General features: G+C 64.0%; 5 protein-coding genes across 6 annotated transcripts in view; 4 read left to right on the plus strand and 1 right to left on the minus strand.

Annotated features, from left to right (window-relative positions):
* SYT8 (synaptotagmin 8) overlaps positions 1 to 2436 on the plus strand; it is a gene marked incomplete at both ends in the record, with an annotated part of 3083 nt that extends 647 nt beyond the window's left edge. The window contains 9 exon segments of the mRNA XM_079709456.1: positions 238 to 419; positions 535 to 701; positions 799 to 1176; positions 1301 to 1468; positions 1537 to 1683; positions 1768 to 1803; positions 1807 to 1873; positions 1968 to 2101; positions 2203 to 2436. Of these exon segments, the coding sequence (XP_079565582.1) occupies positions 238 to 419; positions 535 to 701; positions 799 to 1176; positions 1301 to 1468; positions 1537 to 1683; positions 1768 to 1803; positions 1807 to 1873; positions 1968 to 2101; positions 2203 to 2436 (1513 nt within the window).
* A 2280-nt stretch (positions 2437 to 4716) lies between these two features.
* TNNI2 (troponin I2, fast skeletal type) lies at positions 4717 to 6313 on the plus strand (the record flags this gene model as incomplete). Its single annotated transcript, XM_079708568.1, has 6 exons — positions 4717 to 4796; positions 5307 to 5348; positions 5447 to 5575; positions 5718 to 5807; positions 5910 to 6086; positions 6218 to 6313. Exons 3-6 carry the CDS (start codon positions 5453 to 5455, stop codon positions 6311 to 6313), a joined length of 486 nt encoding a protein of 161 aa, XP_079564694.1. The 5' UTR covers positions 4717 to 4796; positions 5307 to 5348; positions 5447 to 5452.
* An 8340-nt stretch (positions 6314 to 14653) lies between these two features.
* On the plus strand, positions 14654 to 50197 carry LSP1 (lymphocyte specific protein 1). The gene is made up of 11 exons (XM_079709288.1): positions 14654 to 14730; positions 40098 to 40235; positions 41235 to 41402; positions 43132 to 43327; positions 43673 to 43762; positions 44011 to 44054; positions 44224 to 44305; positions 44902 to 45036; positions 45375 to 45452; positions 45603 to 45702; positions 49779 to 50197. Exons 1-10 carry the CDS (start codon positions 14666 to 14668, stop codon positions 45690 to 45692), a joined length of 1086 nt encoding a protein of 361 aa, XP_079565414.1. The 5' UTR covers positions 14654 to 14665; the 3' UTR covers positions 45693 to 45702; positions 49779 to 50197.
* PRR33 (proline rich 33) lies at positions 47287 to 48645 on the minus strand (the record flags this gene model as incomplete). The annotated part of the gene is made up of 1 exon (XM_079709238.1): positions 47287 to 48645. One exon carries the CDS (start codon positions 48643 to 48645, stop codon positions 47287 to 47289), a length of 1359 nt encoding a protein of 452 aa, XP_079565364.1.
* Positions 50198 to 66639: 16442 nt separating the features above from the next.
* TNNT3 (troponin T3, fast skeletal type) overlaps positions 66640 to 67148 on the plus strand; it is a gene marked incomplete at its 3' end in the record, with an annotated part of 5107 nt that continues 4598 nt past the window's right edge. Inside the window, exon 1 of one of the 2 annotated variants that reach the window (XM_079708485.1) lies at positions 66640 to 66681. The remainder of the gene's footprint in view (positions 66682 to 67148) is intronic. The other variant, XM_079708486.1, reaches the window with a different exon arrangement.

A 67148-nucleotide genomic window follows, 5' to 3' on the forward strand; every position in this document is an offset into this window, starting at 1 on the left:
GAGGGAGGGTTCCTCGGCGAGGACCAGTGAGGCCAGGGCCCGGGCTGCCCAGGCCTGGCCCGCTTGGCTGGGCTGGGGGCTAGTGGAGGTGGTAGGAGGCCAGGCCTGCGACAGCTCAGTCCGCACCTTGGCCAAGGCCCAGCACCCCCCTACCGTCGGTGCCATTCAGAACCCTCGCCCTGGCCTCCCCGGGCTGCCTCCTTGCCCAGGCAGACTGAGCTGGCTGCTGCTGGGCAGATGGGGCGGTAGGCAGGGGCCCAAGGGGCCACCCTCACAAGTGACCTGGCTGCCCCGGCCGTTTGCTCCAGGCCAGCAGGGTGAGGAGATGAGTTGCCCCCCAGGCCCCCACAGCTCCCGGGCCCCGGCGGGCTCCACGGCTGTACCCGGGCTCATTCCGGACCTGGTTGCCCGGATCCCCTGTGAGTTTCGGGACCTCTGGAAGGGGAGTGGGGATGGCCCGGCTGGGCGGGTGGCAGCCGCTGTCCATGGATGCCTCTCAGGCCCATCTCTGTGCTCCCCCCTCCCCGCCCCCAGGGCTCCGCTGGGCGCTCATAGCCACTGCGGTCGTGGCTGGCGTCTTCGTTGTTTCCTGCCTGCTCTGTGCCATCTGCTGCTGCTGCCGAGGCCGCCACAGGAAAGAGCCCAGAGACAAGGAGGCCGTGGGCCTGGGCAGTGCCTGCAGCACCATCAACACCCACCTGGTGAGAAGCGGGCACCCAGCTGGGTCAGTGCCGGGAGGCAGCTCAAGGTCCAGGCTCGGGGACGAGCTCAGCCCCCAGCATGGCCCGGTCTGCCCAGAGCAGAGGCAGGGGGGGCCGCCTGGCTGGCGAGGCGGTGAACAAGGTGAGGGAGGGCGTGGGCTGCAGGAGCCACAGCAGTTCTGGAGGAGGGCAGTGGCAGAGAGGTGGACTTGGGGCAGTTCCGGCCGGTCCTGCGGAGCTGAGCTGGGATGTGAGCCCTTCTGGTGGCCTGGCCTGGAGGTTTGACCCATCATGGACCCGCTGCCTGGGACGCCAGGGCTCTTATGGGGGCACGGTCCCAGCAGCACCTGTCGCCAGCCCCTGTGATACCACCCGGGTGCAGCCAGGTGTGGATAACATGGAGCGTGGCCCTGGGGGGCCCCAGCAGTGGGAGGACCTGCAGCTGTCCGTGGAGTACGACTTTGGAAGCCAAGAGGTGAGGGGCCCCGAGGACGTGCGGGATTTTGGAGGGGCGACGGGGGAAGGGTGGGCACTGGGTGCTGGGGGGTGTGGGGCTGACCAGGAAGGGGGCCTTGGCTGAAACACCCTCTGTTTCCTAGATCAAGGTGGGCCTCAAGCAGGCAGCGGACCTGAGGCCCCGGGGCCCAGGCGGTACGGCGGACCCCTACGCCCGCGTCAGCCTCTCCCCTGAGGCCGGGTGCAGGCACGAGACGAAGGTGCACCGTGGTACCCTCTGCCCCACGTTCAAAGAGACCTGCTCCTTCCACGTGAGTCGGGGCTGGGTGTCCAGGGGCCTGGGCCGGGCAGCGGGGGCCGCTCACACCCCTCCCCGCAGGTCCCCCACGTGGAGCTGCCCCGGACCACCCTGCGGGTGCAGGTGCTGGACTACAAGCACTTCTCCCAGCACGAGCCACTGGGAACCGTGGATCCACAGCCCGTCCTGGAGCTCTGGCACCCTCTGGGCCCGCCCAGCGCTGCCGAGGTGAGCCTGCTGACCCCCGGGCTCCAGTCCTGCCCTGTCCGGTGTGCCTGGCGGGAAAGCTGAGGCCCTTCTTGCTGCTTGCAGCCAGAGCAGTTGGGGGAGGTGTGCTTCTCGCTCCAGTAAGTGCCCGGCTCGGGCCGGCTGACCGAGGTCGTGCTGGAGGCCCGAGGCCTGAGCCCGGTTCTGGCAGGTGAGAGCCGGTCCTGCCCCTCCACATGGATGGAGGGAACCCTGTGCTCAGCTCTCAGACCTGGGACGCCCTATGACCCCTTGCCCTTGCCCAGAGCCCTACGTGAAGGTCCAGCTTGTGCTGCACCAGAGAAAGTGGAAAAAGAGAAAGACAACTGCCAGGAAGGGCACAGCCACCCCTTACTTCAACGAGACCTTCACCTTCCTTGTGCCTTTCAGCCAGATCCAGGTAGGCTGCCTGGAGGAGGGGGCGGGTGGAACCTCACTCAGGGCCAAACTGACGGCTGCCTTTCTCCCCCTCCCACCGCACCTCTGCCTGCCTCTACCCAGAGTGTGGTTCCGGTGCTGGCTATCTGGGCCCGGAGCCCTCAGTTCCGGGCAGAGTCCGTGAGCAAGTTTCTGCTGGGCACCCGGGCCTCTGGTCAACCCCTACAGCACTGGGCAGACATGCTGGCCCATGCCCGGCAGCCCATCGCCCAGTGGCACCACCTGCAGCCGGCCAGGGAGGTGGACTGGGCCCTGGCCTTGCAGCCCCACCTGCGCCTGCCCTTGCCTGGCTCCTGAAAGCAGCCCCGGACCCTCGGTCTCCCTGGGCTGGGCCACGGGCCCCGTGCAGGCTGCCCACCATAATAAACGCCTTCTCCCCCATGGCTGTGAGTCCTTCCTGAGCCCCGTGGACATAGCAAGGCCAGGGGCTCCACCGACATCGCCATGGCCCCCTGCCAAGGACAAGGAGAGGGTCTCCTCTCCAGGCTCAGCCAGGCCCTGAGGGCTCTGACCCATGCCTGACCCCTGAGTGAGGGTGAAGGGGCCCTTCCTGGCCCAAGGGGGACGATACTGGGAAATGGGAAGCCCTTCCCGTCGGTAGCAGCTGAAGAGTGAGGGATGAGCCCCTGGGACCACAGTGGGCAAGTGGGAGATATTTGGGGGATGCTGACAGTGGACAGAGGGGAACCCAATCCCAGGGACCGCCCCAGCCCCCGAGGGGCCCCCAAACCCTCTGGATGGTGACTGCAGGGCGTCCCCTTCACGAGCAGCAGGGGGCAGTAGATGCCTTCGGAAGCCGCCCCGGGCCTTTGGGGGCTCAGCCTGGCCCGGAAAGCAGCTCTAATCCCCGCACATCTGGACGGCTTTAGCTCTCCCTGACCCTCCCCATGGCCCGAGAAGCCGGCAGGGCTGGGGCCATGCACCCCCAGCTCAGAGGGTGCCAAGTCATGGTTATCCGGATGCCTCTGCTGGGTGGGGGCCCGGGCGGGGGGCGCAGGCCTGGACCGGGGTGAGAAGGGCAGTGCCGGGCCTGCCTGGGGCAGCCAGGCGGGCCCCAGGCCCCCTCGGGTCAGGGAGAGGTTCCCAGGTGGGTGGCGCCGAAATCCTGAGTTTGAAGGATGTGTTCCGAGCTGTGCAGGGAGCTGGCCCGCGGGCAGGGCGGTCCAGGCAAGGCTGCACGTCCGTCCAGGCGACCCCCATCCTGCTCTCGGGTGGGAAGCTGGGATCACGCCCGTGGAGGGCAGCCCTGCCCCAGAGACCCTGGCCACTGCCACAGGCCCCAGAGGCCGTGTTTGGGGGTCTGGCCTTGCCCCAGGCCAGCTTGGGGACGGGAAGACATGGCCAGCTCATGCCTGAGACGCCTGTTGGGTTGGAGGGGACAATAAGAAGCAGAGTGTGAGGCAGCTGCTGTTCCCCGGGGGGCCCGGAGCCCTGGGGAAGCCGAGGAAAGCAGTGTGGACCCTGACTCAGAACAGGTGGGGCCGGGCTGGAGTGACCCCTTGGCTGACCCCTGAGCTGTGCGCCACGGCTGGCGAGGCTGTCGTCCTGTCCTCAGGCTCCTTGTAAGATACAAGGGAGGCATCTCGAAGTCGTCACTGAGCCCTAAATAGACCAACCCAACCTCAGCACCCCCCACCCCCAACAACCAAGACTTCTTGGCCTGGATGGCAGCACGAGGCTGGGCCGGGCCAGGCAGCCTGGGCAGGTGGGGAGGTCCCTGTGCCCCCATTGGTCTGAGGAGGGCTCCATGCCCTTTCTGAGCAGGGGCCCAGCCTGGGGGAGGCCATTTATACCCCTCCCCCTGGGCCCACCAGCCCAACTCGCCGCTGCCGGCCTGACCCCGCTCCCAGCGCTGCTGCCCAGACGCGAGGTGAGGCTGGCCCGGAGGCCGGGACAAGCACTGCTCGAGCTCGCTTGCAGGAAGACTTCCCGGGGCGGGGGCCTGGGGGCCAGGGCCGCCGCCAGCAGCCTCTCTGGGGGTCTTCCACGGAGCAGGGGGCGAGAGGGAGATGCATCCGGAGGCAGGCTGGGGTGGCGAAGGGGCCCCGGGCAGCACCCCGACGGCCGGGCCTCACCTCTGGGTCACGGGAAGGGGGTTTTACGGATTGAGGGACCCCAGGCCCAACTGGCGGGTCGTTTCTTCTATGCGCTTGGGACCGAAGCTGAAACAGCAGAGCTAAAAATAACTGGTCGCTCCGGTGGCACCTGCGATGGCCTGAGCGCCCCTCCCTCGGGGACAGCTGCAGCGGCTCCAGGCCCGCCTGGGACGTTTTGGGAACACTTTCCTCCTACTCCTCCCCTCCCCCGGGGAATTCCAAGAAGTGTCCCCCAAGGAGGTGGGGGTTGGGCGGGGCTGCGGGGGGTTAGTGTGTGAGGTGAGGCCCTGCATCCCCAGAGCTGGGGTCCTGGGCCACGGCCCTAACACCCCTCCCCTTTCCCTCCCGCAGGCTCTAAGCCCAGGACCTCAAGATGGGCGAGTAAGTGTAGCCCCCCAAGCCCGCTGCCCCTGCTGCCCACCCCACTCCCCACCGGGCGAGGGTCTCCACATCACCCCGCCAGGCCACCTCCCACCCGCCCCATCACACAGCCCCGTGGCAGGGCCCTAACATCTCTTCTCTCCCCCGCCGCCCCACCTGCCACCCTGGGACAGTGAAGAGGTGAGTACCTGCTTGGGGGTGACACACGGAAGGGGTGGGACCCCCAACTCAGGAGAGGGCAGAGGTCGGAGCTCCAAGGCCCAGGGAGGCCGCCCAGCCCCCCCCCTTCTGTGAAAGTGCTTCACCCGCCCCCCCACACCCCCACCCACGGAGACACTGACAAACAGAGGAAGTGGCTGCCTGGTGCCCCAGTGCTCCCGGAGCAGGGGAGGTGCGGCTGTGGTCTGCTCACCGGGGACTCGCTTCTTCTTTCTGATGGCTGCATCTCCTCCCCCACCTCCTGGGCCCCGCCAGCATCCCCTGCCTCAGCAGCACAGCCCCTTCTCCCGACCCCAGTCCTCCCAACCTGAAGGGCCACCGGGGCAAAGGGTCGCCGTGCAGCACTGTGTCCTGGGCCCAACCTCCCCACCAGGCCCAGGCCCAGCCGCCCCTCGGGCAGGATCCCCTGGCTGGGCAGGCGAGCCCCGCCGACCCTGACTCTCCCTCCCGCATCCTCTCCCTGCCCTGCAGAAGCACCACAGGGCCGTCACGGCCCGCAGACAGCACCTGAAGGTAGGTGCGGGCCTGGGGAGGGCTGCCCGGGCGTCTGCAGGCTGGCGTGCTGCAGCCCCTCACCACTGCCTACCCCCCGCCCCCCTAAACCCTCCCAGAGCGTCATGCTCCAGATCGCAGCCACAGAGCTGGAGAAGGAGGAGAAACGCCGGGAGACGGAGAAGGAGAACTACCTGTCTGAGCACTGCCCGCCGCTGCACATTCCCGGCTCCATGGCCGAGGTGCAGGTACCCAGGCCCCCACCCCGCCCGCCCAGCGGCCCCTGCCCACCGCCCCGTCTCCCCCTCGGTCCAGAGGGCAAGCAGGGTGGTCAGGGCGGGTGGAGGCCGGGTGTGGGGATGGCCACCCACCCACTGCCCCCGCCCCCAGGAGCTCTGCCAACAGCTGCACGCCAAGATCAACGTGGCCGAGGAGGAGAAGTACGACATGGAGGTGAAGGTCCAGAAGAGCACCAAGGAGGTGAGAGGTTGGGGAGGGGACACGGTGGGGGGGGGGGGGTGCCCCGACCGTGAGGTCCTGGCCTCCGCCACCTCCTGCCCAGCCTTGCTGCCCACCCCACAGCTGGAGGACATGAACCAGAAGCTGGTTGACCTGAGAGGCAAGTTCAAGAGGCCCCCGCTGAAGAGGGTGCGCATGTCGGCCGACGCCATGCTCAAGGCGCTGCTGGGCTCCAAGCACAAGGTGTGCATGGACCTGAGGGCCAACCTCAAGCAGGTCAAGAAGGAGGAGACCGAGAAGGTAGGGTCCCCACCTCATGCACCCCGCCTGCCGGGCCAGCTCAGACCCCGGACGGGTCTGCCGGGATGGGATTTGGAGGGGCAGCGAGGCTGCAGGTGGTGGGCCTGAGCCCTCTGCCGGCGCCCCCGCAGGAGCGGGACCTGCGTGACGTGGGAGACTGGAGGAAGAACATCGAAGAGAAGTCGGGCATGGAGGGCCGCAAGAAGATGTTCGAGTCCGAGTCCTAGGCCGCCCGCCGCCCGCGCCCGCCCGAGGCCCTCCGGGTCGGCCTCGGCTCCTGTCAATAAAGGATTCCAATCCCCACAACTGCTCTGCTCGGGTCCGGCCCTGCCCCAGCCTCTCTGCCCCCAGGCCGCCGTGCGAAGGCCTCTGAGACCGGGGGGGGGGGGGCCCCGGGCTGTGGTTGGAGGAGCCACACACGGGCTTCGGGGGACTTCGGCTCGGCTGGGAGGGCCACTGCCGGGGCGGGGACCCCACTCACCCGCCTGCCGCCCGGGGCTGCTTGGGGATGTTGGTGTCAGACCCTGTAAGCTTGGACACAGGTGCCCAGGCCACGTCAGAGCCACTTCCCTAGATGACCATTGGTCCATTGTCACTGTCACCATGAAGGTCCCCACAGGGCCCAGAGACCCTGTCCCTGTGGCACAAGTCCAGGCAGGGGCCTCGTGGGCCTGTGTCCCATGCCCTGTGGGCAGCCCCTTCCTCCCAGGCCGCCCCTTCCCAGACCCCACCCACCCACCCACCGCCACCAGTGGGCACGCGGGGCGGTCCTGGATCAGCTGGCCCTCCGGGGAGTCTTGAGCGCATGGGGCAGGGGCACGCCGGGCTGGGGCCCGCGCTCCCCCTGGAGACTGATGACAGGCCCAGCTGGCCTGACCCCGGGCCCAGTGAGAGGGCTAGCTTCTCCCTGCTGCACAGCCCCCGGCCCTGGCTCACGCCACACATCAAGGGACGATGTCCCTGACAGGCCCAGACACAAATGTCACAGCAAGGTCGCCGTCAGCCTCCTGTGTGAGGGATGATGCCGTGGCCCGCCAAGGTCCTGCACTCAGATCTTTGGTGGGCAGCCGGGGGAGGCCAGGCTGCCGCCCCTGATGGAGCGGCTGTCCACCCTGCCCTTGCCCTCCGGAGGCCCCAGCGATTGATGTGCCGGGGCCGGAGCCTTGAGCCTCAAGGGACAGACGTCAGCCTCTGCCCTGCCGGCCTTGGCCAGTACTGCTCCCCGCCCCCGCGGCAGCCCAGGGATCAGCTCCATCCTGCGAGCAGCTCCCTCACAGGCCCTGGCTGGTCTCATCAGGCCCTCGGGCCCAGGCCTGGTGCCTTGGCTGCCTTTCTTGCTCACGGATGCGGGGTAGAGGGGACCCCTCGACGTTCCTGGCTGAGGCCCAGCCCGCGTGGAGTCCAGAGCAGGCAGGGCAGGCAGTGAATTCAAGGAGTGAGTGGGTTTGGGCAGTGAGAGCTGCCAGCGATAGAGGCGGTACCTGACTCTGACCCGGCAACGTGAACCGGGCAGCTGCACGGGGGCCGTGCCCGCCGGGAAAGGGAGTGCGAATCTATGCCCAGGGCCACGGGGGGTTCAGGGACCCCAGGGATGCGGTTCCCATAGGCAGGACCCAACTCCGTCAGATGTGGAAAATGGTCTTCTTTTCAAAAGGCAAGGAAATGGCAAACACAGAATTCCAGTGATTCCCCGGGGTGGGGGCCAAGCCGGGGACAGGTCGGGTGGAAACACGGAAGCAGAAGTAGGTTTGGGGGATGATGTAATTCTTGGGCAGAACAGTGGATTTCTGGGTGCTTGTTACATTTTCCAATGAATGAGTGAAGTGAAAGAGGACCATGCAAACCAAACCAAGCCAGCAAACATCTGGCCAGCGCCACTCGGCCTGGCTCCACGCCCCTCTGCGACCCTCTGCCACTGCCCTTGCTGGGTGACCTCAGTGTCCCTGCAGCCGTGTGGACGTGGGGCTGAATGGGGCAATTCTGGGGAAGTGCATAGTCCAGCACCTTCTAGGGTGCAGGGTGGAGAGCGGTGGGGGCTGGAGGTGGGAGAGGGGAGAGGGGCCACTGTCACCTGCTGGGGTGGGTGGAGGGCGGCGGTGGGTGGGGAGGGATTCAAGAGGCGGAGCCCCCAGGGCTCGGACGAGGGAGAAGGGGCACCCAGGCCTGTGCTGAAGGGGAGAGGGCGGAGGGCTGTTCTCCAGGGCAGGAGCCTGGGGCAGGTGAGGGGCTGGCTTTGGGCTGAGATTCTGGGGCGCTGGGGAACGTGGCAGTTCCCAGGCACAGACAGCTGTGTGCAGGGGTCCGGGCTGGAGATGGGGTCTGGGCGTCCTGAGACGTGAGTACTGGGCGATGTCCCTGACAATGGATGGAGCGAGACGGCAACCCCTGGAGGGCCCGAGCTGGACGCAGGGCAGCAGGAGGAGGGCAGCAAAGGTGCAGGGGACATGCTGGAGGTCAGGGAGGGAACGCAGCCACAGGGAGCCCCGGGGGACGTGGCTCGGCTGGACTGCGGCGGCAGGCGAGGCTGGCGGGCATGCTCCTGCGTGGTGCGGGGTGTACGCGGGACTGTGCCCGCAGCTCTCTCCCCGGCCTGCCCCTGCGAGTGCACCCGGGCCCCCGGGCCTTGGTGCCTACACTGTCCTCCAGGAAGGGACCAGGGCTCCGGGAGGAATGGCTGACCACAGGGACAGCCGGTGCACAGAGAACCTGGACCCTCTCGGTGAGCCAGAAGGGAAGTAGGCAGAACAAACAAAAAAACAAAGTCACCGAGGGGAGCCGGTCACAAGGACACAGACTGGCCGGGGAGAAGACCGTGGTGTTTCACGTCGCTAGACTGAGGTTGGTGTCTGCACTGTGGTCAGAGGAGAGGGCGGCTCCGGTTTCAGGAGACAGGCCACGAGGGCCTTAGGAGTAGAGGCGGGGAGAGACAGAGAGGCAGCGACAGCAGGTGGCGGAGTTAAAGATGCTCTTTGTGTTCATCTTGAAACTTTTCTGTCAGTTTGAAATCATTTCCCCCGATTAAACTTTTCTTTAAATGTCAAAACAAGAACACTCTTCTTTTTTTTTTTAATTAATTAATTAATTAATTAATTAATTTTTGGTTGCGTTGGGTCTTCGTTGCGGTGCGCGGTGGCTTCTCTTGTTGCGGAGCACAGGCTCTAGGCGCACGGGCTTCAGTAGTTGTGGCACGCAGGCTCAGTAGTTGTGGCTCGTGGGCTCTAGAGCGCAGGCTCAGTAGTTGTGGCACACAGGCTTAGCTGCTTCGCGGCATGTGGGATCTTCCCGGACCAGGGCTCGAAACCCATGTCCCCTGCATTGGCAGGCGGATTCTTAACCACTGCACCACCAGGGAAGCCCCTAAACGAGAACACTCTTAAGCAACCACAAAACAGATGAAGCAAAATCAACAAAGATGAATCGCCCAGACTTCTGAAGATGGAGATGTGGGCAGACGAGCCCAGAGAGCTCGGGAGACAGGGCGGGGCCAGTGGGCTGATGACAGGGCAGCGGGCTTGATGGAGGTGGGAGACCCAGACAGGGGTCTCAGGAGGGCTCCAGACACGCCCTTCTTCAGAGGGTTGGGTGAGTGCAGTGGGCCAGAGAGACGGGGCAGGGTGGGCGGTGCCAGCCTCAGGGGATGGGGCGGAGCCCTGAGGACTAGTATGGGTTGCAGTCACCCTGGGTTCCCTGCACCTGTGGGACAGGCTTCCCCTCCCCCTTCACCTGTACCCCCACCTGGCCAGGGCGAAGCCAGCGTGGCCTGGCGGACACAGAGTTTCTCCGTGAGCATCCACCTGCAGGGCTTCACGGTGCCTCACCCTCTCTCCAGCTTCGCCCGTGACCACCTGTCCACACCTGTGCCCTTTGGTCCCCAAGCACCAGCTCCATCTAGGCCCAGACCTGCTCCCCCTGCCCCTTAACCAACAAGCCACAGGTTTCCCTGTCACCCTCCTCCTCACAGCCGCTGGACCTCGGTTTACCTGACAACAAAATGGGTGTGCAGGTGAGTATACCCGGCTCACAGGATGGACAGGTGAGGAGGGAGCTCTGGCCCCTTCTGGGAGTCCTCCAGCTCCCCCCAACCTCTCTGCCATGCCACACCCACCCCAGCGCCAGTTCTGGAAGCGTCTCCTGGGCTCTCCCTTGGCTGCCCCCTCCCCACCTCCTCAAAGAAGCCTTCTGTGAGCCCTCAGCCCCGAGAGCCTGGCACATGGTCCAGGCCATGGTAACCCTGTGCAGAAGGCAGATAGCCCTCAGGCGGGGCAGGCGTTTGCGTGCTCACTGTCCACATTGGGCCCCCAGGGCTCCTCTCACATCTGGCCCTACCTACTGACCACCCCCATCACCAAAGTCCTTGCTGGACTCCCAGCTTTCATCCTCTGTCGTCCCTGGTGGGGGGTGCCCGTAAGAAGACCCTCTGGACAGCTTCTCCCTGCTGTGCCCACGGAGGTCATCATGGACCCTCCACCTGGGCCCCCTCCTCATGGTTTCTCCTGCTTCCGGAGCCCACTCCCTGACTCCCTGGGGAATTTCTGGCAATTCCAGGCTTACTGCAGCTGCCCCCTTCCAGGGAGGCCTGGCCCGTGGGGAGGGTCTCAGCCGCACCCCTCTGCCTGACCCCCAGACCCCATCAGGGGACACGTGTGTGCACAGACAACCTTATCTGATCCCCTGGCTCTTCCGCTGTCCCCTGTCCCCTGGTGGCTCCTGTAACCCACCTGCTGCCCCGGACTCTCACCTTACCTTGTCTCTCAGTGAATCTGCTCAGCATGGCCACTCCCTGTCTGCCTGTCATTGTCCTCCCTGGCCTCCCTCCGACCTGTCTGCCCCATGCCCACCCCGCAGACTCCCTGCCCTGTCCCTGTCTGTCCCCAGGCACCTCGGGCTCCAGGACCCAGCTTGCCTGATGGGGAGCGTGGAGAGAGCTACACCAGCAAACCCTGCAGTTCCTCCCCAGGGCAAAGCTGGACAGCATGTGTGCACACCCGCACCAGCGGAGTGATGGGCCTGGGGAGCCTGAGCGCAGGAATGAGGGTCAAGCCCCAGCGGGAGACCCTGGGCATCCCTCCGGCCTGCTGACCCGCTGACCACCTCCCTCCCCACGTCTCTGCTCTCTGCCCACATCCACACAAACAGCCCTGGCCGCCTCTGCTTGGGTTTCCACAGCACCTCAGCCCTGGGCGTCCACGTCCAGATCCTCTTGTGGCCCTGAACTTCTTCTGCTTCGTACCTGTGCTTGCTGATGGCACCCCTGGACCCCTAGCACATCTGGGCACCCCATCTTCTCGCTCCCTGGCCTCTGTACCTCGTGGTGGCAGGAGCTGGCTGCCCGCCCACCGCACTGCTCACCTTTTCCTACTGGGCACACACCTTGAGGACAGGTGAGGCCATAGACCCACCCCCCCAGCCTCCCCCATGGTCTCCCCACCCCTCCCCTGCCAGCTGGGACTCTGAGGTCCTCGGAGCGGGGAGCCTGGGGTCGCAGAACGAATATGGACCCCCTTCCTGCCCACCTTGGCCTGGACTGGGCTGAGAATGAAGCTTTCTTGGTGCTAAGCCCCCAAGGTGTAGGGTTGTTTGTTATAGCAGCTTCTTCCTTCCCAGACTAGCACATCCCTGTATCAGTGTCCGGGGCACCCATTAAAAAGCACCACAGCCGGGGCGGCTCAAACAGCAGCATTTACTGTCCCCAGTCCTGGAGGCTGGAATCCCAGATCCAGGTGTGGGCAGGGCTGTTTCCTCCTGAGGCCTCTCTCCTCGGCGTGTAGACGGCCGTCTTCTCCCTGTGTCTTCACAGGGTCGTCCCTCTGTGTGTGTCTGTGTCCTGACCTCCTCTTCTTATAAGGACCCCAGTCCTACGGGATTAGGGCCCCACCCTGGTGACCTCATGTAACCTGATCATCTGCAAAGACCTTATTTTGTAATAAGCTCACAGGTCCTGGGGGTCAGGACCAGAACATGTGAAATTTTAGGGGCCACAATTCAGCTCATAGACCTCCCAGGCCCCCTCTCTCTCCAGCCGCACCCCCCCATCCCGTTGTCTTCAGAGCCTCAACATTTCTCTCCTGGATCAAGACGCCCTTCTCCTCATCCATCCTGCTTCTCCCACTGTCCCCCCCTCCAACCCACAGAGCCCCCAGTGGGCTCCTAAATTGCGCTCCTGTGGCCTCTGCCAACCCTCGGCCCTGGAAGGCCGCTTTCGGAACCTTGGCGACCCTCCGAGTGCCCTCCGAGTGCCCTCCTCCCACTGGCAGCCGGCCTCAGACCCGTGCTGGCCGACTTGTGCCCTCAGCGCTCCAGATAGACCAGACAGGCGTCCCTCTCTTCTGCCTTGACCCGCCGCGTGTTGACCACGTCTCCGTTCTTGACCCCTCCTCCATGCTCACTCCGTCCACTCTCTCCCATCCCCTCCCCAGCATCTAGTCACCCGGTGTCACTTTGTCACTTGAGCGTGTGGTCCTGACACTGGTCTCCCTGGGGACCCGTCCCACCTGGGCCTTGGAGGCCACCTGGTCCATGGGTCCAGCCGCCCCTGGACGTTCCTCCTTGATGTCCCACAGGCAGGGCAGAGTCAGTGCGTCCCGTGTCTCCCTGCCCCCGTCTGCCTCGCCCAGACCTCCTCGGGGCCTGCACCCCTTGGCTCAGCATCTCTGGGGCCAGAAGCCTGCCTGGCGCCCACCCCACCCTCCTGCACAGCCTGTTGCGTCCGGGCTTCGGACTAGCTCGTTGTTTACCTCGGTCATTCACTGTGTCGCTGGACACTGCACCAGGTTTGGGAGTGAGGGGGGGACGAGAAGTGGTCTCTGCCCTCCCAACAGCCCCTCTAGTTTGAGTGAACGATGCCAATGGAACAGATGATGGCGCGTCTGCTTCTTGGGTGGACTCTTGGTCCTTCCGAGGAAGTCCGGCTCTGCTTAACCTGCCAGCAGGGCACAAAGGCCCTCAAACCTGGACACTGGGTCCCCAGGGATGCCTCTCGCTGGCCTTGGAGGGAGGTGTGAGAAGGGCGGGTCCAGGGCGCTTTTGTCTGAGGGTGTGAGAGCTTCTAGATACACACACAAAAATGGGATCAGTGGGGGAACAGAGGCTGGAGGGATGGGAAGAGGCCCCGGGATCTGGGGAGGAGCTGAGTGCTGGGGGGGGAGCAGAGTCTCAGAGCAGGAGTTGGGGCTTGAGAGGGGAGGGGGACGGGGGCCAGATGACAAGATGGGAGACGAGGGCCAGGAGGGGAGGCCTGGGATGACCATGGAGGGCGCTGCATCTGGGCCCACAGCACCCTCTGGGCCCCCAGATCCCCGGAGCATCCTCGGGCATGGCCACCATGCGCTCCCACCTCCCACGCGTGGAGAACGGGATGTCTCCCACTCTTCGGCCCCAGGAAGTGTCAGATGGGGCGGTTCCAACGTCTCCCAGTCTTGGAGGCCAGAAGTCCGAAGCCCAGGTGTCACGGGAGCTCCTCCTGGGCTCTGAGGGAGAACCTGCTCTGGGCCCCTCCCCCAGCCTCTGGTGGTTTCCTGGGGACCTTTGGTTTGTAGACGCACCACCCCCATCTCGCTTTCGTCTTCACATGGCGTCTCCTGGCGGGCGAGTCTGCCTCCAAAGTTCCCCTTTTTATAAGGACGTCAGTCATGTTGGATGAGGACCCACCCTAATGACCTCATCTTAACTGATTATATCTGCAATGACCCTATTTCCAAATAAAGTCCCATTCTGAGGTGCTGGCCATTAGGACTCCAACCTATGAATTTGGGGGACACAGTTCAGGTCTTAACATGAGGGGTCAGTCTTTTCTGGGCCTTTGAGGGTGGGGATGGGCCGAGGCGAGAGAGGGCCTGCTCTGGAGGGCCCCGGGGTCTGGTGAATGCTTGGCGGGTGAGGGCCAGTTCCAAACCCCCTGAGCACAGGAGGTGGCAGAGTCCAGGGGCAGCAGAGAGACTGGGGACCCCCCAATACTTCAGGAAAGTAAAGAAAACTGTAAGAGAAGACTTGGGGCCTGCAGACAGGGCAGCTCGTGCTGGGCCTCAGAAATCCCCTGGAGAGCACAGACCAGTGAGGGGTGAGCCAGGCGATGGCCCGAGGCTCGGGGATGAGAGTGTCCGAGCTCTGGGCACGCATCCGGAACATCTCCCTCCAGAGAGGTCACCATGCTTAACGTGGAGGCTCAGGGACCAGGACGGCGCCCTGTACTTGGGGACACCAACCACGCACAGGTGGGCTTCGGGGCCAGGGCTGCAGGGGGCCCAGAGGGAGCATGGGGGGCTCATGGGTGTCCCAGACCCTGCACCCACCTCTCCCTCCACCCGGTCCCTCTCTGCCCTCCAGGCCCCTGCCACTTGCTTAACGTTTCCTGATGCCTGTTTTTTTTTTTTTTTTTTCTCTCTCTCCTCTTGCAGCAACAGATTAAAAAACAACACCCCAACCCAAGCCCCGATATGCTCCAAACCTCAACCTGCGGCCAGAAGGGGGAAGTGAAACCCGGCGGGGGGTGAGGGGAGGCTCAGGGGCAGCTGCCCCAGGAAGCGCTGAGAGCTGCAGCACACACGCACAGCAGGGACCAGCCGGACGCCTGCCCCAGCCCGATGGCGATGGCGGAAGCTCCCAGCCACCCTGGCTCCGAGGAGCTGCTGGTGGAAGAAGGCACAGGGTAAGGCCCGGGGCCGGGCCGCGTGAGCGCTGTGATCTGAAGAAACCTTTGCATTTACATGTTGTCGGTGGGGTGGACGCTTAACTCGGAGGTCGATGGCACCCTCGGGGCTCAGGGGAGGCACACAGGCTGCAGGGCAGCTTCCTGGGACCCCGTCTCACCCAGGGCGGGTAGACGCCTCTTCTGTCTGCCTCTGCAGCTGGGCCTCACTGGGAGAGTCCGGGTTCCCCACCAGCTAATGGGATGCTGACCCAGGACCAGGAATCCTGGACGCCTGGTACAGGCCCAGGATGCAGCCTGGACACCTGGGGAAGAAACCAGGCCGTGGGCAGGCAGTGCCGAAGCCGTGAGGGCAGGAGGTGGGGAGGGCCCCGGGCCGGGAAGCCTGGCCAAGAGGGGATGCTCGGCCCCGGGATCCTCAAAGCCTGTGCTTGAGGCCTGGCTGGGCCCCCTCCCCCAGGCTTCCCCCTCCCGGTGGTGATGGAGGCTGAGGTTGCCGCAGGTTCTGAGTGCCAGGCGGGCGCTGTTGGTTGGCGGTGGGATGTGAGGGGACACAAGCCGAGGCTGTGCGGCTTGCCAGCGAGAAGGCCCAGCCGTGTGGCCACAGCCAGAGCTGGGCAGAGAAACTGTGTGACCCAGGCTTCCTCAGGAGGCAGCTGTGCTCCATGGAGCACTCCCCGCGCCCCACCCCCCACCCCACCCTGGGCCTGTGCAGGGGCAGAGGAGGAGGGTCCCTGGCTGGGTGAGGGGCTGCCGAGGGCAGGCATCCAAGCTGAGCCACACCGTGGGGGTCCGACTGCCCCAGGCTGCAGGTGCCAGAGACATGGGAGTGGTCAGGGCTTGGGGAGGGACACGAGTTCTGAGAGTCAGGGGTGGGGGGTGTGTGGAGAGAGACCACCAGCCCAGGAGGAAGGCGGCAGGGGCTCCAGACCTGGGGGACGTGAGATGCTTGCAGCCACAGCACGGGGCTGGAGCCGCCCAGGGCCGACCCCTACTTGCCCCCGAGCTGCTGCTGGCGGAGGGGGTGAAGGGAGCGGAGGGGAGGGGAAGGGGGCCCACTAGGACCCCCGCTGAGCCCCCGAAGGCAGGGCTCCCCACAGCCTCAGGGTTGACTTGCAAAGTGGATTCCAACCCCAGCTCTTCTGCTGGAGGCTGGTGGCAGCGGTAGTCTTCTGCATGCTGAATCCCAGGGGGACCTGGTGCAGGGGCTTCGGGGGGGCCGAGCCCTGGGGGAGTGGAGAGGCTGAGCAGCGGCTGGGCAGCTGGGATCCGGCTGGGGGCTGTTGTTGTGGGGGAAGGGCGTGCTAGATGGGACCCGTTGCTCGCTTGCCGCCAAGGAGGGGAGGGGGGCACGGCCCAGGCTCTGTGCCCTGAAGAGACAGCCCCGTCCTTCCAGGGAGGCAGGTCGCTCCACACACAGCAGGTGACTGGGGAACAGCTGTGTCCCCGCTCAGAAACGGCTCCGCACGTCAACTCTGTCCGGCCCTGGGCGCCTCCAGCCGCCTCATGCCCATAGAAGGGCACGGCTTGAGCGGCCTGGCAGGGCTTGCCCCTCCTTGGCTCCCTCCTTGACCCCCTTCTCAGCTGTCGTGCCTGCCGAGGAGAGGGAGGCGGCGGTGGAGGGCACGGCCACCAGCCCAGGTCCCGGCGGCTCGCTGGTGCCGGTCCCTGGGCCTCGGGCTGCACCTGTGCAGGGTCCGTCGGGGGCTCGGTTGGAGAACCGGCTGGATGCACCCCCGGCCCCTGGAGCCTGGGTGCCCCGGGGACATCACCCCCACGGGGGGGATGTGACGCTGACATTTCAGAGTGAAACTGAGACCCAGGGTGGGTGAGGTTCTCGTTTCACAAGGTGACTAAGGGAAGCGGGGATTTTCCTGTCCAGGGTGAGGGAGAAAGTCCCCGACGCCTAGGCAGGGGACTGAGGCTGGGAAGCCCCGCCAGGGGCCACCAGGATGGCCAGGGTCTGCTGAGGTTGGAGCCGAGCAGGTGAGACCTGCCCCCCTGCCCCCCTGCCCCCCATGTGCTGCCCATGGGGGCTTTCAGGTCTGTGGATCCAGGGCAGGCCATGCCCCTCCAACTGGCCAAGTTGGGCCATCCCCTCGGACTGCCCCAGACCCCTCGGAGGCCCCACGTGCACCCCAACCCTCCCCAAGGCCGGACGGAACCACGCTGGTCCCTTCCCCTGTCTGCACCCATGCAGGACTCCTGCTGCCATCTGGAGATAGGCTTGCTGGCCCCCTGGGCCTCCCCCTGCTGCAGCCCAGCCCCTCCCTGGTTGGCCCGGATGACAGGGTGGTCTCCAGGCCCCTGCCCCTGCCATGTGCTCTTTCTCTGAAAAGCCATCAGGCCACGTCTTCCCATGCATGGAACCACTCACCATGGAGCGGTGAAAATCCATGCCCCAGGGTGGCCGCTGCAGCCTGCCCTGGCCACCCTGACCTCACCTCCCTCGCCACCTGGCCTTCCCAGCTCGTCCCAGCTCTGGAAGGTGCCGGAATCATCGCAGACTTTGCATAGGCCCTTCCTCAACCTACCTGGCCGCCCCACCCCCTCTGCAGGCTTCCCTCTCCTGCCCTGGGGTGGTCGCTACCCCAGGCTCCCTTCGCATCTGCCACTGCCCGTGGTGGAGGCCGGCATGGAGCATGGTCTGTCCTCTACAGCACCCGCCCCAGGTGGGCTGGGCTGCTCTGGCCCTGGATGACCCTGACTGGGGTGGGATGGGGGAAGCAGGTGTCTCCCTGCCCCCCCAGGCCTCTGATCGCCGCCTCCCGCCAGGCAGGGCGTGGCCTCCGTGAGCAGGTGACACTGCCTCAATCACTCCTCTGTGTGCTGAGCTAAGGGGACAGGCAGGGCGGGGACAACTTGCAGGGCCACCCTGGGCAGGGTCCCTTTCCCGGCCAACTGTCCCTGCAGACCCTCTCGGCCTTGCCCTCTGGGCTGCAGGGTCTTCAGGAGAGAGGCCACAGGTCCCCACGGGGCTGCGGGCAGCTGGCAGCTGGAGGGAGGGGTTGAGCCAGCCGGGAGGCCTTGCAAGCCTCGGTCCCCCTGAGGGAGCTGGGGGTGGGAGGAGCCTGTGGCATGTGAGGGGCAGAAACCCACGGGTGGGAACCCCCCACTCAGCCAGGTACCTGGTGGCCCTCCCGCAGGACCGGCACCACCTGGTACTGCCGGGCACACGGCCCTGGAGCAGCGGGCAGTGCCAAAGGCCACTCAGGAGGACGGGTGGAGCCGGATGGCATGAGGCCCCGGCCCCGGCAGCAGGCTGATGGGGTGGAGGGAGTGGGGGTCACACGCTGGGGCTCCTTCCCCAGACCTGCCTGGGGTCCAGACCCAGAGGCAGCAGTCAGAGCTGGGTCAGGCCTTGGGACCGCCAGGTGGACCTGGTCTCCTCCTCCCCACGCCAGGGGTCTCGGGCGCCTGGGAATTTCCCAGGGGACGGGGGAGGCCTAGCTCAGCCCAGATGATGGATGCCTTCCTCCTGCGCCTCCTCCTGCCTCCATCTGGACACTTCCCATTGCCTCCTCGGGTGGGGAAGAGGGAGAGGACCTTGACACACACTTGGGGAAGTCGCTGCACGGCCCATCCTGCTGATTTGGGAAGCCGGAAACCCTTCCCTGCACGCCCGCCCCCTTCCTGGTCCCCAGTTCTCTCCTCATAAACAACCCTGGAGCCACCGGGGCAGAGCCAGGAGGGTCTCCGGGCCAGAACGGGCGGGGCCCCCAGGGTGGCACTGTGGGTTTGCGCAGTGCCGCCCTCCCTCCGCGACCCCCCCCCGTCTGCCTCTGCCGCAGCATCCCTCAGAGGGTGCCAGAGCAATGGGCCAGCCCTCAGTGGGGAAGATGAGGGTCCTGGCAGCAGCAAGAGGCCCTGGAGGTGGCAGGGGTGGGGCCGTGAGTGTTGCCTTTGCTCTCCTGGGCTCTGAGTTCAATGGGCAGGGGGGAGGAGGCGGGTGGGCACAGAGCCCCAGGGCACACGGCACCGGCTGCTGCACCTGGCCTAGTACTTTCTGGGGCGACTGCGCCTTGCCCCTGAGGCCTCAGTTTCCCCATGTACACAGTCAGAGTCGTAGGTACTCAGCGCTCACTCAGCCACACCAGCCTCGCCAAGCTCTGCAAGCCAAGGTTCTCACTGTACAGCCAGTGGGGCAGGTGCTAGGGCCTCCCTATCCAGGGGCAGAAGCTGAGGCTTAAGGGCTGAACCTGCTGCTAGAATGTGTTTCCTAACGCTGCTTCCCTGCTGGCGCTCTTTGGGGAGCCCAGGCCCCCTGCGACCCGGCTAGGACTCAGGGTGACCCAGGGGTGTCTGGGCTGCCCCTCGCAGGTGCTCAATAACTCCACCACTGCTGGTCCCTGAGGCTCCCATGAAGACGAGGGCCACCCCGAATAGGGCACAGCTCAGAAGACACCCCTAGGGACCTCCTCCAAAGCAGAAAGGAGACTTGGCATGGCCATAATGAGCTGGTCCTCTCCAGAGCCACCTGGAAAGGAGCCCTCAGCTTCTCTCTCAGCCCCCAGCCCCCAGCCCTTTGCATCCGGGGAACTCTTTCTAGGGGGGCCCTGGGCCATAAGAAAACCAGTGAGGGGAGTTCCCCAAACTCCCCAAACCCTGAGTGCAACCAAGGCAGACAGAGTCAGACCCTGTCTGCCGATGATGAATTGAGACTTAGAGGGGAAAGCACAGGCTGGGGGGTGCAGGGCCAGGGGATGCTCGGCCAAACGGGAATCCAGGCCCGTGGTTGGGAAGCCAGCCCAGCCCCTGCCCCTTCCCCCATACCCATGAGCCTGAAGGGAGGGGGCTGGGGTCTGTGCGGGTGTGGAGTTTATAGGAGATAAGAGGATTGAGAAAATCAGACCTCCTAACACTGCCCAGCCAGCACAGCCCTGCAGTGCCAGACACAGGCAGATAAGAGGTGGGGGGGGCGGGGGGCGGTGGCGGTGGCGGGAGAGGAAAGCCCCGGCCCTTTCCTGGGGTCAGGCCAGTCTGTCCAAACTCCATCAGCTAACTGCCTCCAAGCCGGGAAGGTGGGAGTTGGTGGGTTAGCGGGGGGAGCACTGTCTGGTCTCACTGGCTGGCAGGGAGGGGCTGTCTGGGAACCTAGGAACTGAGTCCACCTCACCCTGTAGGAGTGGGAGGGCCTCGGGGCTCTGGCCTCAGAGCCTGGAGCAGGGCCAGCTCTGGGGGTGGGCATTTGCAGAGGTCAGCAGGGGCAGCCGGCAGAGGGTGGGGGTGACAGTAACTGGGGGGTAGTAGTGGTGGATACAGCCTCGGCTTCCCCACTATCCCATGAGCTGTTGGTGAGGACCAGGAGTGGGTCACTGCCCTGCTCTATGCCTGGCAGGTGGGATCTCAGATGCTGCTCCTTCCTGCTCCCAGGGAAAAGCACAAGTCCCTCACTCTGAAGGTGTCTGTACCCCCTCCTTCCTAGGGAGAGGAAACTGCTTTGTTGATGGTTTCCCTTCTGAGGTCCCAAGGCTGCCAGCTCACCCTCTCCTCCTCTCTCAGTTGCCTCCCGTCAAAAACTAAATGGGACATGGGATAGATGCACCTAGCTAGTTGATTCTAGAGGAATCTGGAAAGAAGCCTTCAGCCTTTCTCCTCATCCCAGCCCTTCCCCAAATCCCAGCTTCATCTCTATACCCACCACTACACCACCCTGGCTCCTCTCCCTTTGCTGGACCTAGGCACATATAAGACAGATGAGTACTCAGAAACACTGCTCTACTTGGAGTCACCCAGGAGCCACTGAAACCACCAGCCTGGACCCCTCTTCTGCACCCCACCCCCCACAGGCTCTCACTGCTTAATGCACCTTTCATTGGGATACAGCTCTATAAGCGTGGACTCGTGTGTGTGTGTGTATGTGTGTGTGTGTGTGTGTGTGTGTGTGTGTTGAGAACATCTGAACAAGAGGACAGATCCCTCCCTCTCCAGCCCCTATTTAAGTTCTATTGTGGTACTCAGCCTACTGGGGTGAGGGTATGCTCTCTTATGTTCTTCAGCCACAAGCTTATGAGCCATGTCTTAGTCACAGAAGAAAGAGAAAAGGAAAACAAAAGGCTCAACAAGAGAGAAAAGTGTGAATGAAAGGAAAGGTAGATGAAGAAAGGTAGGAAGCAGGAACAACTGGATGATGGATGGATGAATGGATGGATAATAGGTGGATGGAGGGATGGAGGGATGGGTGGATGGATGAGTGAGTAGATGGATGGATGATGGGTAGAGGGACAGATGGGTGGATGAATGGGTGGACGGATGGATGGATGGATAGATGGGTGAATGGATGGGTGGATGGATGAATGGATGGTTGGATAGACTAATAATGGCTGAATTGATAAGTGATTGGATAGATAAATTGTTAGTAGATGGATGGGTGGATGGATGAGTGGGTGGATGGATGAGTGAATGGATGGATAGATGGAAGAGTGAATAGATGCATGGAAGGATGAAGGGTAGAGGGATAGGTGGATGGATGGAGAGGTGAATGGGTGGATGAATGGATGAGTGGATGGATGGAAGGATGAAGGGTAGATGAATGGGTGGATGGATAGGTAGATGGATGGATGGAAGGATTGATGGATGAGTAAATGGATGAATGAGTGAATGGATGGAGGGATGGATGGGTGAGTGAATGGGTGAGTGAGTGGATGGGTAGATGGATAGATGAATGAATGGTGGGAAGATGGATGCATGAGTGGGTGGGTGGATGTGTGAATGGATGGGTGGATGGATGGACAGGTGGATGGATGAGTAGATGGATGGATGGAGGGATGGATGGATGAGTGAATGGATGGGTGGATAGAGGGATGGATGGATGGATGTATGGTGGGCAAATGGATGAATAGACGGGTGGATAGGTGAGTGGATGGATGGACAGAGGGATGAATGAATGGATGGATGGATGGGTGGATGAGTGATTGGACAGATGAGTGGTGGGCAGATGGATGGGTGGATGAATGGATATAGGTTGGTGGAGGGATGGATGGATAGGTAGATGATGGATGGATGAGTGAATTAATGGATGGAAGGATGAAGGGTGGATGAATAGATGGATGATGGGTAGATGGTTGGATGAATGGATGGATGGATGGACGGATGGACAGATGGATGGATGGATGGATGGATGGATGGATGGATGAGTGAATGAATGGGTGAATGGATTGGTGGGTGGATGAGTGGATAGATGAATGTTGGGTAGAATAATGGGTACAGAATGAAGGGACGGTTGGATGGATAGATGATGGGTGGATGGATGGGTAGATAGGTGAATGGATGGATGAATGGATGAGTGGATGAATGGATGAATCGTGGGTAGATGAATGGGTACAGGATGGTGGGATGGTTGGATGGATGGGTGGATGAATGGATAGATGGAGGGATGAGTGAATAGATGGATTGACGAATGATGGGTGGATGAATGGGTAAATGGATGAGTGGATGGATGATTGTATGGGTGGGTGGATGGATGAATGAGTGAATAAAGGAATGAATGGATGGATGGATGGATTATGGATGAATGAATGTGTGGATGGATGGGTGAATATATGGATGATGGATGGATGGATGGATGAGTGAATGGTTGGATGGATGGATGCGTGGATGGATGGATGGATGGATGGATGGATGGACGGGTGATTGGATAGATGAATTTTGGGTAAATGGATGGGTGGATGGATAGGTGAATGGATGGATGGATGGATAATGGGCAGATGGGTGGGTGATGTATGTGTGTATGTATGGATGGATGAGTGAATGAATGGATTGATAAATGTATGAACGGAGAGATGTTTGGATGGATAATGTGTGAATTGATTGGTGGATGGGTGGATGGATGGATGAATGAATAGTTGGATAGATGGAGGTTGAGTGAACAGCTGGATGATGGGTGGATATATGGGTAGATGAGTGAATGGATGGATAGATGGATCGATAGATGAATGATGGGTGGATGAATGGGTGGATGGGTGCTTGAATGAATGAACGGGTAGATGGATAGATGGATGGATGAATTGGTGTATGGACACACAGAGTGGAATTATGAATTGGTGGATGGGTAGATAAATGGAATGTTACGGATAAACGACTGGACAGATGAATATAGATGTAATTGGTTAATGGGCAGAGTGTTAGATGAACAGATGGGCAAATATAGAAAGAGACAGAAGAATAGGAAGACAGATACTGAGTAAATAGATGTATGGCTTGGTGCTGGATGAACTATTGAAGAGATAAATTGGTGAAGAGTCAGATCTAAATCAGGGATTTTTCACTCACTGTTCTCTTTTCCTAGAACACTTTCTTCCATTGATGTATGGAGCTACTCTACTCAAGTCTCTTTACAAGTAAGGAAAGGCTTATTCCTCCCCATGAGGCTTTCTTTGACTCTCATATATAAAATATCACCCCCCTCCATAACTCCATATCCTCTTACCCTGAATTCCATCTTCTATAGCATTTACCATCATCTGATACATTGCAAAATATATTTCCTTTTTTTTTTTTTATTCCCACTAAATGTCATTTTGTGAGAACAGGAACTTTGCTAATTCTAAACAACTCCAGCACCTAAAAAGTGAATACAGTCAGCATTCAATAAGTTTGTTGAAAAATACATGGATAAGTGGAAAAATATATAAAGATAAATTTAGAGATGAACGACTAGGTGGTTGTTTGGATGAGATATGGATGAATGAATAGACGAATGAAAGTAACAGTAACTAACATTTATTGGCAATTTACTATGTTCCAACAACTCTTTTAAGTATTAACTCATTTGGATGGCCTTATGGGCAAGATAATAGACAACTATGTATATGGCAGGACAAACATATACGTATTCATGCACAATTGGATGTCTGACTTGCTAGGTGGCAAGATGGTTAGACATATGGCTGGATGAATAGGCAGATATACGAATGGATCTATGAATGGGAAGGATAAATAGTAACATATTTAGATAAATGTGAGGACAGCAGAATATTTGGAGACATAGAAGAATGTATTAAAGAATGAACAACTAGTTCATCAGTTGCATATATGGGCAGATAGATACACAATTGATGAATACATAGGTAATAGTAATTAACCTATTGAGTAGATATTATGTTCAGGATAGGTGGATGACTAGCTAAATGCTTCTTTTAAGTGTTTTACATGTTTTACATGTATTAAGGCATTTAAATAAATGGATGGGTACGTACATGGATGGATGAATGGAGGGACAGATGAGTGGGTGGGTGGGTGGACACTTGTTCAGTGAAGAAATGTAAAGAGATAGGGATGGACGTGGGTACATACGTATTGAATGGATTGAATGAATTGATGGAAGAATACATTGCTTACATGGACAATTGAATGGATAGATATATTGAGAAATTGATGGATTCGTAAACGAGACAAGGAAAAACAGATAGCTGTATAGAGAGGACAGATGGAGTGCATGGATGGATGGATGGATGGAGGATGGATGGAGAGATGGAGGATGGACTGATGATGGATGGAGGATGGATGGATGGACGATGGATGGACGGATGGACTTACGGAGTATGGATGGATGGATGATAGATGGATGGATAGAGGATGGATCAATAGATGATGGGTAGAGGATGGATGGATGGACTTACGGAGTATGGACGGATGGATGGATGGACTTACGGAGTATGGATGGATGGATGGATAGAGGATGGATCAATAGATGATGGGTGGAGGATGGATGGATGGAGGATGGATGGAGGATGGGTGGATGGTGGATAAATGGATGGATGGATGGACAAATAATGGTACAGTTGACATCAAGTACTCTGCCCTATTGTTCCCGTTGGGACATGCCCTAATTGGGAAACTGAATCCTGACCACTGCATTTAAAGATCTATTCTTGCTACCTCCGACCCATCAGTCTGATAAACAATCGTGCAACACTATTTAAGTTCTAGTGACAGGAAACTCCTGCCACCCCAAGGCAGCCCTCTACCCTGTGGAAATATTTTTCCTTCTTTTGAACCAAAATATACCTTGGCACATCTCATGCCTGGCTGCCTGTGACTGCCAGATTCCAGAACTCAGAGCAGGAGGCAAGGAGGAGAGGGGCAGGTTGAGATGGAAGTGAAACACAAGCTTACTTTCCCTGGGTGACCTGGCTCAGCTCGAGGCCTGGCCCCGTCGCCCTCCCTCCTCCCTCCTCCTCCTCCCACCAGAATCCTGAGGTCTCCGCAGCTCTGGCTGGAGGCTGGGGATGGGCGGTGGGCACAGCTGTTCTCTGCGGCACACCCCACATTCTCTGGCTCCTCTGGGTTGTGCGGGGGGAGGGGCAGGCTGTGGGCCACGGGCCACGGCCTGTTACGTGGGGGGGCGTCTGAGCCGGACGTCCTGACCCCCACAAAGTCTTCACCAGCCAGCCACCACCTGAGTCACGGGGACCTATGGGCCACGTGGAATTCTTCTGACGCCGCTGCCCCCTCCAACACCCAGGGGTTCACCCACGTGTCCACCTGCTTGCTGGTCTGAGCCTAACCTGACCCTTTGTCCACTCACACATCTGCAGGTGCTCACTGGCCCTGACCGCCTGGCACAGCCAAAGGTCAGACTAGCTGGGGAAGCAAGAAGGGCCATTCCTCTGTGTGCGGCCGTGGGACGGAGGGAGGTGGCCGGGCCAGCGCTGTGGTGGCCGGCTGTCGGCAGATGGGCTTGGTCCGGCTATGCCAGGCCCCTGCTCTCCGACCTCGGTACTAGGCTGAGCCTCGGTTTCCCCATCTGCGACACAGGTATGGCGGTGTCTGCCTCTCAGGGTGGTCGCGGGCATTGGCGAGCCCGGTGAGCTCCTGGATGTGAGACGGCTCGGCGCTGAGCTGGCCCTCGGCGAGTCCCAGCGAGCGAGCCCGAGTCTGGTCCCTCCCTGGTCCGGCCACTCGCCTCGCGTGTGCTCCAGTGAGTCACGGCGACTCAGCCCAACCGGAGAAACAGTGGGCTGGGCTGCTCCTCCTGGGGCCTTGGCCAGAGCCCGGGGGCAAGGGGGGGCGCTGGCCCGGCCACCGCACCGACCTCGTGCCACTGGCCACTTCTGGGGAGCATGGTTCTCCCATCCCGACGGGAGAGGCTGTGTTGGCCTCTGCCTTGCGGGGCGTCGCTGCTCCGACCTTCCAGTGCCGTCTGGCAGGGGACCGGGGAGGGCAGCAGCCTCCCCACTGGGGAGCAGACAGGATTCCTGGGGTGCCCCGGCCTCCCCCGTGAGGTGATAACAAGAGCAGAGGGCTGGAAAGAAACAAAGGGAAAATGGAGAACGGGAGGGAGGGGAGAGGAGGGAGGGGGAGGAGGGAGAAGAGGAAGGGAGGGGAGAGGAAGGGAGGGGGAGGGAAGGAGGGAGACAGAGATAGAGACACAGAGACACCAGAGGGAAAAGAGAGAGAGAGGGGCCGAGTGTGGGACCAGGGAGGCCGGGGGGCAACGGAGGAAGGGGCACGGGCCCCGGGCCGGGCTGGGCAGGGCAGGGGAGAGGGCCAGAGGGCAGCTAGGCCAGGGCTGGGCAAGGGGAGAGGCGGGCAGGGATGGGGACGCAGATGTGGGGGACCAGGCACCAGTGAGCGATGGAGATGGGATGCAGGAGGGAGGAGCGTGCAAGGCAGGGAGCGGCCGCCAAGGTGGCCAGGGCAGGGGAGGGGGGAGGCGGGAGAGGAGGAGGGAGGGAGGCTGCCGCCTGCCCATCACAGGCCTCTGAGGTCCTGCTAAGCCCCCAGGCTGCTGGGCTGCGAGGGTTTTCTCTCTGACATTTTTACTAGTCTCAGAAGGAGGGGGAGGTGGAGGTGGAGAAGACCGAGGGGGGCGGGGGAGGGGGCTGGGGGGAACCAACGGGAAGCAGCTGCTAGGCGTCCTGGAGCGGGAGAGGGGCCGCGAGACCCAGAGTCCGCGAGGCCGCAGAGGCAGGGACGGAGGGGCACTCCGACAGCCCGGGGGCAGCCAGTGGGGAGCTGGCCCAGGAGACCCCCAGGGGCCAGAGGGGCCAGGACAGACAGGCGGAGGGTCACAGACCAGCAGACAGAGAGAGGAGGCAGGGGAGGGGGTGTCAGATCCAGAGACCAGCCAGCCAGCCAGAGGGAGAGACTGAGCAAGAAGGAGGGACAGGGGGAAGGAGAGGGTCCCAGTGGCAGGGGGAGTGGAGGGGGCAGGGCAGCCGCAGAGGGCCGCAGGCAGGAGCCTTTGAAGAAGCAGCCGCAGCGTCCCGTCCCCAGGGCTGGGGTCAGGCCAGGTCGCCGGCCAGGCGGGCGGCCGCCAGCATCATGAGCAGCTCTGCGCTCCTGAGAAGGAATTCTAGCAAACAGGGCCTGGAGAGCCTCCTGAGGTAGGTCCCTCCGCCCAGGCTGGGGCGCGGAGGGCAGGGCAGGGTGCCCGCGCTGGTGCCACCCACGGAGGACTGGCACCGCGGAGCCTGGGCCGCCTGGGCGTGGGGCTCCCCAGCCTCCCCCAGGAGCCTGGCCCCAGCCCGGCAGCTCTGCGGCCCCTGTGCCGCGGGCAGGGTGTGGGGTGCACCAGGCTGTGGGCCTGGCGTGCGCACACGCGTGTGGGTGCGTGCACGCGGGCCCGTCCCTTCCTCTGCGCCCCCAACATCGCGTCCTCTTCTCCCACCTGCACCGCCGGGCCTCAGGCAGTGGCCACTCTCTGCTCGAAGACCCTTCCCCGGGCCCTGGGTCTCTGCCCAGGCTCCGCACTCCCCAGGTGAAGAGCATGGCACCAGCACGGCTTCCGAGGCCTCCTCTGGTCCTGCAGGCCCTCGGGGACTGTCCAGTCACGCCTTACTTTACAGATGATGAAACTGGACTTAGTACCACATTCACCACCCCGGCCCTTAGGGCACCAGCCCAGCGTGGAAGGGGCCGCGGGCCACGTGAGTGCTTGGGCCTCAGAGCCGGATCTTCCCAAGCTGGAATCCTGGCTCCTGCATCCTTGGGCCATGGGCCAGTGCCCGGTCCTCTCTGGGCCTCAGTTTCCTCCTCTGTAAGGTCGGGGTGTGGTGGCACCTGCCTCACAGAGTCCTGGAAAAAGAGCCGAAGCAAAGTGCCACAGGTGGGCTCAGAGCCACTGCGCACTGTGGGCGTCTCCCCACCTCCCTCTGAGCCACCTGCAATGCCCTTCCTCCTCCTCCACCCTTCCAGGCATCTAAGGCCCAGCGGAAACGCTGCCTCCTGCACGCAGCCCGCCTCGGCTTCTCCTGAGCTTGGAGGACTGCCCTCTTCCGCCACGCCTGCGGGCCTGCTCCCTGCCCCCTTGGATGGCATGGCACAGCCTGGGCAGACTGCCAGCTCCTGGAGGGGACTGGCATCCCTCAGCATCCCCAGTCCGCCCCAGCTCTGACTCTGGGAGGATGTGGGGCAAGGTGTGCAGGTGGGCTTAGCAGCCTCTGAGGGGAGCTGAGAGCAGCCCCGGGCCCCTTCAGCAGGGTCTCTGCAGTCACGGAGGGACGGCTCTCTCCCTGCCCCACCCTGGCCTGGCCTTAGGGCTGCGACCCCAGGGTGGGGACCAGAGAGAGGGTTGGAGGGGGCCCTGCTGGGCGTGCTCCCTTGGGGCCCTGCTCTGCCCGTGGAGCAGGCAGACCCCCCTGGGTCTCCTGGGCTTCACACCTGCCCAATCCACGTGTCTCAGGCGGGACCTCCCGTTCCTGTCAGTTGGGATGTGTCCTCCCAGGAGTCACTGCTGTCCCCCTGTCCCCAGCCTGTGGTCCAGGAACAGAGGAGTGCCTGCTGGGTCAGTCCCCGGGGCTCCCCAGCACCACATAACAAATGGGGAAACTGACGCTATGGGGGCACGTTGCCCAGCCCACTGTGGGGGGTGGTGGTGCAGGGAGAGCCCCAGGGCCTGGCTGTGTGCACAAGCATCCGTTGTCACAAGCATCCGTCCAGTTATGGCTTTGGCTCAGTTCCCAGACCTGGTGCCAGGTTGCTGACTTGGGTGAGCCGGGGGCGAGCTGGAGGCGCCAGCGGGGCTCAGAGGTTGCAGCTGGACTGAGGGTGGGGGCAGGCTCGGGCATGAGCCCCGAGGACCCGGACAGGGGCAGGTGGGCCTGCAGGTGGCCGGCCAGGGCAGGGACAGGAGGAAAACTCCCTCTGAGCTCCCTGGGAACTCTCGCTGTGGAGCGCATCTGTCCGTCCGGCCACACTGAGCAAGCCCCCTGCACGTGGTGATGCTCCGGACGACGTGCACAGACCCACACACGCTCCAGGCCCCTGACCCAGCGGCCGGCAGGGCTACACACTCACATACCACACACAGGTGTGACTTCCCGCCACCCTCTCTCCCGAATCTAATGGATCTGCCGGCCGACAGGCCCCTTGTCCCCGGTTGGCAACAGAAAACAAGACTCAGAGAGGCTATGAGTCGCCCCAGGTCCCCTGCCTCACCCCAGTCCCTCACCTCGGACGCCTGGGTGCAGGGGAAGGGGGACAGCAGAGGGGGCGCCGTCCCCTCCGTGACAAGCGCCGCAAGGGTTTGCTGGCACCAGCAGCGGCTGGGGTGTAGACTGAATCCAGTTTAAGTGGATTAAAAGCGACCCTGTGGGCCAGTAGGGAACTCATCCTCCCGCCCCGCCCGTACCCCTCATCTAAGTCTAGCTCACTCTGGGCTGCGGCCGTGCGGCCACCTGGGTGCTGAGCAGGAGGCTGTAGGCGGGCAGGGCCGGAGCCCAGGGCTGCCCCCTCGCCAGCCACTGTGCCCCATGCCAAGCTCTGACCCGAGTTACTCCCGGACCCCTCCAGCCACCCTGGGGGATTCAAGCCTCTCCCCAGGCCCCCGCCTTGGGCCCGGCCAGAGTTAGGGGCCGTCGGAGGGCAGCGAGGGGACCCTGGGTCCATTCCCTTCCAGAGGGCGCTGGACTCGGGGCCACCTGCCGGGTCACACAGTCCTCAAGGGCCTGGCTTTGTAAGGTAAGGGGCTGAGCTGGCACAGTGCAAGGGGCTCCTAGTCTCCCAGGGGAAGCTCTAGGGGCCAGAGGAGCCCCCCGCCCCCGGCTCCCAGCACACGTCCACCTCGGACACGTTGGTGATCTCCATGTCTGGCTCTCCCACCCTGGCCAACCTGTCCCAGGAGGCGTCTAGGGAGCCCGCAGTGGCAAGAGGGCAAGGGATGGGGCCGGCTGTGTTCTGGGCTGGCCCAAGGGGACTGGGGGAGGCCAGGCCTGAAACTACAGTGTCAGAGGGGCGTGGCTGCTTTGGGCCCACCCAAGGGCCCGCATCCGTGGGTGGGGTGGCCCCTGCCCTGGCAAGGCTGGGCGCCTGGTGGGCGGTGCTGTCACGGGTCCGGGTGGTCTGTCGTTCAGAGCGGGTACTGCCCTGGGAGCCCGGGTGAGCCAGCAGCAGGGGGTACAGGGACCAAGTGGCCCAGCCCCTGGGCAGGGTGTCAGGGCCGGAGCCCAGAGCGCTGAGGTTCAGGCCAGGCTCCAGCCCCGACCCGCAAACCAGAGTGGGACAGAGCAGCAGGCGAGTGGCGGCCAGCGTGCACCGGGCACCTGGGGGTGGGCACCCCTGTCCCTGCCCGAGCCTCGAGAGGGTGCCCCATGGCTCCTGGGCCCTGAGGGATGGCTGGACAGGGTGTGGGCCCCAGGAACACCTCATTGGGCTCAGAGCGGCTCAGCACAGGTTGGTGGCCAGGAGCTGACCCACTGCAGGTGGGCGCTGGGTGGCACCAGACCCCGGCCCACCCCGGAAGGCGAGGGTGCCGGGGACGTGAGGGACGGCTGCTGCCCCTGACGGGCAGGGAGGTCCTAAGGCTTGTGGAGGTGAGACTGCGGCTGGGGTGTGCCCTGTGGACCCTGAGGCTCTCCCACTGGGATGTGTCCTTCCCGGTGGTGGGTGGGGGAAGTGGGGGGAAGACATAGTGGAGAGGGCAAGGGGCAGCGGGGCCCCTGTGAAGACAGAAAGGGGATGCGTGGGGACAGGACGGGATGAGGGCAGGGGACAGGACAGGGGTCAAAAGGAGGGAGAGGCAGCAAAGGAGGGGCTGGACCAGGCAGGAGATGGGGATGCTCCAGGGGTCCTGGGAACCCCAGGCTGAGGATGAAGGAAGGGGCCCCCGGGGGCTGGGTGGAGTGGGCACCGAGTACGTACGGGTGGGGTGGGCTGAGGGCAGCACTGGCTACCACCTGCGGCGATTCTCCCGGGAAGGTGGGGGAGGGCAGGCAGGTAAGAGAAGGGAGGAAGGGGAGAAAAGGGAAGAGAAGGAGAGGAGAACCCAGTGAGGAGAGGGAAGGAGGCAGGGGGGCCCCGAGGAGGCATCCCATTCCTGGGCTGGGCCCTCCTGGATGGTGACCCAGGGGCTGCGGGGTTGGGACCCTGGCTGTGCCTCCTTGGGGTGGGGGGCCCCCAATGAGATGCTGCATCTCTGAGCCTCAGTTTCCTTGCCTGTGGAGGGGTCACTTTGTCCCTTTAATGGGGTCGTTCCAGCCGAGCCCCTAGCTCTTGGCCAAGACTTTGGGGACAGAGGACCAGGGTCTGGTGGGACATCCAGAAGCATAGCGCCCCACAGGACCGCTGAGGCTGGCTCCACGCTCCCCCCTGTGTGGACAGGGAGGCTGAGCTTCGGGGAGGGCGGGAGTTGCCCCCGCCCTGGGGGACAGGCAACAGGGTCTGCAGAACCAGAAGACACACAGCCAGGGGTGGCATGACAAAGAGTGAATTAGGGCCGGTCCAATGGCAAAGCCCCTGCACCCCCAGAACACTCAATCCCAAGGGGTCAGGGATGAAGGAGCACCTCGAAGGAGGGGCTGGGGCTGGGTGTTGGGGGCTCCGGTGGCACAAATGGTGTGGAGGCATCAGGGAGAGGGTCCTGCTGCTCCGTGCACGTGGGGGCCCAGGGATCTCTGGGAGGGCGGAGCCAGGAGCAGACGGACAGGTGGTCAGATGTCGGGCTGCACCTCCTGCCCAGGTGGGCAGACAGGTTTGGATGATGTGCAGACCCCGGGACTTGGCTGAGGCAGAGAACCCCTTTGGCACCGACCGCGGGGAGAGCCATGTGTGGGGCCTTGGGGAGTGGGAGGTGGACCTGGGGCTCCGCACAGGAGGAGGGGGAGGGGGTGGCAGAGGCTCCAGCCGGTGCCAGCCACTGGTCGCGTGTCCTGGAGCGTGCCAGGGCCTGGCCTCGTGAGCACTCCGAGGGCTGTGCCAGGCAGTCCCAGCTGGGCTCAGCAGCGTCCGGCTCTCCTGGAGGGCCGTCCGGTGCCAGGAGGAGACTGGGCCGGGCCCGGGGATGCGGCTGGAGCTGGTGCTGTGCGGTCAGCCCCCGGGTCCCGTCCCCCGGAGGTCGGCCCGGGTGATGCAGTGTGTAGGCGTAGGGGTGGGCAGGGCGACTCACTGATGTGAAGGATGGGGCGGGGGTGCCTAGGGAGGTCTCCTGGGCTGCCGCGGCATTTGGCCCAGGCCCCCGCGGCGCTGTGGTCAGTGACTCGGAGGGGAAAGGAAAGACCCGTGTGCGCGGGGCACAGGGCAGAGGGGGGAGCGGCGAGCGCAGGGCCAGCGCCGGCCACAGGCACGCTGGCCAGCCCCAGCCCAGATGGGCAGGCTGGTCTGAGCAAATGGGGGCAGAGCTGTAGAAGAGCCAAGGCAAGGAGGCCGACCATGGAGCCCATCACAAGAGGTAGGCCATCCAGCCAGAGGGAGGTGACAGGCTGGGCAGCGGGACATTCAGCTCTGCTCTGGACCCCACTCTGGGGACCCAGCCTTGAGGACCCAGGGGAAGCCTGAGGTAGAGGGGCTCAGGGGCCACGTGCCCACTTTCCCGGCTCGGCGGGGTCTTCGGGGCCCAAAGCGTGGGGCTCTGTAGGGCCGAGCTGTGAAAGGGGGTAAAGCCCCACGAGGAGGGTCACAGACTCCTTAGGCAGGGCCGTTTGCCAGTGCGTGGGCGCCTGGGTGCAATGAACTCCAGCTGGGCACCTTTCCCATCTGGCTGTTTGGGGGGGGGGGTGCGGGGGGGTCCACCCGACCAGCCTGGACGGCTTTGGGGCCAGTGGTGTGACGGGCAGGCCTGCCCTGCTGTCGCCCCCACCAGCATCAATCAGAGCCTGGTCCCCCGGGGGCTGCGTGGGTCCCGAGGCGGCCGCTGCGTCCCAGGTCTGGGGAGAAGGAGGCAGCAAGAACCCAAGGGTCAGGCACTGCACAGTGAGCAGCAGCGACTGAAGCTGGGATGGGGTCCCATCCAGAGGGCAGGGTGGGGTCTTGCACAGGGTGTGCAGCGAGCAGGCAGCACCGGGGAATGGGGAAGCCGCTCCAGATGAGGGGGCTGGAACAGGCCTGGGACTGGGCAGGTCTGGAGCAGTAATCCATGGGAACAGAGGCCCCTCCCACACCACCCTCTCCTGCAGGTGGGGAGGCAGGAGACGGGTGCACCTGTCTGGGAGGTACCGGGACTGTGGGTCACACAGTAGAGGGTGGGCTTCACCTCTGGACCCCGGGGGAGGATGGGAAGAGAGAGGCGGGGCTGTGGTGGGGGTCCCGGCTCTGTCTGCTGTGCCCCGTCCATCTCCGCCTCCCTTGGCCACGATGCCCGTCATCGTGTCTTCTAGTGGCCACCTTCCTGTCTCCGAGGGCCTCCTCCCACCGTGGCCCTTTGTTCTTCCAGGCTGGGTGCAGACACAGGGGCCCCCTCACCTGAGAGGACCTCTTGCCAGTGACTGCCCCCCAAATAAAGCTTGGAATAGGGGTCCCCTTCTGGGGCCCTCGAGCCACACTGTGGGGTCAGCACTGGTTTTCCTGGCAGCCTCTAAGATCTGTAAGCGCAGAGGGAATGTCACCCATCTCTAGGTCCCTAGCACCTGGCAAAACAAAGTGCTGGCAAAGAAAGGGAGGGGGAGGGAAGGGGGGCAGAGGGAAGGGCATGAGGAGACAGAGGCCCTGGGGACGGAGGAGCGAGAACACAGGTCGTCCCAGGCAGGCTGAGGGGCGCTGTCTGGGCTGGCTGGGAGGCTGTGGAGCAGGTGGCAGACGTCGGGGTGTCGTCCGGGGTAGCCCGGCCCAGGGAGGGAGGCTGGGGCGGTGACGGGGGTGCTGTGGTCCCCCGTCTCCCCTTCCCAGGAGAGACCTCAGGCCCTGCAGCATCACCTCCCGCCTTCTCGTCAGCTCTAAAGTGGGGTGCTGAGCCGGCTGAGAACCGGGCGGTGGAACCGCCCCAGCTGAGTGGGATCTGGAGCCGGCAGACGTGGCCCCCAGGGACCAGTGGGGTGAAGGCCCAGAGGAGACGGGGACGGGGACTTAGCCCGAGGGTCCGTGGTGGCTGGAGGGCTGAGACAGAGGCAGCCTCCCCAGTTTGCCCCGGGGCTGGCTGGAAAGTCGTGCAGAAGGGGGTCGTTGCCTTTGGGGGCTCTGGGCAGGGCAGCTAGGGGTTCCCCTGAACGAGAGGCCCCCAAGAACTGTCCCACTGGGAGAAGATGAAGGGGTGTTGGGCACGGAGGCCACACTGTGATGCGGAGATTCGGCCTTGTCCGCTGTGAGGAGGGGGCGGTGCCCCCTAGGGGCAGGAGGCAGTGCTGGCGGCGGGGTGGGGTCTGGGCTGACGCACTGTTGATGAACAGGCCCCACCCACAGGCTGCTCTGGCCTCTGCCCTGGGGCCGCCGGCCCAGGTCCCAGAGCCCTCCCCTCCCTTGGGGCTGGGGAGCAGCTGCAGTCCTGGGGCGGGCAGGACGCTCTGCTCTTCATCTCTGGGCCGCCCTAGGGTGCTGTAGCCTCGGGGTGCATGAACCCCTGCAGGGCTGGCCTCTCTGCTGCTAGCTTCGGGCTCCCAGAGGCTGTGGCTCTGCCCCCTCCCCCGAGCTCCGGGCCCCGGTGCCCTGGAGACACAGCCGCCCTGGCCCACGCCCTTTGGGGTGCCGTCCTCTCTGCGGTTGTGGGGAAAGCCAGCTTTGCAGGTAGATGTCCCCTCATCCAGGGAGGCTTCCCGCACGTGACCTGCTCACGGGGCCAAGAGGGACATGGGGCAGGGTGCGGGCCGGGCCTACCCCTGCTAGGACTGCAGCCTCCTTCTTGGGGACACAGGTCTGCCGGCAGTGCCAGCCGTGGGGAAGCGGGAGCTGGGCCCGCCTCGGGGGGTGGTCTCTGTTCTCTCCCTGCCCAGTGGGTCAGCACCCCTTTTAACGGCTGGGGAGCTTGAGGCTGGGCCTGAGGTCTCACTCTGGGGAGGGGGGTCAGGGGGACAGAGCAGAGCCACAGCCTGGCCCGCCTGGCCTCTCCTCCCTGGAGCACCTGGACTGCTTCCCAGGCCCGGCAGCTGCCCCTCCCCAGGCAGCCTGGGCCCTCCCTCCTGCCGGGGTGACTGACAGCCATCCCGCCCGCCCCCGTCCCTGCGGGCCTCATCGGGTCACCCCGAGGATGGCAACGGGCTCCCCACCTCAGGTCCCCTCCAATCACCCTCCTCCTCCCTGCTCGGAACCTTCGGTCTCCCCCAGACCCACAGTTTAGCCTCTGCACCCCATCTTCCCGGGTCCCCCTGAGCCCTGCCCCACAGTGCTGGGGTGACAGCTGCGGGAAGCCTTGGGAAGAGCTGGCACTCCCGCACCCCCAGCAGAGGGGGAACCTGAGGCCCCCAGTGGAGGCTGACCTTGCAGGCTGGGCCTCAGCCATAAACCCTGTGACCGCCCCCCTGGACAGCAGGTCCTGGAGGTGCCCTGCAGGGCGGGGAGGGGCTGGAGGGAGGGAAACCGGAGGGAACCTCTGGCCTAGAGCCCCTAGGGGCTTGGTGCCCCCGAGCCTTTCCCTCTCGGGGTCCCCATGGCTCCCTTAGAGGTTATTCATCCCCAGGTGAGCCGGGGCCCCTCCCCACCTGCCATTCCTTCCTACTGACTCTCTCTCCGAGGTCCCCACGCACCCCGCACGTCCAAGCTCAACTCAGTGACCATCCCCCCCAGGCTGACCCCTGCCAGGTTCCCACCTCTCCCCTCCTGGGGAGCTCTGGAGGCCTGTCCCTTTGCCCCTGCAGCACCCAGGCTGCAGCTTCCCCCTCCTAACTGTCCGCCTCCCCCCCGCCCACAGCTGGCATCTCCCTCTTCTCCATGTCCCAGCTGGGCCTCCTTCCCAAATGCTGATCTGACAGCACCTGTGCTGGCATGGGCTCGCCCGGGGACACCCCACAGTGGAGGCGGGGCGCCACTCAGAGCTCTCCCGCCCGCTGGCCCTGCCTCTGCTCTTGCCCTCAGCCTCTGGGGTCTGACCCACAGACCCCTGCTCATCTTTCAGACTCAAGTTCAAGTTCGATTCCTGAGTTTCCCTGGACAGTGGGGTGGGGCTTGCCCTGTGGGGTGTCTCCCTGGCATAAGACACCCAGTGGGGTACAGACACGCCCAGGAAGGCACTGCTGAAGGGGGGTGGGCCGGGAGGGGGGCTGGACCAGTGCCAGGGCAGTCGGGAGGGCAGGGGGGCGGTGGCCAGGTTCCCAGCAGCCGCGGCTCCCGCGCCCACACCCTCTGCCACCCCACCCACTGCCCACCTGCTTGCTCGGGGCCATCTCTGTGCCTGGCTCACCCCTCACAGCTGCCTCACTGTATGGATGAGTGACAGCCAGCATCCCGGTGCCCACCGTGGACCCTCCCCCGGGCTGCCTGGGCGGGACCCACGCTGCCCACCAGTGAGGGGCACCCCTTGAGTTGTGGGGTGCGGGTGCCGCCCAGGCACCACTGCCCTCTCCTGAGCTGCCGGCGGGGCCCAGTCTCTGCGCTCGGGGGCTGCTCTAAGCCGAGGTGGTGGGGGGTGCGTGCTGTCCCCCAGCCCCGGAAGCCAGGCCGAGTGGCCTCTCTGGGGCTCGGGTCCCCCCATACCCTGTCCCTTCACGCGTGGGCTCTGTGGTCACGTGACGCGCCGGTTGCTCTGCAGATGTCCACCCTGGCGTACAAGACCCCAGGGCGGGGGGCTCAGGAGGGGACTGGGCACCTTGACGGTCACAGGGAGACAGGGGCCCCCTGCTCTGGCTGGGTGACCAGCCCAGTTCCCCAGGCCTCCCAGCCAGCTCCTGCCCGTGGTATCCAGGGGACAATGGCCAGGAGGGTTCCCTGCAGGTCTCAAGGGGAAGTTCCCCACTGCTGGCCTGGCCTGGGGCCTGGCCGTCCTCCCTTGGGCCCTGGCCCCCCAGCTGAGCCCCGAAGCTCTTTCCAGAACGCTGAAAAGCTTTCGGCGCCGAGAAGCAGGTGGGGTGGCCGTGAGCTGCCTGCAGGGGGCAGAGTTGAGACGGGACCAAGGCTTGATGCCCCCTCTGGAGCCACCACAGGGCAGGGGAGGAAGGAGGCTGGGACAGCGGGGAGGGCCAGCCCAGGCCCAGGACGGGCACCGTCGAGGCCTTGGTGGAGACTGGGGGGCTGCGGAGGAAGGAGGGGAGGGGCCCGGTAGGCGGTGGATGTGGCCAGCAGGGGTAGCCCCTGAACTTGGGGAGCCCCACTGGGGACAGGGAGCTGTAGCCGGCCCGCTGGGGTCTGTGCACACTCGTGTACCTGGTGGGGCGAGGCGCCACGCTGGAGCGTGACACGGGGAGGCAGGGGGGTGCAGAGCCCATTCAGCAGCCCCTGGGGCTGAACCCTGGGCGCGCCCGGAGCCAGAGCAGACGCAGGAAAGAGATAATTGCATTTGTGCAGGAACACCAAATCCCTCGCAGCTGCGCACGGGCTGAGCCAGGGCCACGGGCGGGCCGGCCAGCCGACGCCAGCATCCTGACAGCTCCGCCGAGCGTGCCAAGGGGTCTGGGCCGCCGGCCGGGGGCGCCTTTCCCAGGCCAGAGGCCCCCACCCCACCCCAGGAGAGCCGCCCCCCTCTCAGTTCCCAGAACGAAACCCAGCTGTGGAACAGTGAGGGGGTGAGGTCATGGGAGGGGCCAGGAGGGGCCGCATTACTCACATCCTGGGGCAGGCGGGCGGGAAGGGAGGAGGCCCGGAGGAAAGGGGCTGAGCCGGCTCCGTCCTTGGGCCGCTGGGTCAGGGGCTGGGGGCCAGCGCAGCCTCTCCCAGTGTGGGGCTTTGGCGAGAGCCCTGCAGACCCCTACCCCGCTCCCCCGCTCCGCCCCCCCCCACAGCTCCCTGCCCTGAGGGCTCGGGGGTCACGCGCAGACGGCGGGGAGCAGGGGGGACCCTGGAGGGGCCAGTTCCTCGCGAGCAATGTTCTCAGAAAACATGCCTTGGCCTCTGGCCAGGCGCGTTGTCAGGACGACGGCAGGAAAACACTAAACAGTGTGCTGGGGCCCCCTGGACGGGCCTGGGGGCCTGGGCCTGCCACCTTGCCCTCACCTTGTTCCCTTGCCCGAGTTTGTCAGCACATGGACGTCCGTGTGCACACGTGTGTGCACGAGTGTGCCTGGTGGGGGGCGTTGGGACCCATGCGTGGAGTGTGGGTGTGTGCGCCCACGTGGGCCCGAGTGTTGGGCTCAGGAGAAAGTGTGTACGTACACGTGTGCATTCCTGCCACGTGTGTGTGTGTGTGTGTGTGTGTTGGTGTGTGTGTGTGTGCGTGTGTGTGCCAGGGAGGCCCGCTGTGCGTTGCGCGGTTGAGTGCAGGCCTGCGTGGGGCTTTGCTGGCCGGGACACATCGCCCTACCGGTGGGCTGACCAGGCCGTGTGGCCTCTGCACTCAGCTGTGCCAGTGAAGGGTCCCCGGGGCTTGGGGGAGGGGTCTGGGGAGCAGGAGCTATAGTCCTGGGAGAGGCCCCACCTGGCCCACCCACACATCCCACCGGGGCCCGTGCACACACCCCCAGCACCACACAATGGCCAAAAAATCCCAAACGCCCAACACACCCATAGGCGTGTGCAGCTTGGACATGGCAGTGAAAGGGATGCAGTGCCGGTCTCACCCCTTGGAGGAATCCCCCCGGGCGCCCCCAGGCTGCCCCAGGAGAGGGCTGTGGGCACCTTCTTTCCCCCCACTGCCCTGCTAGGCTTCTGCCCTCCATCTGGAGGGGCTGTTGGTGCTCATGTGGGGGGAACCCTGGACCCTAGGTCCCCAACATCCCCGAGATCACCCCAGGCTCTTCCTCCCCAGACAGGACGTGGCCCCCAGCCCCCAGCCGAGGGCCTGGAGCAGGACGCTGATGGGAGCCAGGTGTGGGGGATTAAGTGGCTCCCTGGGGCCCGGTTTGGGGGGGTGGGAGTCAACGTCGCTTCTGAGGAGCGGCACGGGGCGGGGGGCGGACTGGGGGTGCCGAGGGCTGAGCAGGCGGCTCGGTTTGCGTGGCTGGGGTCCCGTGTGGCTGCCGCGGGGGGAGTGGGCCTCGAGCTGGGGCTACGGAGGGGCCTGGCTTTTGTCTGGGAGGCTCCGAGGAGACCTAGGAGAGATTAGATCATGTGCTGGCACGGCTGCCGAGACCACAGAGCCGGCCCACCCTGGCCAGGGGACTGGGGCCCTGAAGGAGCGGGCTGCGGGGTCAGGCGGGGGACACGGCAGGAAGGGGCTGAGACCCCAGCTCGGGACAGTGAGCGCTGTAGAACGGAGACCCAGGACCCCTCTCCCGGGCTCTGGGGGAGCTGCGGCAGGCAGGCCGTGCCAGCTGGCCGAGGCATGCGGTGCCCACCGGATGCCAACAGCCTGAGGTCTGCTGGGCCAGGGCCAGGGTGGTCCGGCCCCGGACCCCCGGTCTCAGGCTGACCTTGTGTAGACCCGAGGGAGGAACCTCAGGAAGTGTGGGAGTGAGGTCCCCCACGCCCGGCTCTGCATGGGCCTCAGTTTCCCCATTGACGGCACAGCCCGGAGAGACTCCGCACGGGGGCCGGGGACGGGGGTGGTGTTGGGTGAGCTGAGAGGTCAGGTCCCGGCTGAAGGCAGACCCTTTTCGGGGCCTCTAGCAGGGCCGCCGTCTCCCACAACGCTGTGCTCCTATGGGGCAGGAAGGATCGCCTCTGCTGGGATGGTCGTGTTAGGGACGTGGCTGCCTATCTGGGCCGCCTCCGGCCTGACCTCAGCCCAGGCCACCAGCGCCCAAGTGGCCGAGGCTACAGTCACTTGACTCAGGTAGAACGAACGAGTGACCCCAGCTGTCCGGCAGCCACAGCCAGCTCTCTGCACCTCAGCTGGCTCTTCCTGTACCCTCCGGGCCCTGCCTGGGGCCAAAGCTACACTAGCGAGTGTCCTGGCTCCCATGAGGTCCAGGGATCCAGCCTGCTGGAAGAGGATGGAGGGTCTGGTCCCATCCTTGGGGTTTCCCCAGGCCTTCCTGACACTGGGGCCCCCACATCACCAGGAGGCACGTGGACGCCCAGAGACCAACAGAGGCCTGGGACCTCCCCCAACCCAAGGACCCTTTCCCGACCACCTCTCAAGATCTCTGCTTTAAAGATGGGGAAACTGAGGCCTAGAGAGGCCTTGCTGGGGCCTGCTGGGACGGGGGAAGTTGGGGTACGGGCCCCGGTGTTGACTATTTCTCCGTGTCCCTCAGGCTCGCCACTCAGTGGAGCGTGGAAGGTGAGGAGGATGCCGCCCGGGGGCAGCGCCAGCAGGAGAGGGCCTGGCAGCTTCGGGCCCAGGATGAGGGTGAAGGAGGCCAGCCCCTGGAGCAGCTAGAGCAGGAGAAGCTGTAAGCCGACACTGCCAGCTCGCTTGTGCTGCACCCCTGGGGGTCAGGCCCTGGGCTGGAGGCCCCAGAGAAGCTGAGACGAGGAGTGAGGGGCCCAGCCCTGGAACCTGGGCAGGGGGGTGGGGGTGTCCTTAGGGTGAGGGTCGTCGCAGCCCCAGGTGCCAGCGGATTCTGCCGGACACCTGGCCGGAGATGTGTGGAACCACCCCCTACCGGCCAGCCTCCCGGGGTCCTGACTCAGGCCCTGGTCACCCTGCACGGTCCCCCTTGCTTGGACTGACTCTGAGCGCAGCTGTGGGGCCCTGGCCCCCGAGCCCCTTGCCCTAGTCCTTGCTGTCTGTGACTCACTGAGGCCACATCCAACTTGGCGGGCCGAGGGCCGGCTTGTTCCCTCCCGAGGCCCAGGAGGCCGCTGTAGCTGGGCTGGGCTGTTTTTCCAATAATGCTCCCCCTCCCCCCGGCCCTGTTTTGTTCCATTTTCTCCGAGTCAGCAGCTCTGGGTGGAGTGGGGTGCTGTAGCGGTCAAGGCCCCTCGGGCCAGGTCCCTAGCCTAGCAGGCAGGGGCTGGGGGCAGGCAGGGACCACTGGACCACAGGCCTGCCGTGGGGGACAGGGTGCAGGGCTCAGCCGGGAGAACAGAGGGAAACTCTGCACCCACCCGCGGGGACCGTAGGTAGTGGGGGAGAGACATAGCCCAGCATTTGGGGAGCCCCAGGCTGAGCGGGGAGACATAGCCCTGTTCCTGGGGAGCCCTGGCTTAATAGGGTGTGGCCCAGTTTTGACCTCAGGGAGCTCCAGTCTGTGGGAGAGACACAATCCTGCCCTCAGTGATTCTCTGACAATGGGGGTGCTTCGGCCCAGCCGTGGGGTGCTGCCCCTGGGGCAGATGGGGTCTCCCGCACTTGGAGCCCGGGGTCTGAGAGAGGGAGGCTCTGTGGACGGGGGTCAGCCCCCTGCCCCGCATGTGGCCCAGCCCTGAGAACGTGCCTGCTCTTTCAGCCTCAGCCCGAAGCCCTCGGAGGGCCCTGAACTGGACGAGGATGAGGGTTTCGGCGACTGGTCCCAGAAGCCAGAGCAGCGGCGGCAGCACTGGGGGGCTGGGGAGACCACGGACGGTGGGGCCCCCCCTCGGGGCGAGAGTCCGGAGCGGGGGCAGGAGGAGGACAGGCAAGTGGGGGTCAGAGCTGGAGGAGGGGGGCTCTGTCCAGGCCCCCTAACCTGTGTCCGAGCGACTCCCTCTGCTCCCGCCCCCCCAGCAGCCCCCCAGAATGCCCCCTTGGCCGTAGTGGGGAAGGAGGAAGAGAACGAGACAGGAGGGCGGCGGCGGGGGTGCTGGTGCTGCGGGTGGGACGGGAGGAGTCTCGTTGCCGGGCTCCCCGGGGCCCCGGCCCGTCCAGACCAGCTGCGGCCGCCGGGCGGTTGCTCCATCAGCACACATCTGCAGCCCACTGACGTCAGGGAGGCCCTGCGCCCCCGCCGCCGCCCCTTCCTCCCCCGGGGCAGCGAGCTCCATTCCCACGGAGGGGAGCAGGTATTTCCAGATGTGCGGCCGCCAGTCGGCCTGGGGGGACAAGCTTTCCAGATGTGCAGACACTCTGAACCAGGGCAGGCAGGGGGAGGGTCCCTGGGCTGGGGTCTGCTCCGGAGCCTCACCCGCCCCCGCCCCGGGGGTCTGAGGCGCTCTTAGCACCCCACAGGCCGGGGTCAGGGGCCCAGCTCTGCTCGGGAGCTCCAGGCTCGGGGCCATGTGGCCTCGAGGGTCGCCGGAGCCCCTCTGGGCCACCTCCAGTCCCCTCCAAGGCCCCTGAAGCAGCCCCGAGCTCTCGCTAAGACCCCTCCCGTCACTCCACCACCCCTTCCCATCCACGCCCAGAGCCAGCTGCCTGGCCAGGGCCCTGCTCCTGGCGTGGCCCTCTGCCCACGGCCGCCCTCCAGGCCTCAGTTTCCCCCATCTGTCTCTGGGGATCAGAGCACACTCTGCGTTTCTGAACTGGGGGCGGGGTGTGTGTGTGTGTGTGCAGCAGGGTGGCCCGTCCACTGGGGCTGGGATGGCTGCAGCCCTGCCGGCCCTGTTCCTTTTGTCCCCAACTGGCCGCCCAACAGCAGGGGGCACTATAGCTCTTCTGTGGACCCTCCTGCTCTCGCCAGGCCTCCCTGCCCCCCGCACCTGCCTGGCCTCCTGTAGCCCAGCTGAATGGGCCCTCTGTGAGCCTGCCGCTGGCTCGGACCCCGGCCCACCTTGGGTGGTGGTCTGGGTCTTGGCTGGCACGAACACCGAGGGGCCTGAAATCATGGAAAATGCGAGAATTTCCCATCTTCTTCTCCAGGTTCAGTCCCGCTCCAATGCAGAGTCGCGCAGGCTGCCAGCGGCTGGCCTCCCCCCGCCCCCCACAGCCAGCCTGGTCAGCCCTGCTCCTCGGGGCTGCGGTCCTCGCTGTGACCCCAGCCCTTGCCTTGTCCCTCAGTTGACCAGCCCCCAAACAAGCCTCAGACCCCACCTAGCTCCCACCTGCCACTCAGGCCCACTTGCCCCAACACGGAGCAGGCCAGGAGCAGGGGGCCCAGGCAGCCCCAGACCCAGGAGGCCAGCCAGCAGGGTGGACACCGACAAGCAAGACACGGGCCGGGGCTGGTCCTGAGGGCTTGGAGCCCGGGACTAGCCTCAGTGTGCAGGGATGGGGCAGTGGGCACTCGTCACATGGCTCCGGGGACAGAGGGCAGGCTCTGAGGTCCTTGGGCTCACTTCCCCAAAGAGGCTGGGGTCTTGAGATTCCTGGGCGCTTAACTGGTCTGACTGCCCATCTTACAGATGGGGAAACTGAGGCTTGGAAACGGGAAGGGACTCGAAGTGATCAAATGACCTTCGATCTATTGGGTTGCCTCCCCCCACCCACAGGCCCCGCCAGCACACCTTTGGGAGCCAGGGTGGTGATGAGCTGACCCCAGCCGGGGTCTGTCTGGAGGAGCTGCGTCTGAGCCCCGACTCAGAGCCCCAGGAGGGGCCGGGAACAGAGGACACAGAGCCCAAAGGCCGCGAGGGACCCATCCAGGGCAGCCCAGGGCTGGCAGAGACCAAGGAGGCAGATGAGCAGGTGCCAGTGGCTCCCCAAAGGGTCTGGGCACACCCCAGCCCCCGGGCTGCATCTGTCTCTGCTACCTGCACGCTCTGCGGGCCTCACGGGACGGGCCTAGAGGGAGCCAGCACCCCCGCAGTCTCAGAGGGTGGTGGGGTTGGTGACCCTGCCTGATGGAACAACGCTTTCCCAGACTCACCAGCTCCTGCTGCAGAGAATTCCAGAACCAGAGAATGGCAGGGCGGGGAAGGACCTGAGGCCCAGGGAGGGGAAAGTGTTTCCTTCAGCCAGTCCTGGGTGGGGCAGGAGGGGTGCAAAGGGGTGATCATTTAGACCCCGTAACCTCAGACGTTCTGTTCCCAGCACCAGAGATGCCAGCAGCGCAGGACACCAAGCCCCTTGGTCTTGGATGGGACAGAACCGGGCTCGCCTCCCCTGAGCCCCAGCACCAAAGTAGGTTAAGCCCCAAAGCCTAGTCCTCTGTCCTGGACTCATGACCAATGACAGTCCCAGAGAGGCAGCCACAAGGCAGCTCCAGGACAGGAGCACAGCCTGCTCCTTCTCTGCCAGGCTGGCTCTCAGCAGAGCCTTGTGAAATGCATAAACTGGGCAATGGGACTGGTGGGTGGGAGCAGCTGGGAGGGGTGGGCTGGGGGCCTCGCTCTGGCTTCGGAGGCTCAGTCTCCGCCCGCCCTCCACAGCTCAGCGACAGAACTGAGTCCCTGCACCGCTCCATTCAGAAGAGGTATGTCTGGTTGCTTCCCGGGCAGGACTCGGGGTTCTCCAAGGGAGGGTTGAAGAGGCGACCCAGTAGGTGGAGATCTGGGGGCCCGAGAAAGCTCTGGTAGGAGCTCAGGGTGGGCATAGACGCTGAGTGAGGGGGCCTGGGGCATGACCCTTCTCCTCTCCTCCAGTAACAGTGTGAAGAAGTCCCAGCCGGCCCTGCCCATCTCCACGATTGAAGAGCGGCTGGAGCAGTACACGCAGGCCATCGAGGTGTGTACAGGTCCCCTCCACTTCTGCAGGGTCCCTCCTCCATTCATGCACCCATTTCTCCATCCAACCAATGTCTCTCCATCCAACCAACTCCTGTCCTTTCACCTACACTCTTCCATCCAACCAACACCCCTTTATCCAACCAACCCACTCCATCCAGCCAAGGTCCCTCCGTTGATCCTACACCCACCCCCCCCATCCAACTAACTAACACCCTTTTATTCAACTAACACTCTTCCATCCAGTCTACACCCCTCCATCCAACCATCATTCCATCCAACCCACACCCTTCCATTCAACCCCTGCTCCTCCAACCCTGTGCCAGGAGCAGCACGAGGACAGCCCCACATGTGTCTCGTATCTCACCCATCACCTGTGCTCTGAAGAACAAGGGGGTGTTTCACAAGTACACCGAGGGGAGGAAGGCACGTTTTTCCAGAGTGCCTTCCTCCAGCCCTGCGTTGGAAAAGCAGTCTTGGGGGAATGCGACCATACAGAGGACGTCATCTGTGTGCCGAAGCGGCTCACACAGGCCTCTCTGATGTGTTCCGTGTGGCTCTCCAGTAAAGTGGTCCTGAGCTCTGTCTCCTCTGCAGACCTCTGGCCGGACCCCAAAGCTAGCCCGCCAGCCATCCATTGAGCTGCCCAGCATGGCCGTGGCAAGCACCAAGAGCCTCTGGGAGACGGGAGAGGTGCAGGCTCAGTCCTCTGCCAAGTCCCCCTCCTGCAAGGTAGGCTCCCATCCTGGGGCACGGCTGGGCTCCCTCTGGAAGGCTAGTGTGAAAATGTCCAGGCTGAAGTATGGGCAGAGGGCACGGTGGTGCATGGGGGACGGGGTCTCCTCCAGGCTGGCCCCTGTGGAGGGCTGGGCGGGAAGGCTGCTGGGCCGAGTGAAGATGGACGGTGTCACCTTCCCTTCCCGGCCTCTTCCCCTGGGCTCTCACCCAAGGAGGCAGGTGTGCAGGCCCCGGGGCCCTGGCCCTGCGAGGCCAGGCAGGAGAAGTGACAAGGGCTCCAAGCCCCCGAGTCAGGGCTCTGCCCCTGTGACGTGGACGCCTTCTGCCCCCAGGATATTGTAGCTGGAGACATGAGCAAGAGGAACCTCTGGGAGCAGAAAGGAGGCCCCAAGGCTTCGCCGACGCTTAAGGTAGAGTCGGAATGTGGCTGATGCGGGAGGGCGGGTCCAGCAGGCAGGGGGCAGGGGAGCTGCCCTCAGCGCACCTGGGGGGGCTTCCGAGAGGCAGCGCCACCTCCCTCTGCGTCTCTCACCTTTGCTCTCCACCTCCTTCCCCGACAGAGCGCCCCGTCTGCGAAGAGGTACAAGTTCGTGGCCACGGGACACGGGAAGTACGAGAAGGTGCCCGTGGACGAGGGCCCGGCGCCCTAGGCCGGCCTCGGTGAGTCGGGGGCAGCGGCCAGAGCGTGATGTGTCATGGGTGAAATTTGCCGCTCTGGGTGCGTGGTGGCAGGGACTGCGCGGTGACATGTGAGGGCTGAATACCCGGCCTCGGAGCTGGCCAGAGCCCGCCTCTGCTGGTCCTCCAGCCCACAGACTTGTGCCACCGCCGCCCCCCACCCTGGTTCCTGCCCTGCTCCTGTTCCCCACAGGGAAGCGCAGACTCCCTGCTGGGAGGAGGCCCCATCTCCCAACTGGGCTCCGCGGGCAGGTGAGCCCGTCCCGGCCACCACAGGGCGAGCGTGGCAGGAAGGGGTTGACATGGAGCCCCGGAGCTCGGGTCCCCACCCGGCGGTGGGCGGTGAGGATTTCAAAGGAGCCGGAACCTTGTCCTTGCCCTCCTGCCCCAGTGGGAGCTGCTCCAGTTTCCACCGCCCACCCCGTCACCGGGTGAAGAGTCCGAAGGGTGACCCGCTGCCATGGTTACGCACACTTTTATTAGTGGCCTGGGTCCCAGGATCCGTTTACAGCATCCATCATGTCCCCCTCCTGACAGCGTCCTCCCCTTCCGAGTCCTGCTCCCGCGGCTGCGGCTGGAGCTTTCCCCCAGCACCTCCGTGTCCCTCTCGCGTCACGGCTGCCCCGTCACTGAGCCCCAGTGCTTGTCCCGAGTCAGACCCCAGCTGAGTGCAGACTGGGGCTCCCCAAAGCTTCATGAGGACTGGGGTCCCCGTCGCTGCCCCCTCTGGGCCACAGCCCCCCCACCCACTTGGCCAGGCTGACTTCCGACCTCCCTCCTCATCCAGCATCTAGGCTGAGACCCCACCCCTCTGTCTCCCATCAGCGAGTCCCCCTCAAGCTCTGCACCCAGGCGGGGGAAGCAGAGGTGGCAGTGAAGGGGCAAGGGTGTGGGGCCAGCTCCTACCCGGGCCTGGACCTGGCTCCCCGCACCCGTCAGGCCTCCGTCCGTGGGAGGCACGGCTGTCAAGCCGCCGATGCAGCTAACGGTGCCCGCGACTGGGTCATCCCGACCACTCCCACCCCGCACGGCAACATAACTCGTCCCCCCAACCTTTCTCGGCAGAAGGGCGGGGGCCCCAGAATCCTGCTCATCCTGTCAAGCAACAGGGCTCACCACCCAGAGCATCTGGGGCTCAGCTGGGCCCTGATCCCCGCCTGCAGCTTCCCTGGACCCAGGCAGGCCCTCCCGGGTCTCGCTGGTGACCGCCTCCTGCACGCCCTGCCCCAAGCCCCGTGCGGACACCCAGGCTGGCCCTGCCCTGCAGGGTCACGCATGCAGCCCCATTGCCTCAGAGCACACTCGTGTGCGGTCTGTGTCCCCACCCCCTACCCCGATGCACAGCCCTCCCTGCCCCTCCACACCATCCAAACCCACCACCTCCTTAATCCCAGCTGCTCCCGGCCCCGTCCCACCTCCCACACGGTCCTTCGTGCTCCCGTCCACCCCACCTCCCCTCCTGACCCCCAGCCCCTCCGCACTCCCCTCTTCAGTGGCTGCGGCTTCCCAGCTGGACCCTCAGCCCCTCTTCTGTCCACCCCACGGTCCTGGGGTCCCCCCAGCCGCTCACTGGAGCCTCCAGCCAGCTGCCGAGCGATTGAAGTTCTTGGGCTGGGGGCTCAGGACCAGGATGGGGGAGCGCATGGGAGGGGGCCGGGCGGCCACCTCCTGCAGCTTCCGGGCGTTGAAGCGAGGCCAGCAAAGGAAGGGCAGGCGGCTGAGGCCGGGCGCGGCGGGCACCCCATCGCGGGGCCCCACCTGGCCGCCACGGGACTCGGCCCCTGACATGCGGTACAGCACCGTGTCCCACATCCTGGAGGCCCGGGAGGCAGGGGCTGGCCGGGGCGCTGAGACAGTGGGGGCTGTTGTCCCCCTCTGCTCCGCGTGCCCCAGGCTCGGCTCTGGCCCCGGGAAGGGGACCTCTTCCAGCAGCTGCTTCTTGAGGCGCGTCCAGCCGCTGAGCTGGGGCTTGGGTGCGATTTTGGGGACAGGGCACGGGTGGGGGCCTGACGGTGGGTCAGGGGATGAGGCCTCGTGGGGACTGGAGACCTGCTCAGCCTCAGCGGCAGGGCCAGCCAGGGTGGGTTTCTCCCAGCGCCCAGCTTCGGGGGCCGCAGAAGGCGGCCTGTAAGGCGAGGGTCCTGGTGAGCGGTAGGTGGGGGCAATGGACACCACCACCCGCCTGCTGGCCTCTCTGGGCACCGTGGCCTGGAAGCCGGGGGCCAGCCTGGGCACAGAGGGCTCTTCGCGCTGAGGGCTGGCAGCCTGGGCCCTGGCAAGCAGTGAGTGGATGTGGACCACAGGCGTCAGGGGCTGAGCCCTGGGAGGGCAGATGGCTGTGTCCTGGTCCTGGTCGCCAGGCCCACCACCCTGGGCCATCGGGGAGGGCTCAGGGGTCCCGGCCTGCGGGGATGGTGCCCGCTGGAAGTGCACCTGGCTGATGTGGGTGCCCCTCATGGTGGGGCCTGAGACCTGGGCAAAGCCGCAGGGGGACTGGGCGGGTTCTGGGACCGGGGCTGCAAGCCGGGGCCCCGTGGGCTTGGAGTGCGAAGCCAGGCTCCTGTGCTGGGTGAGGGTGAAGGAGAACGTGGACCTCTGCAGGGGGGACGCCACGTGGTGGATGTCGCGGGTGTGGGGGGAGCAGGGCAGGGTGGCCACCAGCCGCGGCGCCTCCGCAGGGCGCGGGGCCAGGGTCTCCTGGTTATGGCCGGCCTCGCTCACGGGGGATAAGGAGGTGCGGAAAGGCCCGGGTGGGGCAGGCGGCCCACCCCTGCTCATCCTCTTCCGGGCTGCCTTCCTCAGGAGCTTCTGCAGACGCAGGTTGTCCTTCCCGGGCTTGGGCAGCAGTGGTGGGGGGGGTCCTGGGGGCCCTGGGGGGCACCGGCCAGCCGTCTCAGGGGCCATGGAGGCAGGCGAGGTGAGCATTGCTGCACCCTAGGGCGGCGGGAGGGACAGCCGTGAGCCCTGCCCTCCTCCCCACAGGCTGCCTCCCTGTGGGAGGGCACACAGCCCCTAGTCACGCAGCAGGACCCAGACCCAGAGGGCCTGCAGCCCGACCACCAGAAGCTCTGCTCCCTGAGCACGTGGCCCCTGCCAGGCGCCCTCCAGGCGTGAGCGTTTGCACGCCTATGTGGCGGCCCCACCATCATCCCGGGTTAGAAATGAGCCCACGGAGGCCCGAGGTGCTCCGTGGGTGACGGAGGAGGGCTGGGACCTGGCTCCGGGTGCCGCCCGCGTGCACGGCGGGGGCCGGGGGACCCACAGGCGGGCGCCAAGCGGGAGGCACGTGCTGGGCCGGCCGCCTGCGAGGGCAGGAAGAGTGCCCGCCCGCAAGCATGAGGGCCGCCTTGCTGTCGCCGGCCTGACCACAGGCGCGTCCGCTGTGAGCCAGCGGAGAGGTGGCGGCCAGAGGCTCGGGAAGGCTGCGGCTGCATCATCAGAGGTAGACGGGGTGGGAGGTGGGAGCGGTTTTCGCTGAGCTACGCTAAATGGGATGTTCCCGCAGACGTCCCGGCGGGGTGGTCCCGGCCAAGCCGCCCGCCCTGGTTTCTGGGCGCCACGTGCTCCCGAGGACGTTGACAAATGGCGGCTGGGCCGAGCCAGGGCCGCCAGCCTGCAGGAGGAGGGAGGCCTGGGGGCTGCTGCCATGAGGCCTGCTCTGTCAGGCAGGAGTGCGTCGTCTGCTCGGGGAGGGGCCTGAGGGGTCTGCTGGGGCTCGCTCTGGGCTGCTGCCCACCTCGGTGAGGGGGGGCCAGGACCCCAGGTTTAGCCCGGGGTGCTGTCAGGCCAGCTGGCAAACAGGCAGTAGGCAGCGTCCCTCCACCCTGAATCGCGAGCAGGGCCCAGGGCACCAGAGCACAGTATCAGGAAGCAGGCTTTCAGGCATGAGGTGGAGGCAGGGTTTCGGGGGCTGCCACAGGGAGGCTGCTCCTGGGCTGGGGGAAGCGGGGTGCGATGGGCAGGCCAGGGACCCCCAGAGAGAGGCTGCAGGCCTGGACAGGCAGAGCCACGGCCCCTCCTCGGACTGCAGCCTGATGCTCCCCCAACCTGTGTTTCAGCTTTCCCAAGACTGCAGCACCGCCGGTGGCACCTCCTGGCTCCCGACCCACATGCCCAGGAGAGAGGCCGGCCAGATGAACGCTCCCCCGCCCCCCACTGGCCCTGCCGAAGAAGCTGCTTCTCATGGTCTGCCTGGCCCGCGTGCACCCCGACATCCGCCGCCTCTTGCTCCGGGACCCTCCAACCTTTCCCTCTGACCCCCAGCTCTGCCCCTCACAGTTCTGGGAGGAAAGGAACTCTGGCTGTTGGTTGGCAGACGGACCACCTCCAGAGAAGCTGCAAGCTCCCAGGGAAGGCGCAGCCGGTGCAGAGAGAGGCCACGTGCCGGGGCCTCCGTGTCAAGAGCCACCAACACCCGCAATAGCACTGGGTCCCCCCCACCCCCGCCCCGCTTTCAGCCCTCTACTTTGTGCAGTAAACTCCCTTTGGTGTCTCCACGTGCTGGCTCTCTGGGGTCACTGATGGGGGAGGGGCAGGGAGCAGGGCCCGTTGGAAAGGCCATCCGCCCTGCACAGTGGTAGGGCCCAGGCCTCTGGCCTTCAGATTTGGACACTCTGTCCTGCCCAGTGGCCTTCTGTGTGTCAGGCTCTGGGGGCTCTGAGGGTAGTCAGGGTGAATGTGATGGGTGGGGGCTCAGTCGTCCTCTTCCACTGTGGTACTTGCCCCTTGACTGGCCCCTTAGAAACTCCACAGCCCCTGAAACACTGTGCACTTCTAGTCTGTGCCCCTAGACTGTGCACCCTTTGAGTACAAGACCCATCTTGGGGTCATCCCTTCCCAGCACCCAGGAGGTGCTCAGTGAAGATTTGGTGGATGGATGGATGAGTGGATGATGGATGATGGATGGATGCAGGGGTGGAGGGAAGGATGGATGGATGGATGGATGGATGGATGGATGGATGGATGGATGGATGGGTGGTTGGACGGATGGATAGATGGAAGGATGGATGGATGGGTGGATGGTGGGATGGGTGGAAGGATGGACTGGTGTATAAATAGAAAGAGAGGTGCTGAATCCTTGGATGATGGGTGGATAGATAAAGAACAGGTGGATGGGTGGGTCTGCAGAAGGGATGAGAGGTCAATGGACAGAAAAGTAGTTGTACAGAGAGTAGACAGGAGAAGAGATGGAGAGGCAGTCAGATCAACGCCTGCTTCACAGAATGGTGGGTAGATGGCTGGTGGGTGGGTGGACACATTGGGGGGTGGATGGATGGGCGATGGAAGCGGGGAAGGCAGGAGGGAAGGAGGGAGGGAGGGAAACAGACAGTGACGGTGAGGATGTACCTGTGAAAATGGAGGTGCAGTGGGTGGATGGACACGCGTGTGGAGGCGGGGACAGGGTGGGGCTGTCCTCCCGAGCCCACCACGCACCCCTGGCCTGTGCACAGGTCTAACATGAGGCCCTGCTGCCCTCGGAGTCAGGGGAGCCCCTTCGAAGAGCAGGCCCCCTAGACCTTTGGCATTCGAGGCCTGGGTCTGCTCAGAACCTGTTTTCCAAAGTCTTCGTGGTCAAACTCTTGCTGCCTCCCAAGGGGAGCGTGAACATGGGCAGCTTGGAGGTGTTAGAAATCAGCTGTGTCACACCTTGGTCGCCCGTGGCCCACCTCTGAGGGTGCATCAGGGCTGTGCTCTGCCAGCTGGGGAGCTTCTCCCAGGGGACGCGCCACTCCTGTCCACCTGGCTGGGGGGACGTTAGCCAAGGGCAGCAGGCAGAGGCAGCCACATGGCCCACTGGACGGCCAGAGGGGACCAGAGTGGACGGCACTGAGGGGCGAGTGGCGGGTAGGGTGGGCAGTGCCAGGAAAGCAGCCAACCACTCAGCCCTGTTCCAGCCCAGCCCCTCTCGGGGTCCTTGGCACTCGGCCCGGCCTCGGGAACGAGGACCCAGGGTCTGTCTCCTCGGCGGTGGTGACAACTGGCCCCTGCCTTGCAGAACCTGGGGGTCAGGGCCTGCCCACCTCAGGGGAGCCATCGCCCGGGTGCTGGGCCTCTGTCCTCCTTTCTGACTGCCTGAGAGGCCCCGCCAGGCACACTTCTGCTCCCCTGCCGCAGGCACTGGATGCCAGCCCCGCACAGAGCGAAGCTATTACAGGTCCCGCAGAAGCCCCAGGGCGTGTGGGGTGGGAGCTTCGCAGGCTGGGAAAGGCTCATCCCCGAAGTGCTGTGTCAGCAGCTTCTATCTGGGGCCTGGCAGAGCCCGAGCCCGTGGGCTGGGCTGACCGGGAGCTCGGCCGGCACTGGCGCGGGCACCCAGGTCAGCTCAGGGCTACCAGGCGAGGTTCGAGGTTCAAGGTCCCTGGGCCTCGCCACCCTCAACCATGCACGCTGCGGGCCGGAACCAAGACTGAGGGACCCCTGCCCTTCCCCACCACCCTGAGGGTCACCCCTGCAGAAACCTAGAGCCAAATCTTCGGCGGGACTGGGCCCCCATGGCCTCCTCACTGCTCCCTGGCTCAGCTCAGCTTTGCAGACTTGAGAAGCCCACCCCTACTCCTATTGTCCCCGGGTGGAGGCCCTGTCCCAGCAGCCCTCAAATTCTTCCTGGGGTTGAGATCAGTCCCCCACGCAACCCGGGCTGGGCCACCCCGTCCCGTGCCTCCACCCCAGGTCTCCAGCCCCCCTCCAGCCCCGCCCTGCCCTGCCCCCCTCTCCTCCCACCCCAGCCCGGCCTGGCCAGGTGGACCAGGGTGTGGATTACCTGTCGCAGGCCCTCGGCGGCCGGCAGCCCGTCAAGCAGTGCCTGCTCAGTATGCCGTCCTGCCGCACCACGGGGCCGGCACCCCGAGGGGGAGGTTGCCGATACCCAAAATAAAACCTGCCCCATCCCGCTGACCTCAGCGCCCTCTCCCTGGCTCAGCCCGCTCACGGGAGAGCACCTGCCAGAGCCTGAGGCCACTGAGCAGGCAGCCACCTTCCTCTGCTGGCCGAGTGGGGCCACTGCAGGGCCATGGAGTGCCCACCTGTGGGTGTAGCCCCCAAGAACACCCCAGGCCCATGTGAGGTGTGGCCGGCAGTTCCCAGGAGCAAGACACCCAGAGTCGGTGGGGCTGGGTGCCCACGGGGCTTCCCAGACTCAGAGCTCCCTGCCGTGCTTTCCCCACGTGTGCACCTGTGACTGCGGGGCCGGGGGGTGGTGTGTGACTCTAGCAGAGTGAGAGGACCCCGCCTGAGAAGGGCTGTCAGCTCCCACCGTGAGGAGGAGCTTGGCCAGGGCGGCCCCAGCAGCCGCTCAGGGGCCTTTTTTGGAAGTGGCTCTACAGCTGACCCCACCGGACAGAAAGTTGGTCAGAGTTATCCAAGGGTCGGGCACGCGTGTGGCCCGTCAAACACTCTCTCATCCGAGGACCTGGACAGGAGGAGGAATTCAGAGTTCCGACAAGGGAGGCGGGAACGGCCCCAGCAGCTCTGGCCTTGGGGGGCTTCCCGCCCCCAGGAGCTCTGGGGAGGGGCTCTGTCCTGCCCACTGGGGGCCCAGGGCTCTGGCTCCCCTTGCTGTGGAGGGTGGGCCCACCCTGCCTATCTCGGGTCCCCGTAGCCTTGTCTCCAATGTGTAGAAATTGGATGAGGTGCTGAGAGAAACCTTCCAGAAGGCTGTGGGGACCCAGAGTGGGGCACAGAGCCAGGGGAAGCCAGGGCTGGGGTGTGAGAGCCAGTCGTCCTGACGCCCCTAAGCCTCCAGAGGGCAGGAGCTTCATCTGAGTCTCCTTGGGACCAACCCCTGTCCTGCGATCCAGCCCACCAGCCATTGCTCTGGATCAGGCCAGCGTCCATGGAGAACCCAGGGAGCATCCACGGCCCCCGCCATCCGTGATCGACCAGCCCCTCGCCTGGAGCCTTCCACGTCTGGAAGGAGGCTTGGGGCTGCTCCTTCCTACTCTGTCTCGGTTCCCCTGATTCGAGGGGTGGGGCCGTAGGAGCTTGTGGCCTCACTGGCCAGCGTGGGGACCATGGAAAGCCCCGGGTGAGGTGTCTGCCGGTTGGATGGTGCCACCTGGAGTCCCGAGCAAAGAAAGACTGGGCTCCACGGGCAAACGGTGGAGCCCGCTGTGGGCAGCACACGGGGCCTGGCCCGTGGCGAGAGAGAGGTCTGCAGGGTCAGGACCCCCAGACGGGGAGCTCCCGGGCAGACCTCAGAGGTGTGGCCCCTGGCGTTGGGAGGCACCAGCCACTGGGGAGATGCCAGACCCCCCAGTCAGGCTTGGGTTAGTGTTTCTCTTGCCCATTTATGCTGTATGGACTCACGCCATCACACAGAGAACCACTCAGTGGGGCTCGGACCTGCTGAGGGCCTGGCCGAAGACTCACGGGGTCTTCCACTCCTTGAGGGTCTCAGGGATCTCGGGCCACTGCCTCTGATGAGGAGGCGGGGCGGGCCTGCGTAATGCAGCCTGGCCGGGCAGGCCCCTTTCCTGGGCAGACACCTCGGAGGCAGGGGCAGCTCCCCCGGGGAAGATGGGGCCCAGCTCTGGGGACCCCACACCAGCCTGGCCCAAGGAGAGCCCTCAGCTTCCTCCCTAGGGCCACCCAGTGCCCTCCTTCACCCTCCTCTGCCCGTGAAGAATGTGCCCACTGTCAGAGAGTAAAAATAGAAGCTGACACTTCCTGGGGGAGGAGGGGGCCCTCGTCTCCTCCCCCCCATCCTCGCCTCCTTGGGCCCCCTCCTCTGTTCTTCCTATACTTGGTAAGGGGCCTCAAGGCACAGCCCTTTCCCGCCCGTCCCACGCACCCAGCCACCCAGCCCCTGGCCAATGGGCTGCCGGGAAAGATCGAATGTCACTATAACATGAGAGCGTGCGGCAGGCGGGCAGTGCCTGAGCTGGTCCTGTCCGCAGGGAGCTCCTGCCCATCTCTCCAGACCCAGCCGCAGGTCAGTACGTCTGAGAGTGGTCCCGGGACCGGGCCGGCCTGCTGTGTGCCGGCGGGCCTGGGTGCGTCCTGGGGCCCCGGGTGCAGGACGCTGTGCCTCCCCAGCCTTTTGCCACTTTAAGCATGGCGTCCGGGAGACCCAGGAAGCCACCGCAGGGTCCCAACGGCCTGGGGTGCTGGCATCGCAGGATGATGTTCTCTGAACATCAGAGGCAGAGGAAGCCCTTCCAGACCAGAGTACAGGGGCAGGCGAGGCCCAAGAAGGAGGGAGGAGGGGGTTCCCTGGAAGGCCAGGGGGTGAGCGGGTGGTCCCAAGGCAGACGGCTAGACAACGGTGACGATTCGAGGCGAAGAAGCCGGGAAGGGGCGCTGCCCAGGGCTTCGAGGCTACCTGCTGCGGTGCGGCCGCCCTCCCCCCACCCCGGCCTTTCCACGGGGCTCTGCTAAGCTGAGGGGCGCCTCGGCCAGCTTCTCCCAGGAGGCTGGGGCCCTCGGCCCAGCGGCCACCGCCTCTAACGCTGCCGTCTGTAAAGAAAACTACGACGTGGCTGGTGGGGTTCACCGCAGGAGTGGGTCTGTTGTGGGGGGTGGCGGGGACCCCAGCAGCCCGGGGGGCAGTGTCCGGAGGCCAAGGCCTGCAGTGGACAGGGCCTGGGCTGGGGTGGGACAGAGGAGGAGTGGGGAGCTGGCGTCTGTCCTGTCTGCCCGAGGAAGACGTGTCCCACCTCAGCCTGGACGCGAGGAGCACGAGCTCCCAGGAGGCCCCTCCTGCCCTTCCTGTGCCCCCTCGAACCAGGGCTCAGCTGACCCTCCTGACGTCACGGACGGGGCGCCTTCACCGGGCAGCAACCTCTCTGGTGCCCTCAATCATTCTGGGAGGAGATGGGATGACGGGGGGCGGCCCAAGGGTCAGGGAACAGGGTCAGGGCCCACAGCAAGCGAGCGGCAGGGCCTCCTGCCTCCCCGCCCCCATCTTGTCACTTGGGAAGGAAGGAAGGAGAGGGTGTCCCCAAGGAGCGGTGACCTCAGAGGCTGTTTTCACAATGGCCCCTCTGGGGGCAGGACATTAAATGGACAACTGGTTTCCTTCTCAGCTGTCGAAATGCCACCCTGCCCCCAAGCACACCGCACCCTGGGCCCCTCTCAGGGGGAGGGCGGGTGGGACAGGGCAGCCCGTGGCGTCACCCCCAGGGCTTTGCTGGGAAGAGGAACAGGAGCCCAGAGGGGCCTCGGTTTCCCTCTTTAGAGGGTATGGCACCCTGCCTGGGTATGTGGGAGCCCGCCTGCATGCCCCCTGGGACTCTGGCCCAGAAGACAAGAGGGCCGGCCCCGGAGACTGGCGGGGGGGTCGGTGGGGGAGGGGATGTAGGCCGAGACCTGAGCGGGGGCTGCCTTCCCAGTCCCCCTCCCATCGTCTTGGGTTTCTGGGCAGAGGTGTCTTGGCTAATTTGGGTGCCTATTTCTGGACGTCTCAGCTGCCACTGGCTCCTTAAAAATAACCCACCCTTGGACTCAGGCCATGACCACCCCTTTTCAAGGCGGCTGACAGGTGTTGGGCCCTGCCAGGGGGAGAGGTGGGCACAGTAGGGAGAGGACAGTGGCCTGGGTGGGGCGGGGGCCCGACACCCAGGGGCAGGGCCCACCAGGAGGGTTTGGGCCAAGGGACCGTGAGACCCCAGCTACAGACAAAGCAGGAGGCTGTAACTTGAGGGGGCAGCAGAGCCCCGGGAAGAGACTTCAGGATGCGAAAGAGCTGCTCAGCTTCCTGGAGGGGTTAGCAGAGACCCATCCGTTGGTTAATTTTGCATGGAGCTTAAATTGCTCTGGGAAAATTAACATTCTTGACAGAGGCTTTGGAAAACTGTTCCCACCTTAGCAATGCGATGTAAACGCATTTTTAGATGATGAACTTGTGTTTTTCTTATACAAACCTCCCGGGGCGGGGGGCCATAACTATTGTCTTCAAGTAAGCTGTAGCAAGTTGTCATGAACTCTGTTTTTCGAAACCCGGGGCCAACATTCTGATGCCGCTGCTCCGAGCGTTCCCAGGCCCAGCTGCCTCGGGTCTGTGCGGTGGCCAGCTCACGGACAGACGGTCCCCGAGCGCGCTGGCCTGGTGCCGGCCACACCTGGACGCATGCAGCCAGGCCCGGGTACAGGCTTCCCCGCAGACGTTGACACATTCAAGGGCACCCACAGGGCCTGGGAAAGCAGGCTGAGGGAGGGATGGGGTCGTCCACTCAGTTCTCGGAGGACATGTGCGCCTGGCATGGGCACCAGGCTGGGGGGCCCACACAGAGAAACAGCCCAGACCCCGTCCTCATGAGCCGGGGCTCAGTCTGCTGTCCGCTGGGGCAAGGGGGAGATGGGGGTGTGTGGGGGGAACAGAATGTCTCGTGCACTCTTGCGATTCTGGAAGAGGGCTCTGCAGAGGGCCATGGGAGACCCCAGGGGATCCCTGGGAACCCCCATAAGAGGACACGGGGTCCTCACGGGAAACCACCCGTCAGAGAAGGGAGCCTGGGCTCACACCTGAGGAGGGGGCCTCGTGGGGGTGGCGGGAGGAAAGGCCAGGGAAGGTTCAAGGTTCCCATCTGAAGGTGCCAAGCTCTGTTATTTGGGGGCTCCCTGGGAGCCCCCCCCATCTAGGCCCAAGAGCAGAGACCACCAAGAGGGAGGTTTTGAGGCAACATCAGCAGCACCTCTCCGCGGTCCAGAGCAGCCTGCAGGCCCCCACCCCCCGTCCCCCGCCGGCCTGGACGAGCTGCGTGCATTCTGGATGACCCTCCTCGGGGAATGCTATAGAGAGGATGTCTGCCCTGCCACGACCTTCCAGCATCCCGTCCAGCTCCGGGAGTCCAAGCTCCAGGCTGGAGCCAGGGCAGGAAGGGGGGCGGAACGGGATCAGATCAGGGGCGAAGAGGCCTGGGGGGCCTGGAGCCTCGGAGGAAGCAAGGCAGCCTGCTGAGGAGGCCCCGAGCGCAGGAGCCGGCCCGCCCAAGGCCGGAGAGTTGGCCCAAGAGCCCTGTTGATGGGCGTCCCCTTGCAGCCCCACTCCAAGGGCCCATCCTCCACCCATTCCAGCCCCTCTAGGTCAAGGCAATTCCTAATCCTCGCCCTGGTCTCCCTCCACCCCTGCAGAAACCACCCACCCACCATGTCGGACGAGGAGGAAGTGTGAGTACCCGTCCGGCCTCGGGACCCCTGGACCTTGGCTGTGCTCAGAGGTCAGAGGACCCCCTGCCGAGAGCTCCCACCCCCTCACACCCCTCCCCCTCTCTCCCCCACAGTGAACACGTCGAGGGTAAGTGTGGAAGCCAGACTGTCTCTGCATCAGCCTCTAGACAGAAAGTCCAGGTGGGGAGGGCCTCGCCAGCCGCTGTCGGCACCTCTCCCGGGGAGCCCATGCTGGAAGCCTCGTCCGATCGCCCCCTCTGTGAATGGGCTACCACGCCTGCCCCTGCACCTCTTCTCAAAGGCCAGGGCCCTGGGCCTAGTCCCTGAGCCACCTGGCCTGCACGGCAGAGTTGTCTGGGCAGCGGGGCCACCCTCCCAGAATAGGACCCGGGCCTCCGTGGCCCAGACCCCTCCCCAGGAGCCGCAGTCACCGCCAGAGCCTCTTCCTCCTCCCGGGCCCCTCTCTGGCCAGCTGGAGCGACATGACAGCGGGCGATGGGCAGGCGGGCGCCGCCCTCCTGCCCTCCCAGTCTGGCCCCCAGTGCGCCCTCTAGCTGGCCCCTCTCCTTTGTTCTACCCCTGGCAGAGGAGTAGAGAGGGAAGGTAACCGAGGCAGCCCCGGAAGTGCCCTCGCCGCACCCCTGGCGTCCCCCCCCACATGTCCACTCTCGTCCCCAGGGGGCCTGCAGCCCCCCCCACAGACTCACCAAGTAACCGTCCACCTTCCTCATCCTTAATCCCCATTTGCCATCACGCCTAAGTGCCCACCTCTTTACTCGATGAATAGAAAGCACTCATGATCGCTCATTAATGCTTTTTGCATTATTCTGTATTATTTATACATAATAACCTCATCCACGGTGTCCATGGTGTGTGGAGTTACCTGGATTTGGTTGTGAAGACACTCACCTCATTAACAGCAAGTCTGGGTGTGTGGGCCCTGCCTGCCTCTCCACAGCTCTGTCTCTCTCTGTCTCTGTCTGTGTCTCTGTCTCTGTGTCTCCGTCTGTCTCTCTGTGTCTCTGTGTCTCTGTCTCTGTGTCTCTCTGTCTCTCCCTCTGTCTCTGTCTCTCTGTCTCTCTCTGTCTCTCCCAGCATCCTCCCCCTCCCCCTCCCTCTGGGAGCAGGAACCTCCAGGCAGATCTGGAGACCCCTCCCTAGCCCGAGTCTGTGGGAGCCTCCCGGTGGGCCGTGCCCAGGCAGGCGTGGGAGCGGAGCCACGGCCCCTGGGAAGGGTGCGCACGGGTGGTTCTCAGGCCCGACGGGCGCTCGTGCGCGGCCGCTGGCACCAGCTCAACCGCGGGAAGGCTTTCCCGAACTCCACCAGGCAGGCTTCTCCTGTGGGGCGTTCTGGGCGCTAGGTTTTGAAAATATTTTGAAAACACTTGGCTACCCTAACAACATGAGCAAAACATTTCTTTTTCTGCCGAAAAGGTAGAAAGACTCCTTTCTGAGAGGGAACCATGGTCCTGGGAGCCACCCTTCGCCAGGGAAGGTGACGGGGCCGGGGGACATGTCCCCCGAGCTGGGTCCTCTAAGACCTGCCTTGGCCGCCCGCCTTCAGGCCCACGTCTCCTGGGCTTGTCCCGTAACACCTGTCTCACCTCTGGCACCTTCAGAGTCAGACTTAGCGAGACCCTCCGGTGCATAGGCACCACAGTCCAGAGCAGGCTCCCCGCGGATGGGGAAGGGGCTCGGAGACCCCCAGGGCCGGGAGGAGGTCACGCTGCAGAGGCGAGGCCGAGGCCCGAGCTCTCTGAGGTCCTGCAGGCCCTCGAAGCAGGGCCAGCCTCCCGCGGTCCCTGGAGCGCCCGCTGCCCACCGCCCTCCCCCGCCCCCGGGGCCGCCTCCCTCCCCCGCCGCCGCCGCCACGTGGCCCCTAACGGCTGTCCTGTTCCCTCTCTCCCTCCTGCGCCCTCTGGCTCCCTCCTCAGAAGAGGCCGAAGAGGAAGGTGAGTGGGGTCCAGGACCCCAGCCCCCCGCCTGCCCCCAGCCCTCTGCCCCCCGACCTCAGTGACCCTGCGTGCGCCCACCCCTCTAAGGACGTGCAGTGTGTGCTCCTGGCCTAACCTCTCCTCTCTCCTCCTGTCACCGCACTCCCAGAGCGCCCCTCGCCTACAGAAGCCCATGAGGTCCACGAAGAAGGTATGAGGACACAGGACTTCTGGCCCCATGTGGCGCCCGCGGCTGGCTGGGGCGCGCAGCTGGCGGCGGGGGGGGAACAGCCAGGCGCCAGCCAGCCAAGGGGCCCCCACATGTGGCCCCAGCATAACCCACTAACCACGGCCAGTGCTTGACCAGAGAGGGGGCCCCGAGGACCCGCACCCCCAAACGTGGGCAGGGTGGCAGACGGGCTCCTCCATCCCCCGGCCCAGGGAGGGCTGGTCAGTGGGGGGACTGCTGGGCCAGATGGAGACCTAGCTGCCCCAGAGACAGCCCTGAAGCCAGCCTTCCACCCCAGGGTGGGTACCTCAGAGCCCCGCAGCGCCTGACCCCTTGGCAGGGCCAGGGACCCAGGCTGGATCTCGGTGAGCACAGGGTGATGGCGGAACAGGCCCCGCGGTCAGTGCCCTGAGCCGGGCCCGTCAGGCCCCCGCCGGAGCCCTTGTCACTCCCCAGCCCCCCTCCAGCCCGCCCCAGTGGGCTCCCTCCTCGGGGTCAGGTCGGGGTGGAGGATGGAAGGGTGGGGAATCCCGTGCTTAGATCCCTGGTCAGAGCAGCTGAGGGCTGGCACTTGCTGTCCAAGCGCCCTGGCAGGCTCAGAAAGAAAAGGCAGCGTGTCCCCCACTCTCGGGCTGGTAGGAAGCTTCCTGGGCTACAGGTCCCCAGCCCCTGGTGCCATCCCGCCAGGTCACAGCCCTGTCCCTGCATGGAAGTCCTTCTGGGGGGCCTGAAGAAGGCGGGAAGAGGGGGGGCGGCAGAGGCAGGCAGGACCCCGGCAGCCCCGTGACCAGCAGTGAAGTCATGACAGGACCAAAGAGCCGGGCTGGAAACTCCGAGGAGAGGCAGGGACAGGACCTGGGGGGACGCTGTCCCGGGCCAACACTGCCCTTGTCTCGCTCACCCCCCGCACCCTCCCCACCCCTCGGCCTCGGCCACTGACCCTTCCATGGCGACCGGCTGTTTCCATTAACCTTGGATCCTTTCTCCTTTGACCTCTGGCCCACGCACTGCCTCTTGTTCCATGGCCCTCCTTAGTCCATGAAGTTCATGAACCAGGTATGTGCCATGACTTCAGTCCCGTGTGGGCGCATGTGCACACGTGGCCGTGTGTGGGTGTGAGCCGCCTCCCGGCCGCGAAGGAACAAGAGGGGCCGCGTAACCTACTTACCGTGCGTTTCTGCTCGCCCGCCGCCCCCCTCCCCTCAGCCTCTGCCCCAAGGTTCACAGCTGGTTCTCTCTTTCCCCCCTTTCCCCCCACGGTGCCGCTTTCGCAGAGGAAGTCCATGAAGGTAGGCTCGCCCCCCACCCCAGTCCCCGTCCCGGGGCCTGAGCTCCCACCACTTCTTCCTCCTTCCCTGCATGGCTCTCGCAGCCATTCCTGCGGGCTGGGGACAGGGTGGGGACAGTTAGGCCTGGGGAGCTGGCTCAGGCAGGACTGGCTGACGGGAAGCAGGCAGAGGGCATTCGGGGCTGGGGGAACAAGGCCGTTCCCGGGTCACCAGCAGGCAGATGGAGGCGGTCAGCCTCGAGGTCAAGAGCAGAGCCGAGTGTAGGGCCTGAGAGGGGTGTGGGCCTTGGGAGGACCGTGCTGGGGTCCACTGGGACCCTCGGGATCCATCAGGGTTCGCTGGGGAAGAGCAGAGGAGGAGAGGCAGGGCCGGTGGCCTCCGCCCTGCCCCAGATAGCAAGGCAGAGAGGGGAAGTAAGGCGGGGGCTAAAGGAAGGGTGGAGAGGCAAGTGGGGTGAAGCAGAAAGTCAGGCTGAGGCTGAGGTGGGGACGTCGGGGACCCGGAACAGCTGGGGGCCTTGCGTGCAAGCGAGCAATCAGTCAGGTCCCGGCATCCCACCCATCGCCTGGGCCGGAGCCAGACACACCCAGGCGCGAGGAGGCCCCCTGGGTGGGCCTGCCCTACCCGCAGCGGGGCTGGCCGTACCCCGGGGTGGAGGTGGCGGAGGTGCAGGCTCAAGTCAGGGCCCTAGTCGGGGAGCCCCTGCCTTCACACAACGTCTCGAGGGGCCACAGGGGGCCCCCTGGTTGGGCCAGAACCCGGAGCACAGCCCCCAAAGCGAGGCCACCTGTAGGAGAAAGGGACGTGCCGGCCCTGAGGGTCGGGCAGTGAATGATGAGCTTTGCAGGAACCAGCGTCCAGGCAAGGGCTGTGGTGGTCACAAGGTCACCAGGTCACCCTGGAATCAGCCCTGGGGCCAACAGACAGACAGACAGGGGTGGGGATGCCAGGCCGCTGCCCGCTTGCCTGCTGCCTGGGGAGCTTTGCTGCATGGCACTTGGCCTCCCCCCATACCCTCCCAAAGCGCCATCTCCCTCAGTCTCCCCACGCTCATAGCCACCTGGGGCGGGGGGGCAGTGACGTCAGGCCCACCTGAAAACTGAGTAGTGCCAGAGGGCTGGGGGCGCTATTTGTGGGAGTGGGGTTGGTTGCTAAGGAACCAAGTGATCTGTGAGCTGAGGGGGATGTGAGGGGAGACCCTGCCAAAAGCCCTCCCACCCCCAACAGGCCTGGGGCCAGGCCAAGTGCCGGGGGGCGTTGGCGGTTCAGACAGGCTGACGGCCAGGCGTCATTGCCACCAAAGGGCCCAGAGCAGGGACTGAAGGATGGGGCTAGGGTGCTGCCAGGCCCCCTGCAGATCCCGGGCTGCATCCAGGCCGGCCAGGACCTCCCCAGGGCCCGGGAAGGCAGGGAGGCTCAAATGAAGCAGCCCCCCACGTGAGGGCGGCTGGGTTAGCCCAGGCAGGTGGGCTCTCAGGTCTGAAGGCTGCAGCCTGGACAGGCCACCTGTCATAAGGCCAGTCCTGTGAGATGGCCCAGCCAGGCTCAGGAAGAGAAGCCTCTTAAGGGGCTGGGACAGGCTCCCTTGAGAGTCAGGAGCCCCCACCTTGGGGCCAAGATGACCCAGGGCCCCTCGGGGCTCTGCCTGAGCACCCTCGTCCCCTTGGGCTGGGACTGGAACCAGCCGTCTGAGGCCCCAAGAAGCTTTATTAACTGAGTTGTTCCAGACCCCCTCAGGTTTCAGCCCAACAAAACCCAGGCGTTCAGTCCCCAAAACCACTCACCCCCAGTGGAAAGACTCAAAGACGCCAGCAGCCAGCACCCGCAGGCCCTCAGTGGCCTCTCCAGCCACAGCCAGCCTCCTGGGGTGGGGGCCGGGTCTCTCCCGCGGCATCCTGGCCGCACAGCTCCTCCAACCCCTCTGCAGACGCAAGTTCTCTGGCCTTCAGCTGGGGTCACAAACAGGGTGCAGGCCAACGCACACCCAGGGGAAGAGGGGTCGGGATGTGCCCCCTGGCTGGCGTTTGTCCTGGGCCCTCACCCGTGCCCCTGCTCGCACCCCCACTCACCCCTGCAGCCCTGCCGCTTTCTCTTGCATGTGCACTTTCCTGAAGATGCCGAGGAGGAGTGGGAGGGCGAGGCAGGCAAGGAGGGCCAGCCCCTGGCCGCACGCAGCTTGTCTGCACAGACCCGCAGACGCGCCTGTCCGCCTGTCTGTCCTCTTCTCCCGGCACCGGGCCCTCCAAAGGGCAGTCCTTGCTGCTTTGCTCTGCATCCGCCTCGGGACTTAACACTGCCTGACACCATGATGGGGTGGTCAGTGGGGAACAGCCAGCAGACCGGAGCCTGGGCAGGGGGATGCTCCCCCCACCCCCGGTCTTTGCCCCCCGACCCCCACCCCGCCATCTCTGGTCTTTCTCTCCTGCCTCTGCCCCCTGAGGATGCTCTATGTCTGGGCTCCGTTTTCCCTTCTCCCGCCAGTGTCCTGGGCCCCGCACCCGAGCTCCCCCCCTCAGACCCCACAGGGACCTCCGTGGGCCCAGGGTGGGGGCAAGACCCCCTTGCCCCTGGTGGGGTCTTTGCCCCCAGCCTGAGGCCCCCAGGGACCCGTTGGCCGGAGTGCGCTGTCCATCTCACTTTGTCTCTCTGCCCTCTCCCCTCTCCCCACGTGGGTGCCCTGCTGACCAGAGGAGAAGCCAAGACTCAAGTGAGTGTGGGGTGGGCATGGATGGATGCCGGGCGGGCGGGCTGGGCCGGGTGAGGCCTGGAGCCCATGCTTGGAGGAGAAGCCCGGGTGGGCAGGCTGGACGGGGCCCGAGGCCACCTGGGGAACCAGGTGCCCCAGGGCTGGGCTCCGGGCCCCCCGAGGGAGGCAGCAAAGTGCATTAGGCTCTGGAGACCCAAATCCTTGAGAACAGCGGCCGCTTCTTTGCTCCTTGGTTTGGTGTTGAAGGTTCCAGATTTCTGATGAGGCGCATCATGGGAATGGGGTCACTGGGGACGGCCCCCCCACACACACAGGTGGGGGTCAGACCTCCCAGAGACGGGCAGAGATGGACTCTGGAAGTCCAGTCGGGCGTGGTTCCACCCCGGATCATCCAGTGTTGGCAAGGAGGGCTTCCTGCAGGAGGAGACAATGGACAGAGGGAGGACGGGGTGTAGGAAGCTGGGGAAGACAGGGCAGAGAGAGGGAGTCCCCCGCAGCTCCCTGTGCCCTCTCTGGTGCCCCTGTACCGGCCTGCTACTCCCCATCTCCCAGGGCCCTAGATGTGAAATAGGCATGAAAGTGGGGCAGTGGGAAGGAGGGTCTCACCCCTGAAACCCACTTGGGAACAAAACCTTGACCGGAGCCACGATCCCTCCCTTCACGGGGGCCTCGACCCTCTCTGGGGAACCATCTTCCTTGTTCGAAAGGACTTTCTTTCCCTCGTTTTGCCCACATGTCAGTGAGTGGTTCAGAGATGTTTTGTTTTAATCCGACTTTCCTGACTTTTCTGTCTCTGATAAGTACGTACGAACCCACGGCACTTTGCACATGCTTCATCCCCCTTATCCTTCAGAGGATTCATGCCTGCCTTTGCTCTGCACGGGATGGAATGTCAGCGCGTATGAGCACACGCCAAGTGTTCGCTCCCACTTAGGGGAGCCTTACGGACTCTCCAAAGAAGACTGGAAATATGCGAACGTATAGCCAGCACATTTCCGTCCGTTACACTTTATTTTTCAGCAGTTTTAAAGAAAGCTGCCGGGTCACAAGATATTTTCTAGTTTTAAAAAAATGTTTGTGTTTTCATTATGAAAATAAAACACCTCATTAAAGAAAATTTGGAAAATACGTAAAAGTCCAATGAAAAAAAATCATCTATAACTCTCCCACCCCGCCTGCCAGACTGCGGAAAAGGGTAGAAAGGAATAAAAAGGCTTGCTTCTTCCTGCTCCTTGTCCATGCATAGGGCTCGGAAAAAAAGACTGAAACCCTGAGCTGTTTTTCAAACATCGTCCTGTCTATACAGCCTTGAATTCTGCTTTTTTAAAATGCAGCGCTGTTTCTAAGTATTTTTCCATGTTTTTACATAGTCTTCTTAAATATTTTGAATGGCCACATAATATTCCATCAATTGAACAAACCATAATTTTCCTAACCATTCCTCTATTGCAGGATATTAAGGCTTTCCCCAATATTTTACTATCATAAATAACGCTGGGTGGAAAGCATTTTCTGTCTTTCGGGTTATTTCCCTAGGCCTCATTCCCAGAATGGAATTACTGGGTCAAAGAGTAGGAACGTTCTTAAGGCTTTTGATATCGTCTGCCAAACGGCTTCCACGAGGGCCGCCAGCGCGGTCTCCACGCCGCATGCCCGGGGACCGCGACGTGCCTGCACACGGAGCCTCTGACGGATGGATGAGAAACGGCCTCTCTGGGTTGTTTTCCTTCGCATTCCTTTGATGGCCTTTCCCTCGTGTGTTGACTGGTGGTCTTTCTTCTTGGGGAGCTGCTAGCTTACGCTCTCTGCCCATTTATCTAACGGCGGGGGTGTCTCTGTGTTTTCTTAATCATCAGTTTGCATAAGGATATAAGTCTTCTCTGTATTTGCTGAAAAGATTTTTCTAGTCTGGTTTTTCTTTCCCCCCTTTTGCGTTGTGCCTTTTTCCATGTCCATAAGTTTTTCATTTGCATGGAGTTCCCGAGCAGGACCTTCCGAGCTTAAAAAATCCTCTCCTGCGCCGGCATCCCGGTCCATATTCAGTTCCACTTTCTTCTTTTTTGAAGAAATTGTTGTTGTTCTTGTTGATTTAACTCTTTGCTCCATCTGAAATGTACTCAGGGGAGGGTGGAGACCATGGCTGTTACAGCCGGCCGGATTCAGGGAGAGGTCTCATTTCTTCTTCGCACTGCTTTCTGCCCAGCCCCCTTTCCTCTGGGTCCCCAGAAAGAAAGATCAAAGAGGGGCCAGAGAAACGCAAAGGGTCATCCGAGACAGCCGTTCCTGACCACAGAGGCCAAAGGCCCTGGGAGGGTGTGCGGTGACCACCCTGCCTTCTGGTCTGACCTCGCCACATTTGTTTATTTGTTTGAGAAAGAAAGCAAGGCTACCCTTCCTGGACAGAGGGTGGTGAAACAGCTCTTGCGAGGTCCAGAAGTTGGCAAAACAGAGGGATGCTTGAAACCTCCTTGAAGGGTCAAGCCATTCTGGGGACAGTGAGTTATACATCTGATAAGAGCAAAGGTCAGGCAGTGTGCCCTCAGCCAGGCGCCAGGGTGAAGGGCGGGAGGGCCGGGCCAGGTTGGGTCAGGCCAGCTGTCCTGGTGGGGTCCCCACTCGTCCCCACTCATGAGCCTCTCTCTCTTCTTCAGACTCACTGCTCCTAGGATCCCGGAAGGGGAAAAAGTAGACTTCGATGTAAGTTTCCGGGACCCAGATCAACACACTCTCCCCCCAGCCCCCAGCCTTCAGGCTCCAGGCTAAGCCTTTGGAGGTCACCTCCTCTAGAGCAGCCAGAGCTAAGGCTTCCTGGTTCCATGCAATTCTGCTTTAATTCATTCCTGGACCAGAAGAAAACTCCTCCAGTAATGGACACTTTTCTTCCCTCCTCCCCCACCCATCCATCCATCTGTGCATCCATCCATCTGTCCTTTCCTCCATCCACCTGTATCCTTCAGCCCTCCATTCATCAATCCGTCCATCCATTCACTCATCCATCCATACCATCCGCTCATCCAGATACTCACCCACTGATCTACACATCCATGCTTTCCTCCACCCACCCACCCACCTATCCATCCATCCATCCATCCTCCACCCACCCAACCATCTATCCATCCATCCATCCATTCATCCATCCATCCATCCACCCATCCATCTGTGCA

This window comes from Hyperoodon ampullatus (genome assembly GCF_949752795.1).
Source record: "Hyperoodon ampullatus genome assembly, chromosome: 7".
Classification (NCBI taxonomy): domain Eukaryota; kingdom Metazoa; phylum Chordata; class Mammalia; order Artiodactyla; family Ziphiidae; genus Hyperoodon; species Hyperoodon ampullatus.

Excerpts from the sequence above, each read along its gene's own strand:
- LSP1 (XM_079709288.1), top strand. The coding sequence starts at position 14,666 with ATGGCGATGGCGGAAGCTCCCAGCCACCCTGGCTCCGAGGAGCTGCTG. Across the intron at positions 40,236-41,234 it reads CAGCTAGAGCAGGAGAAGCT|CCTCAGCCCGAAGCCCTCGG; the intron begins GTAAGCCGACAC and ends CTGCTCTTTCAG. Across the intron at positions 43,328-43,672 it reads CCAAGGAGGCAGATGAGCAG|CACCAGAGATGCCAGCAGCG; the intron begins GTGCCAGTGGCT and ends TTCTGTTCCCAG.